Here is a 69,989-nt window from a genome sequence, read left to right on the forward strand (position 1 = left end):
AGAAGAAAGCACCCCGTGGGGAAGGCATTCCCCAGCCGCTCTAGCTCAGCCATGGGCTCTTTCTCACCCCCAGGTTTCCCCAGGGAGAATCTGCAGTTGTAGCTGCTGCAGGAGGAGCCCACAGAGAAGATGGACTTTCCACTTCTCTCCTCCTTCCTCCACAGCGTCTGAGTCCTCGTTGTGTTTTCAGGCTGCTGCTGAAGCCAGACTGGCAGACTGCTGGCAGATATTTCAGCCCTGCATTAAGCTGGCACTCCTCCATCAGGCGGGGAGGGGGAGAGGGAGGCGAGAGCACACAAGCACCAAGCTACAATGGGGAAGAGGATGAATGAGAGCGTTGCTAAGGATGCATCCCCACCACGGGGATTGTCACTGGCGGTGAGGATGGAACAAGAGGTTGACTGCGCATGGAACAGAGCAGGGCAGCTGAGGATGAGCACTGAATGCTTCCGTAACCAGGGTTGAAATGTCCTTGTGGAAAGAGGCTGGTGGGAAATGACAAGTGTCACGACAAACCTGAGGTAGCAAACCTGAGGTAGTGACTTGGGGTGCCAGTGAAGCAGACTGTGATCCAAATTGGATACCTGAGGAACCTGCTGGGGTGCAACTCTTGGGCTGCATGCATGCACAGAGGTCAAGAGGTTCACAGTGGAAGTTTTGGTGCCATTGCAGGGGAAGTACGGTGGGCTACATCTCTTGGAATTGTGGGGCACAGCCGCTTGGGGTAACCCTCCTAATCAATGACTCTGGATTGGCCAAAAAATGGAACAGGAAGTTTCCTGGGTCTTAACCTACTTTCTAAGGAATGCGATATTTTTTCATCTTTTTTAAGAGTTCAAATTATACAGCCACGAGAGTGGCTGTATACTATAGTCAGCGGGGATTTTTCACATTCCGCAATGTTAAATGGAAAATATCCCCCCATGCCATTCTGAGGCCTCCCATAAGCTCATTTCAAAACAAAACCTTACAAAACTTATACTCCTGAACTCAGAAACGCTTGCTTAACAACCCTGTCAATTTTCATGGTGATACACAAAACAGTCAGAGAGAATCGAGAGTTCAAAGTCTAAAAAGAGAGAGAAAAACTCAGAGCCCTTTTGGACTTTTTTCTGCAAGTTCTCATAATCTGTTGAAATTCATTAAAAATCAGCCATGTTCACAGAGTACCTGTCATCCTAATACTGACCTTGCCCCATACTCTGACCTTCATCTACTGCAGTTTAAAAGTTTAAAAAATGCCTGGTTGATTTTTAATTAATTTAAGAAATTTTGGCTGGAAGCCTATTATAACGCGGGGCATGCTCAGTAAGGACCAACTGTCAGTGTTCTAAAAGCCTCACAGCTGCTGGGCTTGCCTAATCAGGGGGCCACACCCACACCAGACTTGATTTCACGCGAGACAGTCATGGCTTCCCTCAAAGAATCCTGGGAAGTGTAGTTTGTGAAGGGTGCTGAGAGGAGACTCCTATTCCCCTGAGAGAATGGTTAACAGTCAGCCACTCTGATTGAAGGTCTGTGAGAGGAACAGGGCGTCTCCTAGCAACTCTCAGCACCCTTCACTAACTACACTTCTCAGGATTCTTTGAGAGAAGCCATGATTGGCTTTGAGCCATGGCTTTGAGAGAAGCCATGGTAAATTGTTTTGAAAAGATGTGTTTTTAAATTTGTATATTTGTTTTTAATGTTTTTAGTTATTGTAAACCGCCCAGAGAGCTTCGGCTATGGGGCGGTATATAAATACACTAAATAAATAGATAAATAAATAATGATTGTCCAAAGTGTAATAGAGGTGTGGTGTGGATGTGGCCAGGGACAGCTTTGTTTTAAATTGGGTGGGAGGTAGGGTTGCCAGGTTCAGGGCCTGAGACTGATCCTGTATCTTTAGAAGAGAAAGTCAGCCAAGTGCCGGTGTTCTTGCAACATTGTAATGGGAAAAACCACAAGGTAGAATTGTCCCTTCCCCCTGCCCAACTGTGAAAGATACAGAAGACGTCTTGGTTGGCAGGTCCAGCCTGGTCAGTTTTACCTATCCTAATCATGATTGCATAGGAGTATATCCGATTCAATAATCATACAAATGATCAGACCTGCCTTTTCCCTCCTTCCCCTCTCCTCTCCCTGCCTCCTCCCCTCCCCTCTTCCTTCTTCCGCCTTCCCTGCCCACTCCAGCCCTCCGTCCCTCCCCCCTCCCGGTCAGTTTTACCTATCCTAAGCATGATTGCACAGGAGTAAATCCCACTGAACTCAATAAACATGCAAATGACCGCCTCTGTCCTTCTTCTCCCCTCCCCCTCCTGCCTGCTCCCATCCCAGTCCTCCCCTCTGCATTTCCTCCCCTCCCTCCTCCCCCTCCTCCCCCATCCCCTGTGGTCAATTTCACCTATCCTAAGCATGATTGCCTGGTGTGTGTGTGTAAATCCCACTTAACTCAATAAGCATGCAAATGATCAATCCACTCTCAGCAAACTTGCGCAGGATCCCATTTCTTACCTCCCGGATTAAAAAGCAGGGAAATTCACTAATAGGCAAAAAAACCTTGCGGTTTAAGAATGTACCTATAGCCCACAGATATTTCTACCAAACTTTAAAAAGCAGGGAAATTGGGCAGCTATAGTGAATGCACCAGGGGAGCAGGAGACCTGAACTCCTCTCTGAGATATTGTACTGCCCTACAAATTTGTCAAAATGCAAACACAATTTGGGTTGGTCTTTCACAGTCCAATCCACTTGCTGTGTAGCTTGGAAGAATTTGGTAACATGTGCCTCTGAGCTGTAAAGTTACACAAATCTTCTGTTGTCATTACTTTAGTTTTCTTGACGTTCAGCTGTAGTCCTGCTTTTGTGCTTTCCTCTTTAACTTTCATCAGCATTCCTTTCAAATCATTACTGGTTTCTGCTAAGAGTATGGTATCGTCTGCATATCTTAAATGATATTTCTCCTTCCAATTTTCACACCTCCTTCATCTTGGTCCAATCCCGCTTTCCATATGATATGTTCTGCGTACAGATTAAATAAATAGGGTGATAAAATACACCCCTGTCTCACACCCTTTCCGATGGGGAACCAATCGGTTTCTCCATATTCTTTCCTTACAGTAGCCTCTTGTCCAGAGTATAGGTTGCACATCAGGACAATCAGATGCTGTGGCACCCCCATTTCTTTTAAGCATTCCATAGTTTTTCATGATCTGCACAGTCAAAGGCTTTGCTGTAGTCTATAAAGCACAGGGTGATTTTCTTCTGAAATTCTTTGCTCCGTTCCATTATCCAACGTATGTTTGCAGTATGATCTCTGGTACCTCTTCCCTTTCTAAATCCAGCTTGGACGTCTGGCATTTCTCGCTCCATATATGGTAAGAGCCTTTGTTGTAGAATCTTGAGCATTACTTTACTTGCATGGGATATTAAGGCAATAGTTTGGTAATTACTGCATTCTCTGGGATCCCCTTTCTTTGGAAGTGGGGTATATATTGAATGCTTCCATTCTGTGGGCCATTGTTTAGTTTTCCGTATTTCTTGACAAATTTTGGCAAAATTTGGACAGATTCAGTCTCAGTAGCTTGTAGCAACTCTATTGGTATGCCGTCTATTCCTGGTGATTTGTTTCTTCCAAGAATTTTAAGAGCAGCTTTCACCTCACATTCTAAAATTTCTGGTTCTTCATCATATGGTTCCTCCGTGAATGAATCTGTCATCCTTGCATCTCTTTTATAGAGTTCTTCAGTGTATTGCTTCCATCTTCCTTTTATTTCATCTCGGTCAGTCAGTGTGTTCCCCTGTTGATTATTCAACATCCCTACTCGTGGTTTAAATTTCCCTTTCATTTCTCTAATCTTTTGGAATAGGGCTCTTGTTCTTCCCATTTTGTTGTCCTTTTCTATTTCTGTACAATAACTATTGTAATAATTTTCTTTGTCCCTACATACTAGTTGTTGTATTGTTGCATTTAGGGTTCTGACTGTGTTTCTATCTCCTTTTGCTTTTGCTTTCCTTCTCTCTTTAACCATTTTAAGAGTTTCTTCAGTCATTCATTGAGGTCTTTCTCTCTTTTTAACAAGAGGTATTGTCTTTTTGCATTCTTCCCTGATAATGTCCCTGACTTCATAGTTCTTCTGGTTCTCTGTCAACAGCCTCAAACCTGTTCCTTATTTGATCTTTATATTCTTCTGGGATGTTATTTAAATTGTATTTTGGCATTATGAGTGCTTTGTTCTTCTTCTTTAGCTTAACTCTGATTTTCAATATGATCAGTTCATGATCTGTACCACAGTCTGCTCCTGGTCTTGTTTTTGCAGAAAGTATGGAACATCTCCATCTTTTGTTTCCAATTATATAATCAGTTTGATTCCTATATTGACCATCTGATGATGTCCGCGTGTACAGTTGTCTTTTTGGTTGCTCAAAAAATGTGTTCGCAAGAAACAAATCATTGGCTTCACAGAATTCAATAAGTCTTTCTCCTGCTTCATTTCTATCTCCTAAGCCCCATTTCCACACAATTCCTAATCCTTCTCTGTTCTCTACTTTTACATTCCAGTCCCCCATGATTATCAGAACATCTTGTTTTGGTGTGTGATCAATTTCTTCCTGTACGTCTGTGTAAAATCTCTCCAATTCCTCTTCTTCTGCTTTTGCCGTTGGAGCATAGACTTGGATGATGGTTATGTTAATAGGTTTCCCGTTTAATCTCATTGATATAACTTGCTCAGACCTTGCATTATAGCTCCTAATTGATTTTGCTACATCACTTATTATTAAAGCAACCACATTTCTTCTTAATTTCTCATTTCCTGCATAAAATATTTTGTAGTTGCCTGATTGAAAATGTCCCATTCCCGTCTATTTTAGTTCACTCACACCAAATATTGTAATGTTGATACATTCCATTTCTTGCTTGACAATTTCTAACTTTCCCTGGTTCATGATTCTCACATTCCATGTTCCTATTGTGTGCATCGTACAACTCCAGACTCTCCTTTCACATCTGTGCACATCAGCTTCTGGGTTTCCTTTCGGCTTTCACCCAGCTGCGTCATTAGTCACAGCGCTACTCGTATTTGTCCTGTGTTCTTTCCCAGTAGCTCGTTGAGTGCCTTCTGACCTGGGGGTCTCACCTTCCAGCACTATCTCATGTTGCATTTTGGATACTCTGTTCATAGGGTTTTCGTGGTAAGAGATATTCAGAGGTGGTTTACCATTGCCTTCCTCTGAGTTTGGGTGCATCTTAGTCTGGTGTCTCAGCTTTGACCATTCAGCCTTGGGTGCCCCTGCTAGGAGTCTAGCCTCTTGGTCTAGACTCCTGATGGCATTGCTCTCAGCTTCTTTATCACTCTCATACCCCCTCACCACATTAAGGTGTGCATCCTAGAGAGGGGGTATTAGCTATCCCTCCCAATTTTGTATCATCTGCAGATTTGATAAGCATTCCCTGCACCTCCTCATCCAAGTCATTAATAAAAATGTTGAAGAGCTCTGGGCCCAGGACCGAGCCCTGCGCTACCCTGCTCGTTACCTCCCCGTAGTTTGAGAAGGAACCATCGATAAGCATTCTTTGAGTACAATTCTGTAGCCAACTGTGGATCCACCTGATAGTTGTTCCATCCAGCCCACATTTAGCTAGATTGCTAATCAGAATATCATGGGGCACTTTGTCAAAAGTTTTGCTGAAGTCCAGATATATTATGTCCACAACATTCCCACAGTGTACCAGGGAGGTCCCCCAATCAAATACTGAGATAAGATTAGCCTGGCAGGATTTGTTCTTGACAAATCCATGTTGGCTTCTAGTAATCCCTACATTGTTTCAAGGTGCTTACAGACTGACGGCTTTATAATCTGCTCCAGAATTTTCCCAGGGATCGATGTCAGGCTGACTGGTCTGTAGTTCCCAGGTTCCTCCTTTTTGCCCTTGTTGAAGAGAGGGACAACATTAGCCCTCCTCCAGTCATCCAGCACTTCACCCATCCTTCACAATTCCGCAAAAACAATGGACAGTGGTTCCGAGAGTCCTTCAGCCAGTTCCCTCAGTACTCTAGGATGCAGTTTGTTGGGCCCTGCAGATTTGAACTCAGTCACAGTGATTACGTATTCCTTGACCATTTGTCTCAGGCTGCAATCCTGCCCCTTCTACTTCATGTTTCCCGGGAGGGTCATAGACCCTTTTTTGGGAGAAAACTGAGCCAAAGTAGGAATTGAGCACTTCTGCCTTTTCTTTGTCATCTGTTATCGTTTTGCCATCCTCACTGAGTAGCTGAAGCACCATTTCTTTTCTCTGCCTTTTACTATGGGTGTACCTAAAGAAAGCTTTTTTGTTGCTTTTGGCATCTCTCGCTAACCTCAGCTCATTCTCAGCTTTAGCCTTCCTGACGCCACCCCTGCAATTCCATGCTACCTGCCTGTACTCTTCCTTTGTAGCCTGGCCTTCCTTCCACTTCCTGTATGTGTCCTTTTTTGGTCATCTCCAAACTTTTTGTGAAACCTCATTGGCTTCTTCCACTGTCTTCCCCCTTTTTTCCTTGTTGGAATTGTTTGCCATTGTTAACTTTAGAATTTCCTTTTTTAGAAACTCCCACCCACCTTGGAATCATTTTCTCATTAGGGTCACTTGCCATGGGACCTTACTTGTCATTGTTCGGAATTTATTAAAATTGGTTTTCTTGACTTCCAGGATACACACATGGCTACTCTCAGCTTTTGCTTCCTTTAAGATCAAGAACAACATGGTCACTGTATATATATTTTTTATTTTGTTCGATTTATATATTGCCCACAGCCCAAGGGCTCTCAGGGCAGTGCACAACATGGATAAAATACAATAAAATCACAAAAACAGTAAAGTATGCAGTATTAAACAAGTAAACAACCTAAGATAGATTAAAAACACAAATAGGTTAAAATGCCTGGGAGAATAAAAAGGTTTTAACCTGGCACCTAAAAGATAAAAGTGTAGGCGCCAGGCGCACCTCATCAGGAAGACTGTTCCATAATTCGGGGGCAACCACTGAAAAGGCCCTAGATCTTGTTACTACCCTCCAAGCTTCCCTGTGAGTCGGAGCTCGGAGGAGGGCCTTAGATGTTGAACGTAGTGAGCGGGTAGGTTCATATCGGGAGAGGCGTTCTGCCAGGTATTGTGGTCCCGCACCGTGTAAGGCTTTATAAGTCAAAACTAGCACTTTGAATTTGGCCCGGAAACAAATAGGTAGCCAGTGCAAACGAGCCAGAACAGGTGTTATATGTGCAGACCGCCTAGTCCTCGTCAGCAGTCTAGCAGCTGCGTTTTGCACTAGCTGTAGTTTCCGAACTGTCTTCAGAGGCAGCCCCATGTAGCGCACATTGCAGTAATCCAATCTAGAGGTTACCAGAGCATGCACAACTGAAGCGAGGTCGTCGCTTTCCAGATAGGGACGTAGCTGGGCTACCAACCAAAGGTGGTAGAATGCATTCCATGCCACCGAGGCCACCTGCGCCTCGAGAGACAGGAATGGATCGAAAAGAACCCCCAAGCTACAAACCTGTTCCTTCAGAGGGAGTGTAACCCCATCTAGAAGAGGTTGAACATCCACCATCTGGTCAGAGAAGGCGCTCACCAACAGCGTCTCGGTCTTGTCAGGATTGAGCCTCAGTTTATTAGCTCTCATCCAGTCCATTATCGCGGCCAGGCAGCGGTTCAGCACATTAACAGCCTCACCTGAAGAAGATGAAAAGGAGAAATAGAGTTGCGTGTCATCAGCATACTGGTGACAACGCACTCCAAAGCTCCTGATGACCGCACCCAGCGGCTTCATGTAGATGTTAAAAAGCATAGGGGACAGGACCGATCCCTGCGGGACTCCACAATGGAGAGTCCAGGGTGTCGAACAATGTTCCCCAAGCCCTACCTTCTGGAGACGACCCGCCAAGCAGGAGCGGAACCACTGCCAAGCAGTACCTCCAACTCCCAACTCCATGAGTCTCCCCAGAAGGATACCATGGTCGATGGTATCAAAAGCAGCTGAGAGATCAAGGAGAATCAACAGAGTAACACTCCCTCTGTCCCTCTCCCAACACAGGTCATCATACAGGGCGACCAAGGCTGTTTCAGTGCCAAAACCGGGCCTAAAACCGGATTGAAACGGATCTAGATAATCAGTTTCATCCAAGAGCACCTGGAGCTGGCTAGCGACCACCCGTTCTAAGACCAGAGCTTGGAAAAGTTACTTTTTTTAACTACAGCTCCCATCAGCCTAATCCAGTGGCCATGTTGCCTAGGGCTGATGGGAGTTGTAGTTCAAAAAAGTAACTTTTCCAAGCTCTGTCTAAGACCTTGCCCAGGAATGGAACATTCGCTACCGGTCTATAGTTGTTCAAATTATCTGGGTCCAGGAAAGGTTTCTTCAGGAGTGGTCTCACTACTGCCTCTTTTAAGCAACTAGGGACCACTCCGTCTCTCAAGGAGGCATTTATCACTTCCCTGGCCCAGCCGGCTGTTCCAGCCCTGCCAGCTTTCACTAGCCAAGAGGGGCAAGGATCCAGCACAGAGGTGGTTGCACGCACCAGTCCAAGCACCTTGTCAACGTCCTCAAGCTGTACCAACTGAAACTCATCCAATAAATAAGGACAAGACTTTCTCCCATAACTGCCACTTCATCCACTAAGGGCTCATCTACTGTATGTTTAGTGCTACTCACATCTCCTTTAAATTCTCATGGTTCACATGATGTTACTAGCAAACAGAAGCTATTGCACAGTTTCCTCCCCCCTGTAAATCCTTACTAACCCAATCTGCTGATAATCAAGTATGTTTTCCTGGGGGGGGGGCACTCAGGGACACAGGTCCCTTACTTTTTTTTTGCATCCAACCCCTTTCCGGCCCCCTACTGGCCCCCTATAGTCTGTCTCTACTATAGCCAATCAAGGCACTGCAATTCCCAAACGCGGAGCCGGATAGTCACTACAGCTAATCAGCAGTCTGTATGAATCTCTTTGCATGTTAATTGGCTGCCACCATCTATTGTTGTGGGGAGAAGAAAAACACCAGGAGGGAGAGAGTCAACAGGAGTTAAGAGAGGGGAGTTTGCTGAGAAGAGCAGGGACAGCCAAGCCTGATTTAAGATGGGCTTTGCATCAGAATCTTACTAAAACAAAGGACTTTCCAACTGTCCTTTGCAGACCCATAGCAACCAATGCAAAGGCAAAGCAGCTTCTTCTCACAGAGAAGGGGGACAAAGGAAGGAAGGCTGAAAGAAGGGAGTCTGCTTATAAAATACAAGGTGCATTGCTTGGAAAGCATTTTATCTCCCTCAGTGGGCTTTTTGCAGATTGTCTACAAATGCCTGCAAAATACCAGCTTCTTTGTCCCCACCCCGCATGGGGAGGGGAGAAACAACCACTTTGCTAGCTCTGTGTTTGGCGCTTTGGGAAGTGGCGTGCACAGGGCTAGCAAAATCCCATGTGCAGCCATTTCCAAGCACCTGATTGGCAGCAGGATGTTGTGGCTTGGGATCCCCCTTGCAAAGGGTTTTGATAAGTGGGTTGGATAATGATGTCATGTGATTGATAGGGGGCTGCCCCCAGTCACCTGTCAATTTGGCCGATTGTGTGGCCGATTGTGTGGCCGATCCTGATGGCTCATGAAGGGACCCTGGACTTCTAAATTTGCCACAACGCTACCGCCGATAATACGAAAAGGGAACGAAAAACCATCTCCACTGTACTGCTGTCCTCCTTGCAGATGTTTTGCTCTGATACTTTTAAGTGGGTGTGTCAGTTGTTCCCCTCTCCATGCCCACTATCTCCTCCTCCCTTCTTTCATTTCATTTCTTGTGGGCTGACAAGCAACTTCTCACTGCTGTCCTTCATTCTGCTGGCCTTTTTTATGTTGCTGCAAACAGTGCTGTTATTTTTCTTCCCCCCCCCCCAACTTACTCTGGGGACTAGTATACAGACATCGAAGACCATGTGATTTGTGGCCTGGCTTCCTTCCTTCATTTTTATGTAGTGAAAATTACCTAAGTGATTATCGGGCTAAAAGTCAGGATCATAAATCACTGTGCCTTAGTCTATGTGTACATTTACCCCATATCCTTACTGCTTTATTTTGCTTTCATGAGCTATTATGGGCTAAGCACCCTTCTGATGCATGTGTAATCCCCACAAAGAGCACAGAAGTAGCTTGCACTCCCTGGAGGCCTAGAATGCAGCTGGGGGCAGGGGTAGGGGGAGAGATGCTGTGCAGTGAGGACAATGCCTGCCCTCCGCCAAGCAGCTTAGCCTTCCTTGCTAAGGATCCTATGGGGGGCACAATGTGCTTCTCTCTCTAGAGAGACATATTGCACTACCTGCAACATCCAGACCTTCCCTATTGCTAGGTTGTCCTACTTTACACAGGACAGTCCTCTGTCTCAAAGGCTGTCTGGTTCAAGACCACTTTAAAGCTCATGAATCTTAGGATGGGAGACCTGCAGGGGCCTTGGAGTTGCCCCTCCGCAATGACCACCTGGGCAACAGGCAGGCACACAGGAGGGCACCTGCTCGCAGTCTTCCCTTCTAGGGCAATGGCATGCTTTGCATTTCTATTTAAACCGTATCATATACAAATGTGTGTCCTCTTTTGTCCTCTTTTATGGTGATGTCTTTTTTTGTCATCAAATGCTAACAACAAGAACACCGACCTTGGCAGGCATCTTTAACCACAATGGATATTTTTCAACTCTGCATCTCTCCAAACTGCCATCCCTTCAAACATCATCCCCCCGCCCTTTTTATCCACACCCCAATCCCCACCCCACCCCGATCTTGGCAGGCTCATGTTGCTGTCAGATAATTTATGGTGCATGAGCGGCCTGCGAGAGCCCTTCACAAACATCTCTCGTTCCAGGCACAGCTTTGTTCCGGGCAACAAAGGGCAATGTGTGTGAAGAAGATGGTCTGAGCCTTTCTTAGCAGCTTGGAGCAGGGCCAAGAGGCACACAAGTCCCCCAGGGTGCAAGGCCTGCACAGGAGAAAACTGCCCATGGCGTCCACTTGGGTGGCAAGACTCAGCAGCATACCTCAGGCCTCCGGCAGGATGGGGTCATGGAGCCAACTGATGACCAGTTTATCCAGACAGATGACCATTTCTACCGCATGTAACCTTTCACCAGTGAGCCCTGCAAGCAATTGCAAAGGTATGATCTGCATGTAACAGATCAGTGAAGAGGTGCTTTAATGAGTGTGTGGAGAAGGGGAGACCTGCTCCTATCTTCTTCTCCAGCAGACAAGAAGAGGGTGCTCATCCTGCAAGCAGAAGACACGCACAGGGGTTGACTCCCTGCCTCTCTCCCCCCCCCCGATGCTCAGGGCAGCCTATATCAACTTCTCCTAGTTTATCCTCACAACAGCTCTGTGCAGTGGTAGGTTAGGTTGAATGTTTGCAGCATGCCTGAGAACACCCAATATTTGAGCTTCATAGGAAACAGTGGAAGGAGACTTTGCACTGGACCCAGGGCAGCTACTGAAAACGGTCGCCCCAGGTCAAGTTCTTTAGAGTTCTGGCACAGTTGGGGCACAGTCCTCTGGTGATGTCTTCAGCCCATGGTGCCCTCACTCCAAGACAGCACAACTAAGCATGGCCAGGAGGGCAGGCGGAAGGAAGTGGGCACATATAGCCTAGCAAAGAGATGGCTCAGAACAAAGGGCCCTCCCCCCCCATGCACTCACTCTTCTCTGAGACGTTCTTATTTCCCATCAAGAGAATAATAACATTTCCACATTCTTGATTTGAATGTCCCAAGAACTTTCTGACACAACTGATAAAAAGCAAGGAGAGTCCTGAATGAGTTGCACCTTGACCCTTGCGGCTTCAGGAGAAGTTGACTTTTTGAAGAACGAGAGGCTCTTTGCTCCTAAGAGGTCCTTGTGCTTATGGACGAGTTTCCTCAGAGGCTCTTGACTGACACATGTGTGTGTCTAAATACCACTTATCTGTAGAATTGCTCTGAAAGGACTTGGTGAAAACAGGTGCCCAAATGAAATGCAAGAGGTGGCTACCATCCAATGGCAGTGCTTTGGCGCCCGGCACCTTATATAAGGGGCCTCTCTCTCTTTCTCTTTCACCTGCCTGGGAGTAGCCAAGACCACTGCAGGGAGAGCTGAGAGTTGGCCAGGAGACTCATCACAAGATGGAGAGTAGCGGCAGCAGCAAGGAGGCGCTGATGATGGAGGCACCCCCGGTGAGTCTCTTTCTGCCTGGGACAGAGTTGCTGCTCCTGCATGTGCCGTTTGGCACCCACTCTGGGCAAAGAGGGCTGAGCTGGAGAAGTGAAGATAGCCAGGAAAGGCCCACAGCATTTTGGGGCCAGAGGTGGAACATCCTAAGGGCACCCTACCTCCCCTTCCCTAGTTTGGGGCAAGGTGGTCCACTGGGATATTCCCTCCCCGCTCTTCACTTCAGAGGGCTTGTATTGGAAAATGCCCCACTGGATGGTGCCCTATAGGTCAGGCTGAGCTTTCCCCCACTCTGCTGCTGTTATTGGTGCCCCAAATCTGCCACTTGAGATGCCACTTGCACCTTGGCTGGTGAATGATTCACTAGGAGCTACGCTATCCTCTAATTATATATACATCTCAGTTCCTGTTTCTGCCCTCAGTACTCTTACTGAGGTGGTAAGCCTGTGCCTGGGAAGGGTGTACCACTTAGATTGCATGTGGATATCACATTATTATTATTATTATTATTATTATTATTATTAAATTTTACTTATACCCTGCCTTTCAGTCAAAGGCCCACAAGGCGGCTTACAAAGAAAAAGGAAGGCATGTCCCTCTCTAACAACAAACACCATCCTGCAAATGCAAAGCCCAGACTTTCCCCCAACGGGCTGGGGCTTTTTGTATGCACAGGAACTTTCCTTGTATGGAGGAGCATTCCATCATCTGACTCTAGAGTGGTGCATGCCAGGTGCTAGTTTACTGCTTCAGTGAGAACTAGGCCTCTGTCCAGTCATCCTGTCTGAGGCAAAATGCCCCACAGTGTTATTCTGAGTGTATTTTCCGGTTCTGCAGGTTTACACGGCATCCCCCAGGCTCCTTGGACAACCTTGCAAGAAGCTCTTGATTGTGGTGGTGGTGGTGGTGGTGGCAGTCTTGTTTTTTCTGAGCTTCCTACTGGTGGGGCTGCATATGACAGAGAAGCACACTGAGATGGTAAGTACACCATGATGAGGGCAAGTCTGCTGTGGGTCACTTCAAAAGGTGCCATGGCTATTAATTCGTACATCCAGTATGTGCTCCCTAGTGTGCACCACTCCCCTGGAAAGTGGCACCAGTGTGAGTTAGAAATGCTTGCAATCCTTTAAGGACACTGATTCTGACCTTCTCAGATAGACTGCTTCTGCTCAAAAAGGTTGCGCAAAGAAAAGAAAAGAAAACAGCAACCCTGATGTCTGATTTCATGTCTCTGGGGTTTTCCTTCCTCACCAGCCGCATTCTGTGGGCTCCTGCTGGGAGGAAGGGCGGGATACAAATGAATTAAATAAATAAATAATGTGCTTTACAGTGTTAAGCTGCGAGGGCTGTGCCTGACCTACTGCCCTTACTAAGTCTCTGGGAAAGGTAGCATTTCACAGGTTGTCTACCATCTGGAAAACGTGCTTATTATTCTACACTGACAAGAAAACGCCACATCATTTAACGTTTTCATAATTGTCAATATTTTCCATGATTTTATATGACCATTTTGTGCCCCTGTGCAAGCCAGGTCCCCCAATTCCCCATTTTAATTGCAGTATTGTCCTCACATCTCATTGAACAGCAACAGAACATTTTTTGTTTCTCTAGGGAGGTAAGGACAGCACCTGCATGTGCCCAACCTGTTCAGGTCCTTGACTCCAGAGGGAGAATCACACTGTCTCTCCACCCCCACATCTAGTCTGCCTTTGGACTGCACTGGGTCTCTCTCTTCCATTGGAGGGAGGCCGGAATGCAGTGGGGGGAGACTTGCCTAAGTGTTTCCCTGACACCTGCTGTGTTGGGCTGAAGCACGTGAAAGCAGGAACTGCATGCCAGGACAGAACTGGGTAAGTCCATACCTAGCACAGTTTAGACCACAGCTGGTCTTCAACAGGTGGATCAGGACCCACAGCTCACAACAGCAGCACTACCACCATACCAATGCATGGTAAAACATTAAGAAGTGGGTCCCCAAGGGCATGTCTGGCCTAAAGGCAGGTCTGCAAAGGCCAAAGACAACTGGCTTAGACAGCTATGCATCGAGTCTGATTAACACCACAGTTTCCCCAAGCAGAAGCCAATTCCCAGGGCCAGACTCCTGTTACGGCAGCAAGGGTGGCTACCCTTTGGCCCTTCAGACGTTGGACTGCAACTCGGATCATTCCTGGTGGCCACTTCTCCTTGCTGCTGGCTGGTGGGGCTTGGTCCCACAACATCTGGAGGGCCAAAGGGTCTTAAAGGATTAGGAATAGGGGCCACTGTTCTACGGTGGTTCCATTCCAATCTCTCAGGTAGATGCCAACGGGTGGCATTGGGGGATGAGGTTTCAGACCCTTGGTCTCTTAATTGTGGAGTACCACAGGGCTCTATCCTCTCCCCCATGCTATTTAACATCTATATGAAGCCGCTGGGAGCCATCATCAGGAGTTTTGGGCTGCAGTGTCACCAATATGCGGATGACACTCAGCTCTATCTCTCATTTAAATCTTCACCAGAGTTGGCTGTGAAAACCATGTCCAAGTGCCTGGAGTCCGTAAGTGGATGGATGGGCGAGAACAGGCTGAAGCTAAACCCCGATAAGACTGAGGTATTACTTGTGGGTGATAAGGGAAGGTTGGGAGACATCGATGTGGTGCTTAACGGGGTGAAATTACCCCTGAAAAACCAGGTCCGCAGCCTAGGGGTCATTCTTGACTCCCAGCTGTCCATGGAGGCTCAGATTTCGGCAGTGAGCCGGGCAGCTTGGTATCAATTACATCTGATACAACGGCTGCGGCCCTACCTTCCTGTACATCTGCTCCCACAAGTGGTACATGCCCTGGTCTCCTCTCGCTTGGACTATTGTAATGCGCTCTATGTGGGGTTACCCTTGAAAACGGTCCGGAAGCTACAACTGGTACAGAATGCGGCGGCACACTTGATTAAGCATAGCCGCCGCCGGGATCACATCACTCCGGTGTTGTTAGATCTACACTGGTTACCAGTGGCTTACCGAGCCCAATTCAAGGTTTTGGTGTTGACCTTTAAAACCTATACAGTTCTGGTCCAGTTTATCTGAAGGACCACCTCCAGTATCACCAAATAGGCCGCCTTACAAGATCAGCCACGCAGGATTTTCTCCCGGTCCCACCAGTCAAAACAGCTAGGCTGGTGCGGACCAGAGAGAGAGCGCTTTCGGTGGTGGCCCCCACCCTCTGGAATTCTCTCCCCTACGATCTCCGACATGCTCCTCCCTGTTGAGTTTTTGCCGTGCCTTAAAGACCTGGCTATTCAGGCAGGCCTATAAGAATATTGGGGTGGAGTAGCTTTTTATATGTATTAATTGCTGTTTTTGTGATGTTAGATAGATTGATGAATATATTGTTTTTATATTGTATTTTAAAATGTTATGTAAGTCGCCTAGAGTGTTCGTTCAGTCAGACAGATAGGCGACTAACAAATACAATTTATTTATTATTATTTATATTATTTATATATTACAGCATCAGTTTTTCCCCCAAAATTGATGGTGGCTTTTTCGTACTAATATATTCTCACAGCAAACTCTGGTACTGCGTTCTGATGGTTACACAGCCCAAACAGGAATACCAAGAAAAAAGAGGGAGGATCAACCTGCTTCTGTGATTTTCAGAAGTAGGATTTGTTTGTAAGGAAACGGCCCCTACAGAGGCCAGTGAAACCGGCCACATGAGGACTGGAGATGTTCCATAGCCACAGAATGCAGAATGCCTGTGAGGGAAGGGACAGAAAACCGGGGCAGGAGAGGACAATGAAATAAAGGGTCCTGGGAGAGGGCATGGCTGGCTGGCTGGTTTGAACCCCGAGCGGGTGTACACCACACAGCAACATTTTGTTGCAGGTCCCACCCATTTATTGACTAGGAAGAAACAGGCAGGGAGCAGATTGGCCATCTCTTTACCTTATGCTCCCATGCGTTTCCTTCCCTTTGCTCACCACGGTTTTCTTTTAAACATCTAGGTCCTGCAAATGACCATACAAGGCCTAGATGGGGAAGGCTCCCCACAGCACCTTTCCATGAGCAGGAAGGAGCGGCTGGCAACCTTCCATGTCAACATGGCCAACTCTTCTGCCATCATGGTGTATGACTACAGTAATGTAAGCAGTTTGCTGCAAGTGATTCTCAGCTTCAAAAGGACAAGGGATCCATTTTCAAAGGGAAGTCAGGCTGGGAGCACCAGTTCCTTGTGTTTTGAGGAGGAGCCAGAGTAAAGATTGTCTGGAGCTTGTGGCAGTCATGAAGCCACTGACCGCCACCCCTCTCTCTCTCTCTCTCTCTCTCTCTCTCTCTCTCACACACACACACACACACACACACATAGACACGCTGGTGTTGTCATTTTTAAGAAACAGAATCAACGTTGGCATGGATAGACATGCCATGGTCCTGAAAACAAATGCAAAGCAAGTGCCACTCCCCGACTTGGGCATGGGCAGGAGGGTGTGGGATATCCTTCCTGGTGATGGGGCAAGGACTGCAGTCCCTCACAACTTCCAGAGGAGCATCAGCAGGCCGTGTTAGTCATATAACTATAGAATCATAGAATAGTAGAGTTGGAAGGGGCCTACAAGGCCATTGCATCCAACTCCCTGCTCGGTGCAGGAATCCAACTTAACACTCCCAACAGGTGGCTGTCCAGCTGTCTGTTAAATGCCTCCCATGTCGGAGAGCCCCCCCCCCCAGGTAACTGGTTCTATTGTCATACTGCTCTAACAGTTAGGAAGTTTTTCCTGATGTTCAGTCGAAATCTGGCGTCCTACAACTTGAGCAAATTTCTTGAGCCTGGTTTCTTTCAGGTTTGAAAATGTGTTACGTCTGAGACTTCCGGGAAGGGTGACTTCGCTTGTGCCTGCTTTTGAGACGGGCTCCCGCCTCAAAAGAAGCTTATTCAGATATAAATCAGTCAGAACATTTTTTTTTTGACTGATGAAATTTCTCCCGGGCAGGGAGAAACGAAGAGATCAACCTCAAAAGCCTGTTTTTGTTGGGAGGACTGGATTTCATTAATTTATGAGAAAAGGTCCAGCCAGCAATGCCGGACGGACTTAAGAACATAAGAACATAAGAAGAGCCTGCTGGATCAGGCCAGTGGCCCATCTAGTCCAGCATCCTGTTCTCACAGTGGCCAACCAGGTGCCTTGGGGAAGCCCGCAAGCAGGACCCGAGTGCAAGAACACTCTCCCCTCCTGAGGCTTCCGGCAACTGGTTTTCAGAAGCATGCTGCCTCTGACTAGGGTGGCAGAGCACAGCCATCATGGCTAGTAGCCATTGATAGCCCTGTCCTACATGAATTTGTCTAATCTTCTTTTAAAGCCGTCCAAGCTGGTGGCCATTACTGCATCTTGTGGGAGCAAATTCCATAGTTTAACTATGCGCTGAGTAAAGAAGTACTTCCTTTTGTCTGTCCTGAATCTTCCAACATTCAGCTTCTTTGAATGTCCACGAGTTCTAGTATTATGAGAGAGGGAGAAGAACTTTTCTCTATCCACTTTCTCAATGCCATGCATAATTTTATACACTTCTATCATGTCTCCTCTGACCCGCCTTTTCTCTAAACTAAAAAGCCCCAAATGCTGCAACCTTTCCTCATAAGGGAGTCGCTCCATCCCCTTGATCATTCTGGTTGCCCTCTTCTGAACCTTTTCCAACTCTAATATCCTTTTTGAGATGAGGCGACCAGAACTGTACACAGTATTCCAAATGCGGCCGCACCATAGATTTATACAACAGCATTATGATATCGGCTGTTTTATTTTCAATACCTTTCCTAATTATCACTAGCATGGAATTTGCCTTTTTCACAGCTGCTGCACACTGGTTCGACATTTTTATCGTGCTGTCCACTACAACCCCGAGGTCTCTCTCCTGGTCGGTCACCGCCAGTTCAGACCCCATGAGCGTATATGTGAAATGAAGATTTTTTGCTCCAATATGCATAATTTTACACTTGTTTATATTGAATTGCATTTGCCATTTTTCTGCCCATTCACTCAGTTTGGAGAGGTCTTTTTGGAGCTCTTCGCAATCCCTTTTTGTTTTAACAACCCTGAACAATTTAGTGTCATCAGCAAACTTGGCCACTTCACTGCTCACTCCTAATTCTAGGTCATTAATGAACAAGTTGAAAAGTACAGGTCCCAATACCGATCCTTGAGGGACTCCACTTTCTACAGCCCTCCATTGGGAGAACTGTCCGTTTATTCCTACTCTCTGCTTTCTGCTTCTTAACCAATTTCTTATCCACAAGAGGACCTCTCCTCTTATTCCATGACTGCTAAGCTTCCTCAGAAGCCTTTGGTGAGGTACCTTGTCAAATGCTTTTTGAAAGTCTAAGTACACTATGTCCACTGGATCACCTCTATCTATATGCTTGTTGACACTCTCAAAGAATTCTAATGGGTTACTGAGACAGGACTTTCCCTTGCAGAAGCCATGCTGGCTCTGCTTCAGCAAGGCTTGTTCTTCTATGTGCTTAGTTAATCTAGCTTTAATAATACTTTCTACCAGTTTTCCAGGGACAGAAGTTAAGCTAACTGGCCTGTAATTTCCAGGATCCCCTCTGGATCCCTTTTTGAAGATTGGCGTTACATTTGCCACTTTCCAGTCCTCAGGCACGGAGGAGGACCCAAGGAACAAGTTACATATTTTAGTTAGCAGATCAGCAATTTCACATTTGAGTTCTTTGAGAACTCTTGGGTGGATGCCATCCAGGCCCGGTGATTTGTCAGTTTTTATATTGTCCATTAAGCTTAGAACTTCCTCTCTCGTTACCACTATTTGTCTCAGTTCCTCAGAATCCCTTCCTGCAAATGTTAGTTCAGGTTCAGGGATCTGCCCTATATCTTCCACTGTGAAGACAGATGCAAAGAATTCATTTAGCTTCTCTGCAATCTCCTTATCGTTCTTTAGTACACCTTTGACTCCCTTATCATCCAAGGGTCCAATTGTCTCCCTAGATGGTCTCCTGCTTTGAATGTATTTATAGAATTTTTTGTTGTTGGTTTTTATGTTCTTAGCAATGTGCTCCTCAAATTCTTTTTTAGCATCCCTTATTGTCTTCTTGCATTTCTTTTGCCAGAGTTTATGTTCTTTTTTATTTTCTTCATTCGGACAAGACTTCCATTTTTTGAAGGAAGACTTTTTGCCTCTAAGAGCTTCCTTGACTTTCCTCGTTAACCATGCTGGCATCTTCTTGGCCCTGGTGGTACCTTTTCTGATCTGCGGTATGCACTCCAGTTGAGCTTCTAATATAGTGTTTTTAAACAACTTCCAAGCATTTTCGAGTGATGTGACCCTCTGGACTTTGTTTTTCAGCTTTCTTTTTACCAATCCCCTCATTTTTGTGAAGTTTCCTCTTTTGAAGTCAAATGTGACCGTGTTGGATTTTCTTGGCAATTGGCCAGTTACATGTATGTTTAATTTAATAGCACTGTGGTCACTGCTCCCAATCGGTTCAACAACACTTACATCTCGCACCAGGTCCCGGTCCCCACTGAGGATTAAGTCCAGGGTTGCCGTCCCTCTGGTCGGTTGCATGACCAACTGGTCTAGGGCATAGTCATTTAGAATATCTAGAAACTTTGCTTCTTTGTCATGACTGGAACACATATGCAGCCAGTCTATGTCCGGGTAGTTGAAGTCACCCATTACTACCACATTTCCTAGTTTGGATGCTTCCTCAATTTCATATCTCATCTCCAGGTCTCCCTGAGCATGTTGATCAGGGGGACGATAGATCGTTCCCAGTATTAAGTCCCTCCTGGGGCATGGTATCACCACCCAACGATTCTGTGGAGGAGTCTGCCTCTTTTGGGGTTTCGAGCTTGCTGGATTCAGTGCCTTCTTTCACGTATTGAGCGACTCCGCCACCAATACGTCCTTCCCTGTCCTTCCGATATAGTTTATATCCAGGGATAACCGTATCCCACTGGTTTTCTCCATTCCACCAGGTCTCCATTATGCTCACTATATCAATGCTCTCCTCTAAGACCAAGCACTCCAGTTCTCCCATCTTGGTTCGGAGGCTCCTAGCATTAGCGTACAGGCACTTGTAAGCAGTGTCTCTCTTCAAGTGTCTTTGGCACTTGTGGTTAGGCCTGTGGTAATTTTGCTCTTCTGAATTTATATCCTGTGCCCCTGCTCTCACAATGCCTACTTCTAGGCCTACCCCTTTTAAAATTTCATCATTTCTTTGGTTTTTATCCTAGGGGGGAGGTTTATTCCGAACCGGACCTTTCTCAGCTCCTGTCGGGTTTCCCCCCTCAGTCAGTTTAAAAGCTGCTCTGCCACCTTTTTAATTTTAAGTGCCAGCAGTCTGGTTCCATTCTGGTTCAAGTGGAGCCCGTCCCTTTTGTACAGGCCCGGCTTGTCCCAAAATGTTCCCCAGTGCCTAACAAATCCAAACCCTTCCACCCGACACCATCGTCTCATCCACGCATTGAGACTGTGAAGCTGGTCCTGTCTGGCTGGTCCTGCGCGTGGAACCGGTAGCATTTCAGAGAAAGCCACCTTGGAGGTCCTGGCTTTCAGCATCCTACCTAGCAACCTAAATTTTGCTTCCAGGACCTCACGGCTGCATTTCCCCATGTTGTTGGTGCCAACGTGCACCACGACCACTGACTCCTTCCCAGCACTGTCTACCAAACTATCTAAACGACGGGCGATATCCGCAACCTTCGCACCAGGCAGGCAAAACACCTTGCGGTCTACACGCCCATCACACACCCCACTGTCTATGTTCCTAATGATCGAATCACCCACTACAAGGATCCCTCCACCCCCTGGAGATATATCCTCGGCACGAGAGGATAGCTGCTCATCCCCCAAGGAATGGGTCCCTTCTAAGGGATCGTTTCCCTCTTCCTCAGCTGGATGCTCTCCTTCCCCGAGACCATCGTTGTCCATGATAGCAGGAGAGCTATCATCGTTGGAGTGGGACACAGCTATAACGAACAAGCTCTATCTGATTTATGCAATACGTTTATCTTTTCTTCAAAGAGAAAACGGACTAACAGGCAAGCACCCTTCTTTCTATTATTTTTTTTACTTGGTTTAAATTGTTGCAGCAAAAAGAGATTTGTCAAATGAATCAGCTTTAAAGAACTTCTGGGTGAGCTATAACTCTTCTCTGTTATTCACGAAATTAACAGCTTATCTCTGTTTCTATTGCAAAAAGCTGTCCTGGAAGTGCATTCTAAAGATATAAACAGAAGAGGGATTTCTATTCCGAGGAACATTATATTGTCTGGGACTATTCTCTTTTTGATCTATTTTATTTTGACGAATCTGCTTCTTCACGACGCCACTAACTGTTTTGATGCTGGGAACTAAATTTGTTTTGTATTCTTGAACATAGAGAGATAAGGCAGGCTGCTCTGTTTATACTGTGATGTCATCAAGCCTGGAATATTAACCCAATTGTTGCTGAAATAAGAAGTGGTTCTTCTTTATTTTTGTTTTGTTTTGTTTTGTTTTCGTGGTTTTAAAAATGGCAATCAAGAAAGTGGCTGAGAATCTGGAAGTAATTATGTTTCAGAAAATAATGGATGAGATTGAGATAACGAAACAAACCCTGCGACAGGGCAGTAAGGAGCTGAAAATTGAACTGAGCAAAATGACGCAGGAGCTTAAAGAAATAGGGGATCCTGTGAGAGAGGAGAATGAGATCAGAGATGAGAAAAGAAAAAATAAAGGGAAGATACAAGCCCTGGAGATTGGAACAAATGTGGAATTGGAAAAAGATCTGGAGTTTATGGATATTAGAAATAAAATCTACTGTTTGGAATTTAACGTTATCTCTGAAGAAATTAATGAAGATATTAGAGATAAAGTTATCAATGGCTTGGATAATCTTCTGGACTGGAATGACGTGATGGAGCTTGATATAGAGAAAATCTATGGAATTAACTGCAGCCATGTGACAATGGAAAAACTCTCAAGAGATGAGCCAGTGCATTTTGTAAAAAAGAAGAACAGAGATATGACTTTACAACAATATTTCAGCAACTTATTCAGAATTGATGGCAAGAAAATATTTGGGATAGAGGAAATTTCCATCAGACTCTTATTATATGACTATGGCTATGACAGCAAGATTATTATGGAATACTGATAATGGAAGATTGGACACTGAAATTACTGGACTTAACAGGACTATTGAAGATGGAAGATGGAATTAATATGGATAATGGAATAATGGCTATTGAAATTATTGGACCTAACAGATTTTGATGAGATGGATTAATCGATATGTTTATTTGGACTATGGTTATGACAATAAGATTATTATTATTATTGAGATGGATTAATCGACATGTTTATTTGGAGAAAAATTGATAGATATATTTCTTAAAGAATTGAAACCTCTCTTTGACTTTTTGTGGAAAGAATAAAGTAATGTTTATGAGATTTGATGATTAATTAAGATAACTACTGGAGGAAAGTGATTTTATAATATAATTTAAGAGACAGGATTGTTATATATTGTAGACCTATAACTGATTTGATCTGCGACAAATGGGAAGTCAACATTTTATTTTTTTGTTTAATCATTTTTGTTTTGTTTTGTTTTTTGGCTTTGAATGTTTTATGATTTTGTTTTGTATGTTTTATGAAAAATTGAATAAAAATTATTGTAAAAAAAAAGAAGAAAAGAAAATGTGTTACGTCTCTGTCGTTCATGTGTGGGTGGGAAGCCCCAGCAGAAAAGCCTCCACCTGGCCCAAGAGAATGAAACACCTTCCTCAACCTAAAACATCATATAAAACCCATATATTCTTCTTATTGATTTGGGGGAGGGGAGTAATATGTGTTGTCAAAAGGGCATGTTCTGATCCAAAAACCAAAACCCTTGAAATTCCACTCAGTCCTAGTCTTTGCTTTCCTGGTCTTCATGCACAGAGGAGGAAGCCACAGGGAGGGATGTGGGGTGACCTACTGACAGTAGGGTCTGCAGGTTTGGATTTTTTTAGGTTTTCTCTTAATTAGGTGAGGGAGATGAGGTGGCGCCTAGAGAGAAGGGGGCATTGCCCTGGTGCACGTTGCTTGTTGAGATTTAAATATGCCTTTGAACAGCTCCTGATTGGCTGCAGATCCTGGCCGGGAGAATCCCGCTGCTACGTCAGCAGAATGAAGAAAGAAAACATACAAAGCCTGGATGCTGCCATCAAGGCATTCCAGCATGCTCAGGTGAGGACTGATCTCACTCAGCATTCATGGTTTCTGCAGTGCACCACTTCACTCTGCCGCTTCAGAATGCAGCATGACGGAATGTTCTCCCACCCTGCAAAGCAACAAACCCTTCCCGATGCACAGACACGTAACTGAATCCTGTGCGTGACACCTACACCCAGAGCCGCCCCTAGGCACCGGGAAGCAGGGCAGTTGGCCCGGGCCCCGCGCTGTGGGGGAGGCCACGCTTGGCAATCTGCATAGAAAAGCCTGTCCTCCTCACGGCCACAGTAGCGAGCTGAGGAGAGCGTAGAAATGAGCCAGAAGGAAGAGGGGCGGCGGCGGCGGCCTCCTGACGGCCACGGTAGCGAGCTGGGAAGGAGAAAACCTTGCAGCGAGAAACTCTAAGCGAGTCTACAACAAGGCTGAAAAGAGGGAGCCGCAGCCTAAAAATACAAGCCACCGCCGCCAACGAAGGCTGCAAAAAAGGGAGCCGCAGCCGCAAGCTCCCAGCAGCCGAAATACAAAGCCTCCGCCGCTATATAAGGATATATATAGGAAAGGATATATAGAGAAAGAAAGAATGGGGGGGGGGGAACTATGCTTTTGCCCCGGGCCCCGCACATGCTAAGGGAGGGCCTCCCTATAGCCCAGCCTGCAATCCGAAGTGGTGTAGTCCAGGAACATCTTCAACATGTCATTTGCTGTTGGTTTGGGCTAGCTGTTGTCTGTTGATAGCGACTAGATGGAGAGCTGTTTAATGTTTTTTAAGCCCTGAGGGGAATTCATCCTTACCCATCTGCTGATTGTAAAAACCTTCCAGCTCTGAAGTCGGCGCAGAGTCAGAACCTTCAGCAGAGGGCTTTGGAGGGGTGCAAAAAAGGGGAGGTCAATGTTTGCAGAAAAATGTATATTTCTCTGAAATAACCTCTTTCCTCTCCACCCACCCACCCCCACACAGCTTCCAACCTCTAGATTCTGAAAGAGATCAGACAGGCTAAACCCTCCAAACCAGCCCAAATGAAAGCTTCCTATAACGTTCCTAAAAGATCATCGGTCCCTAACCTTGTGCAGGGGTGACAGTGTCCAGGGCTGTTGGGACAACTTAGAGGAGCAAGCAGATCTGCCTGCCCTCCCTTCCTCCCAATGCATAATTTTTTTCACCTCTTGCAGCTCAGGCCTCTCATGCCACCCCTCAAAGAGAGTGAGGAGGAAATGGAAGGGCTCTCTGTGCCACTGGCTGACCGTCCTGTCCTGGGCACCACAATTAACATCCTCTGCAGCAGCGTCCCCATCTACTGGGCTTAAAGGAGACAAGCAGGTCTGACAGATGTGAAGACCAGGAACCAAACTGAACTTGCCTACCAGCCATGACAACTCGACTTCCTGCAGCAGTATGCTCCCAGAGAGAGAGAGAGAGAGAGAGAGAGATTCCTGGAATTACTCCTTGGGGACCCTAACTCTTACTCTGAGATAGCGCAATAGTTATTATTTTCTTTCTCTTTTTTGATCAATAGTTCTTCATACAACAACACTCTTTTGCCAGAGTCCTCCTGGCATCAGGATACAAACTTAATCCTCAACCACTTGCCAAGTCCTTCCTAGCACACAGAGCCACATTTGACAGACAAATGGATTTAACCATTGTTAGACCAAAACATTTATGGGGATAGACAGAGCACCTTTCATGGGGAAAAGCTCAAAAGCAGAGGACCTGCTCCGCATCCAGAAGGTTCCAGGTTTAATCCCTGATACCTCCAGGTAAGGCAGGGAAAGTCTCCTCCTGTCTGAAAACTTGGACAGCTGCTGTCAGTCAGTAGAGAAAATTCTAAGGTAGATAGATCAGACTCAGTGTTCAGGCAGCAGCTTACTGTGTCAAGACTGGAGATGGGAGATTGATTGAATGCTCCGCTATGCACTGCACAGACAAAAGTAGCGCAGTAGGACTCTCCATGTCCACCTTGTATGTGCAGGATGTTATTTCAGTACATACAGAGAGTTTTATATTGGGCATTATTCAAACTACTTGCATTTCAACAGCTGCAGAGATAGCAGAACACTGCGGATCGTGTACCTTGGGTCTAAGCAACTGGGGGTTCAAGGCACAGGAAAAAACACATTTTATTTACGAAAACCTTTTAATCTATTTGTATAAGAAGAATTCTTCAAAGTCATTAGCTGCTGATATCAGTGACGTACACCTTTTCACTGTATGTTTTGTCTGTCATTTGTTGCCATCTGCTGGTTATATTTCTTTTATAATGCTACTTGCCAAATCTGTAATAAATAAAGTGCAGAAAGGCAAAAATTGAGTTTCTGGGGGTGGCGATGTCTTTGTAATGCCACAGAAGGTTGCTGTGAGTTAACTGTGCACCAGAGGGAAGCCCTCGTGACACAGACAACATGAGCTCACATCCTACTCAGACACCAACACTGATGGGACTTATCTAGCAATTTCTGCAGCTGATCTGTGGACATCTCTCTGAGACCAATAGAAGCTGATGCCTTTTCTGCATTGTATTTTGTGAAAGAATCCATTCAATGAAATGTGACTCTGGCACCTCCTTTCCCAGCCACCCAGGGTTGCAGAGGGTTGTAGACCCCTTACTTTTTTGGGAACAAAAAAGTTGCTCTCGCGCCTTGGGGAATCCTGTGACTTGTAGGCCACACCCCACAGTGATCCATGGCCAATATGTGGTGTATAAAGAGAAAACAAGAGTGATTTTACCCAGAGTACAGCTAAATTTCTCAAAGGATATTTTTCTGATACAATTTCTGAGATTATTCTTTTTCTCACCTCTCTCCTAGAAAAGAAAAGCATTTGCAGAATAGTCTCCAAATATTCCTCAACATTTAAATGTTCTATTTTTGCATTGTGCAGAATACAAAATGGTGGCTAGGCCGCCAACACAATTGCTGCTGTCACTTGCAGTGAAACGATAACAACAAACAACCTTCAGGAAAAAAGAAAATAGCTGTGCAACTGCCACTGCTAAATGGTGAGCTCCACCTTTAAGAAACGGGGGGTAATTTCTCCAACCTTTGGAGAAATGTTTCCTCAGTTTCTCTGACCACAAATATGGTGGACAATTTCAAGAGTCCATTTGTGTACAGCTTCAGCAGAGAAAGTTTAACATCCTTTGGCCCCACTTGGGCCAATGAGGTGTAAGCTCTGCCCCCACCCACCTCACCAATGACTCTGTTTCACTCTCAACGGTGGAGGGCAAGGAGGAGGGAAGTGGTGGATGGTGGGAAAGCAGGACGGTTATTGCAGAGCTGCCCTGTCCTGTCCTGAGTGCAGCTCACCTTGGTCACCTCACCTTGCCTGGTCACGTGTAGAGGTTGAGGAATGGAAACTTGCCCAGGTCTTAAGGGAAGGGACGTTTGGCAAGGTCTGGAGGCGGTGGAGGGGTTAATGAGGGGGTGGGGTGGATAGGCTTGGTGTTCTTTCGCATCTCTGACATTGGGGGAGGAGAAGCAGAGGGAGGATCATAAAAGGTTTTGGCCAGCTCTAAAGGGAGGAGGTTTGGACGAGGGGGTTAGGTGTCATGGTGTAGGCGGGTAAATAAAGCAAAGCAAGGAGGGGCAGCAGCCCCTAGTATATAACAAATTGTGTCTCACTGATGGCATCAGGACAGCAAAATTCTGTCAATCCACAGGGATGTTCACTGTGTACTTATAACAAAAGGAAAATCCAGGTCACATGATTAATTTATGACTCTGAATAATGATCTGTGTGTCAACTCGCCCCCCCCCCCAAGTAACCTTATACAAAGTGCTGATTCTCAGGAACATGAGATGGAATGTAGAAATAGCTCACCGATCCAGAAAGGTGGGGCTACCAATCCTAATATGTTACCTCATTGATATGTTAGCCATTCACCACAGAGCTCAGGGTAAATTACATAGGGCTATCCCATTTTATCCGCACAACCACCCTGTGAGGTAGGTTAGGCTGAGACAGAGTTATTTGCCCAAAGTCATCCAGTGGACTGCATTGGGATTTCAACCCAGGTTTCTACAGTCCAAAATCCAACACAGTACCCACTACACTGCACTTCCTTTAGTAATCACTAGTAGTGGAAGTGTTTGTACATAAAGACATTTGCTGGAGAACAGATGCTGGAAATATGGTGTAGACATATTCTCTGATCAGAATTATTTAAAACATGAAAAATTGCATATTTGCATTAATGAAAAAATGAATACTTTTAAAAATATGAACAGAGTTTAGTGTTCAGGGATAAGATGAAAAGAAGCCTTGAGGGACAACAAAAGACTTCCTGTCCACTCCCCTTGCCTTAGACTGTTGCCCTTTTCCCTGTTGTTGTTTTATCCTTTCCTGCATATATTTCCTTACTTGTCTCTACTCCCAGGAGAGACTGATAGAAACCTACTTTATTTAAAAAACAGAAGTCTGAGATTCCCAGAACATTTCATTCCTTGTGTGCATACAAGGTGAATTTGCAATGTATCTACTGGCCTGGTGCTTATGGATTATTAGTATCTCTGACAATCAAGGTGTAATCACTGATTCTTGGCGGTGCATGGAATTTGAATAGAATGACTGATGCTCTGTGAGGTCGCTGCTCTGCCTTACATTGACTGCATTTGGGGGATGTTGTTGTTGTTGTTATGTGCCTTCCTGTCAATTACGACTTATGGCGACCCTATGAATCAGCGACCTCCAAGAGCATCTGTCATGAACCACCCTGTTCAGATCTTGTAAATTCAGGTCTGGGGCTTCCTTTATGGAATCAGTCCATCTCTTGTTTGGCCTTCCTCTCTTTCTACTCCCTGGGGGATACTCTGACCTTAAACCATAGAATATGATTAATCAGTTTTATTAGATTCGATTACATTTATTTATTTTGGTCGTAGACCAACATATATAAAATGCAGCAAACCAGAACAATATAAAATATAATACATATTCACTAACAGGCAAAAAGCCCTTGTGGTTTAAGAATGTACCTATAGCCCACAGATATTTCTATCAAACTTTAAAAAGCAGGGAAATTGGGCAGCTATAGTGAATACACCAGGGGAGCAGGAGACCTGACCTCTTCTCTGAGATATTGGACTGCCCTACAAATTTGTCAAAATGCAAACACCATTTGGGTTGGTCTTTCACAGTCCAATCCGCTTCCTGTGTAGCTTGGAAGAATTTGGTAACGTGCCTCTGAGCATATGGTGAGTGGTGGCAACACCTGCCATCTCCAAAGATGGAGAATTACATTTTTGTATGTTTGTTGGTGTTCTTCTTACTTTGCTTCTTTCCTGTGTTACTACTATTTCTACAGAGAATCTAATCTAAAAAACTTTATTTCCCTCATTATTCATCCTAGAAACCTGTGTCAAATTTATTTTTATTAATTTCAAAGCCTTTTTATAGGTCAATGTCATGTGATGGTGAAGATAGCCTTTTGTGTTTCAAATTGGAGGTTATGTTCTATTTCTATTTTGGGCACATTGAATCTGAAACTGCAGTTTATAAATTGGGGTAATAATAGTAAGCCTCTAGTCCTCTGGAATACATGCTGAGAGATCAATGCAAGCTAACAGGGCCACTAGGACTGGGGCCCACCACTCTGTATTAGCCTTAAGCAGTTCAGGTGGGATATTAACATTACCCAGTCCTTTGCCAGTTTTAAGTTTGGAGATACAATTGATCATCTCTGAGGCCACTCATGGAAACTATATCAGTTAACAGTATCTGTTGATGGCCGTGTCCCATCACATAAACGCCATGAAAATGTGATTCCCAGAAATTAACAGGGATATGATAATCCAGGCTGTTGTATTCTGTCAGCCCCTAGGAACCACCCTCCAGAAGGTAGCTGAAACTTTTCCCCATTAAGCTTTTACTAAGCACTCCCATCTCTCTCTCTCAGCCTGTTGCTTTGATTGCTCCAGATTTTGTCAGCCTTCTGTTTTCTACCTTACTGGTCTGCACTCAGGCCCAGTGCCAGTGCCTGGCACACCTGGGCAGCGGCCAGGGCCTCAGTGCTCTAGCAGGGTCCACTATTGATGCCTGTCCTGGGCACTGCCTTTAAAAAAAATGGCCTGGCACCCTGAGCAGTTCCAGGTGGCTGGTTCCAGCTGCTATTTTAATTTCCCACAATTCCTCTGATGTAGCATCATTCCAGGTAGGGCATTGTGGGAACTTTTAACGGCGACTAGAACCAGCTGCCTGATGCTGCTCAGAGTGCCACTGCTGCCTGTTGGGGCTAGCCGAGTCTGCCCAGGTCCACCAATGAAGGAGGGGGCTTGACAGAGGGCACTTTGCCCAAAACCACCTCTAAAAGACATGGCGCCTGCCATGTCTGCAGCTGTATAGCAGGGCCACACCCTAGGCTAGAGTCAAAGGGAAGAATTGCAAGAAATGTGATTAGTCGTACTCTACAGTTCCTGATCCCTGGTGCAGAGGCATTTGAATCCTTGCACTTTGGAATCTTGATAGCCTTGATCAGGAGGCCTTCCTCCTAATATTTGTCTGTTATGTCCAAAGAAACTGTGACCTGCAAGTTCACCAGGGCTGTGATAAGAAAAACCAATCAGGTCCCCATTGTGCCAGGCTGTGCCCCCAACCCGCCCCATTGTGCGTGGCTCCACCTATAACCCCATTTTCCATCCCATCTTTGCTTTGGCCACATGCTGCTGCCCCCCTGCTCTGGCCTGTGGCTTCACCTGGTTGGGGTGTGCATTGGCAGTCCTGTTGAGGAAGTGCTATGGATTTGGGTCCCTCCTGACAGCAACATTCCGTGCAAAAGGGACACACAAACTGTGCATCTCTCAATAGTCTTGACAGTTGTGACTGTACCATTGTGGAAGGGGAGAGCAGAGGCTAGCCAAGTGTACATGAATGGCTCCTAAATGAAAAGGACCAGTAGCAGAAGTGCAGGGTCCCTTCATGATAGTCACACCATGACCCTTGACAGCCATACCCCCAGGATTCACTCTCTCTTCTGCCATTACAGAATAACAGGACAAGAATAAAACTGCTGTGTGTGTAGGCTCCCCATCCTCCCAGATGTCTCTCTCTGGGTGATAAATGTTGCCAGGAACCTTTTGATATTAACCATTCTAAAATGAAGCCAAGTGTGGGACTAGGATTTGCAAGTCCAATGTACTTTGCCATGAAGCTTACTTCTCACTTATCCTAGGAGCCATTCAGCATGAAAGGGGAGGTGTGTATTAGCTATTGAGAAGAGTCTTCTCAGTGATTGACTCCTTTCATTCTGATTGGCTCTGATCAGCATGAAAGGACAAGGAAGCATGTTGTACCCAGGTGAGAAGACTCTTATCTGTGGTTAACATGCTCACTTTTCATGCTGATTGGCTTGTACATAGGAACCCTGCTGGGACCCTGTTCCCAAAAAAGTAAGGGGTCTATGACCCTCTGCAACCCTGGATGACTACACCCCAGAATAAGACACATGCATTAGGGGGAAGACTGTACACCGGCTTAGAGAGTATGGCTGGACAGGGCTAATGCAACTGGCCCTATTGGCTTGGGACTCCCTTTTGAGGCAGAAGCTGAGGCAGTGAGCAAGGTGCCCAATCAATATGTTGCTATCCATTTCCTACTTTCATGACTATTAAGAAGTTACAGGGGCAGCACTACGAGGTTAGTTTTGTTTGGAGAAGAGACCACTGGAGAGTTATGGTGCTCTCTTGGCAATATTTGATTTGTCTACATATATACATATATATACGTACATACAAACAGGACACGTGGAGGGCAGGAGGCACTCTTGCAGCAAGTAGCACAGCTGCTTCCCTGCATCAGACAGCAACTTGTGTTGCCCCCTCGCCCCAAGATGGTCCCGGCCCAGGCTCAGCAAGCTCCAGCTAGAATTGCTCAGCTCCCTCTCCGCCTTTCAGTTCAAAACTGCAAACTGATGCCAAACTATGGGAAAGTAGGCTGCAAGTTGTCACCTTCCCAAACAATGAGGAGTGGCACATTCAAAAGTCTAGGGACATCAATGATCATTAAGATTCTTCTGTTACAGTTCCTGACCATTTGCTCAGAGTGATCAAGAAGGCCAAACTCACACCACCATGATCTACAGGAACATTTGCAAAAGAAAATGGAGAGAAATGGGACATGTAATAAAAGTCCTATTCCAAATTAAATATGCTCAAAACAGAGACATGAGGTGCAAGGAGGAAGGTGGTTTGATACATTGGGTTAGATGCATCCACATTCAATGGATGTGGATTCCATGTAAACAGAACTGAACAAAAAATGGAAGGCTTGGCTGAGGCACAGCACAGTAAAGGTGGATAGCATCTACTTCGTCAGAAAAGAAAAGAAAAAGGGGGGGAACCCCAAGATGCCAGCAAAAGTTGCTTATGAAAGTAGTCCAAAGTATTTTATTAAAAGAAAATGAGCCCATGGTACATGGACAATTCCTTATTACAAAGAATCTCCATTAAGAATATTTGAAACAACCAGCTATAAGATAATTTCGAAGTTACATCTTATCTCCGCCCCTGACGAAGGCCAAACCTGAAGTGGCCAAAACGCGTTGGGCTCATTTTCTTTTAATAAAACACTTTGGACTACTTTCATAAGCAATTTTTCTTGGCATCTTGGGGTTCCCCCCCCTTTTTTTTCTTTTTTGGCTGAGGCACAGCCCAACGTGGCTTGCAATACAAGAACCTTTTTCATCCCAAGGGTCTGCATTCCCTCTTGGGCAGCCTTCTAGGGGCCATGTGAGAGTGGTGGGCAGGGCCAGAGGCAAAACTGGCCTGAGCAACAGATGTGAATCTCTGACCTTTGTACAGCAGGTGACCAGCCATGCCAAAGCCAGAGGCACCCCACCCATCTCTCCACCCAGACAAGCGTGACCTTATCACATTTCAGCCAGGGAAAAGCACTCCTTCAAGTGAAGGCAGAGAGCAGGGCTGGTGAAAGATCTCAGAGGCCAGTTAGAGAGTCCTAGACCACCTGAGGTCTCCCTCCCCACTCTATAGGCAATATGGAGGCAGTCTGGTCAATGCAGCACAAACCAAGCCTTTTTCAAAACAGTATAATGCAGCATGTCCCTGTGTCTTTGCCACAGTAAAGAGCAAACATTTGACTATGTTGCAATGGTGACCCAACAGTCAGCTGCTGTTCCTGGAGTGTGGGCTCTTTGCTGCACCTTGCTTCATCCTCTTGGCACAGCAGACAAATATATTGGCCAACACACCACCAGCTTCCATTATGGTACTGGGGAAATCTAACCCAAAAGAAGATAGGAGAGAAAGAAGTGAAGTGGTGCACATATGGCTTTACTTTCATAAGGACACTCAGTAAAGGATCTCCTTGAGGGCTGTTTGAAGCCTTCGAAAAGTCAGCCAAAGCAAACAGAAATTTTCAGGCCAGAAAGTTGTGTCATTAAGGGGCTAACAAATGCACATTATCTGTAGAAACAATGCACTCATCCCATAAAGCTCTCAGGATTTAGAAAGCAAATACTCTACCTCTCTGCCAGATGGGAAGGTGGGGGAGGGCGATCTTCAAGCCCCTGGAATTTGTACCCAGTACACCAAGGCTCGTTTTGAACTGCTTAGAGGGGGTGGTTCAAGGGCACAGCTGCAAGGCCAAGGTCAGCAGTGGGAACAGAAACGGCACAGAAGTCAGGATGTGGGATGAGGACCTGAGGTTGAACTGCTGCAGTTTAAAGACAAGAAGTCACCAAACTTTTGTGATGGCAGCTTAAAGGAGAAGACAAATGCCAGGGCAGTGCAAAGGGAATTGTGTGGAAGCAGTCACGGCTGTTGTCTACTTACGACAAAGGTCTCCAGGGCCACCTTTCGGATCTGCATCCCTTATGCCAATTGCTCATCGTGACCCTCCAGATTCATGCTAACATGTTGTCAATATGGCTTTTTAATTGTTTTGTAAATGTTTTAGGTAGTTTTGTTTTAAATTGTTTTATTTTATTTATTTTAAATAGTATTCTTTTAATGTTTTGGTATTTGCCACCCTGGACTCCTTTGGGAGGAAGTGTGGGAAGCATATTGAATAAATAAATAATAAATAATACTAATCTAGGAGCAGCAGATGGCCATTGAGAAGGATGGCTGATGCTCCTGCCTCCTTCTCTTTCTTTTGGAGTAGTTTCTCCCCATCACTTCTCAAAGGGAAATCAGTTGGTCAATCAAAGAATTTGAACGCTGCCTTTCCACAAAAATGTGCCTTCACAGCGAGTCCCACAAATAAAAACAGAACAATAAATAACCCAATAATGTACAGGGGAAAGAAAGGAAATGGAGGAAGCAGCATCTACAGTTTATTTACAGTAATAGAGTATAACTGAAAGTAAATCCTTACATTTTGTTGGGTAAAAATTAACTTTCAAAAATAAATGTAATATTTTCAACATTTACAGAACAGTTTTTATATTTCTACTCCTTGCTTTCCTCTTTTTCCTCTTTCCTCTTTTTCTTCATCTTAACTTTAATCACTATCTTATTTTTTTATTAATGGTAACTATATTTATTTTACTTTTTGTCTTAGTCTGTATCTGCAGAATCTGTAGTCGAAGTACTGTTGTGATATTGGATAAACTATTATTTGTTACAAAACTTAGAAAGTAGCATCAGCACTATTATATTAAAACAGTTATTAACAATCCAGTTCATAGTAAGAAATGATGATTCAATGAATTCCATAAGCATGATGTCAGATCAACATTTCAGTGATTAGCAATAATTTTAGCAGCAATTATAAAAAATGCAAAATGATCAAGTAGTAAAAGATTTCAGCCAAATAATAAGCGATATCACACCACAAAGACAATATACATCTCTGCACAATGAACTCTTTTTAGCAGATCCTCCAAGGGACTAATACAAATAATGTGACGGGCAGTTCTTTTTCACCAGGACAGAATTCAACACTTCACTCATATGGAAGCAAATCTGAGGGGCAAATTATATATTTTTGTTAGAAGATCAGCAATTTCACATTTGAGTTCTTTGAGAACTCTCGGTGTATGCCGCCTGGACCCAGCAAGTGGCCAGTTTTTAATTTGTCTTTTAAGTAAATCTAGAACTTCACCTCTCATTACCACTATTTGCCTCAGATCCTCAAGCTCCCTTCCTGAAAAAGTTAGTTCAGGCACAGGGATCTGCCCTTATATCCACCACTGTGAAGGCAGATGCAAATAATCCATTTGGCTTCTGTGCTCTACTTTAGCACAGCTTGACTCCATTGTCATTCAGGGTTCAACGGTCTCTCTACCTGGCCTCCTGCTACTAATGTACTTAATAATTTTTTGTTATTGGTCTTTATGTTTTTAATAATATGCTCCTCAAATTTTTTTTTAGCATCCCTTATTGCCTGCTTGCATTCTTTTGCCAAAGTTCGTGCTCCTTTTTGTTTTTCTCATTTGTACAAGACTTTCATTTTTTAAGGAAGCTTTCTTTCCTCTAATGCCATCTTTGGCTCTGTTTGTTAACCATGCTGGCATTCTCTTGGCCCAGGTGGTACCTTTCCTGATTTAAACTTAAGTTTAGCTTCTAATATTGTATTTTAACCACCTTCCAAGAGAGTGATTTGACACTCTTGACTTTGCCTTTCAATTTAAATTATTAAACGTTTAATATAATAGCACAATGGTAAGTGCTCCCTGTAGGTTCAACAACACTTACATCTCGCACTACGTTCTGGGCACCACTTAAGATTAAGTCCAGGGTTACCACTCCTGTGGTCAGTTCCATGACCAACTGCTCTAGGGAACAGTCATTTAGGATATCTAGACATTTTACCGATCCTTTGGAATTCCCTCCCCTTCAATATTAGACAGGTGCCATCTCAGTTGTGTTTTCAGCACCCACTGAAAACCTTCCTCTTTCAACAAGCCTTTTAAGTAGAGACCTTATCCCAGTCTGCACCTGTGCTGGAATTGCTTTTTAATATGTTTTTAAACCTTTCTTTAAAATATGCATTTAAAGCTTCTTTAAAAAATATTTTTAAAGATGTTTTGTTTTAATATATTTTAAAGTCTGTTTTTATGATGTTTTAAAGTGTTTTAGTGCTTTTGTTTGCTGCCCTGGGTTCTGCTAGAAGCCTCCGAACCAAGATGGGAGAACTGGAGTGCTTGGTCTTAATAGTGAGTATAATGGAGACCTGGTGGAATGGAGAAAACCAGTGGGATACGGTTATCCCTGGATATAAACTATATTGGAAGGACAGGGAAGGACGTATTGGTGGCGGTGTTGCTCTATATGTGAAAGAAGGCATTGAATCCAGCAAGCTCGAAACCCCCAAAGAGGCAGACTCCTCCACAGAATCGTTGTGGGTGGTGATACCATGCCCCAGGAGGAATTTAATACTGGGAACGATCTATCGTCCCCCTGATCAAAATGCTCAGGGAGACCTGGAGATGAGATATGAAATTGAGGAAGCATCCAAACTAGGAAATGTGGTAGTAATGGGTGACTTCAACTACCCGGACATAGACTGGCCGCATATGTGTTCCAGTCACGACAAAGAAGCAAAATTTCTAGATATCCTAAATGACTATGCCCTAGACCAGTTGGTCATGCAACCGACCAGAGGGACGGCAACCCTGGACTTAATCGTCAGTGGGGACCAGGACCTGGTGCGAGATGTAAGTGTTGTCGAACCGACTGGGAGCAGTGAGCATAGTGCTATTAAATTAAACATACATGTAAATGGCCAATTGCCAAGAAAATCCAACACGGTCACATTTGACTTCAAAAGAGGAAACTTCACAAAAATGAGGGGATTGGTAAAAAGAAAGCTGAAAAACAAAGTCCAGAGGGTCACATCACTCGAAAATGCTTGGAGTTTTTAAAAAAACACTATATTAGAAGCTCAACTGGAGTGCATACCGCAGATCAGAAAAGGTACCGCCAGGGCCAAGAAGATGCCAGCATGGTCAACGAGCAAAGTCAAGGAAGCTCTTAGAGGCAAAAAGTCTTCCTTCAGAAAATGGAAGTCTTGTCTGAATGAGGAAAATAAAAAGGAACACAAACTCTGGCAAAAGAAATGGAAGAAGACAATAAGGGATGCTAAAAAAGAATTTGAGGAGCACATTGCTAAGAACATAAAAACCAACAACAAAAAATTCTATAAATACATTCAAAGCAGGAGACCATCTAGGGAGGCAATTGGACCCTTGGATGATAAGGGCGTCAAAGGTGTACTAAAGAACGATAAGGAGATTGCAGAGAAGCTAAATGAATTCTTTGCATCTGTCTTCACAGTGGAAGATATAGGGCAGATCCCTATATATTTGAGGAACTGAGACAATAGTGGTAACGGGAGAGGAAGTTCTAGGCTTAATGGACAATATAAAAACTGACAAATCACCAGGCCCGGATGGCATCCACCCGAGAGTTCTCAAAGAACTCAAATGTGAAATTGCTGATCTGCTAACTAAAATATGTAACTTGTCCCTCAGGTCCTCCTCCGTGCCTGAGGACTGGAAAGTGGCAAATGTAACGCCAATCTTCAAAAAGGGATCCAGGGGAGATTCCAGAAATTACAGGCCAGTTAGCTTAACTTCTGTCCCTGGAAAACTGGTAGAAAGTATTATTAAAGCTAGATTAACTAAGCACATAGAAGAACAAGCCTTTCTGAAGGAGAGCCAGCATGGCTTCTGCAAGGGGAAGTCCTGTCTCAGTAACCCATTAGAATTCTTTGATAGTGTCAACAAGCATACAGATAGAGGTGATCCAGTGGACATAGTATACTTAGACTTTCAAAAAGCTTTTGACAAGGTACCTCACCAAAGACTTCTGAGGAAGCTTAGCAGTCATGGAATAAGAGGAGAGGTCCTCTTGTGGATAAGGAATTGGTTAAGAAGCAGAAAGCAGAGAGCAGGAATAAATGGACAGTTCTCCCAATGGAGGGCTGTAGAAAGTGGAGTCCCTCAAGGATCGGTATTGGGACCTGTACTTTTCAACTTGATCATTAATGACCGAGAGTTAGGAGTGAGCAGTGAAGTGGCCAAGTTTGCTGACGACACTAAATTGTTCAGGGTTGTTAAAACAAAAAGGGATTGCGAAGAGCTCCTAAAAGACCTCTCCAAACTGAGTGAATGGGCGGGAAAATGGCAAATGCAATTCAATATAAACAACTGTAAAATTATGCATATTGGAGCAAAAAATCTGAATTTCACATATACGCTCATGGGGTCTGAACTGGCGGTGACCGACCAGGAGAGAGACCTCGGGGTTGTAGTGGACAGCACGATGAAAATGTCGACCCAGTGTGCGGCAGCTGTGAAAAAGGCAAATTCAGTGCTAGAGATAATTAGGAAAGGTATTGTAAATAAAACAGCCGATATCATAATGCCATTGTATAAATCTATGGTGCGGCCGCATTTGGAATACTGTGTACAGTTCCGGTCGCCTCATCTCAAAAAGAATATTATAGAGTTGGAAAAGGTTCAGAAGAGGGCAACCAGAATGATCAAAGGGATAGAGAGACTCCCTTACGAGGAAAGGTTGCAGCATTTGGGGCTTTTTAGTTTAGAGAAAAGGCGGGTCAGAGGAGACATGATAGAAGTGTATAAAATTATACATGGCATTGAGAAAGTGGATAGAGAAAGGTTTTTCTCCCTCTCTCATAATACTAGAATTCGTGAATGTTGGAAGATTCAGGACAGACAAAAGGAAGTACTTCTTTACTCAGCACATAGTTAAACTATGGAATTTGCTGCCACAAGATGCAGTAACGGCCACCAGCTTGGATGGCTTTAAAAGAAGATTAGACAAATTCATGGAGGACAGGGCTATCAATGGCTACTAGCCATGATGGCTGTGCTCTGCCACCCTAGTCAGAGGCAGCATGCTTCTGAAAACCAGTTGCCGGAAGCCTCAGGAGGGGAGAGTGTTCTTGCACTCGGGTCCTGCTTGCAGGCTTCCCCCAGGCACCTGGTTGGCCACTGTGAGAACAGGATGCTGGACTAGATGGGCCACTGGCCTGATCCAGCAGGCTCTTCTTATGTTCTTATGTTCTCCTGGGACAAAGGGCAGGATATAAATCTAATAAATAAATAAATAAAATCAGTTTAAAAGCTGCTCTGCTACCTTTCTGATTTTACGCCCTAGCAGTCTGGTTCCATCCTGGTTCAAATGGACCCCGTCTCTTTTGCACAGGCCCAGCTTGTCCCAACATGTTCTCCGAGTGCCTAACAAATCCAGATCCCTCCTCCCAACACTATTGTTTCATCCATGCGTTGAGAATACACAGCTGCACCTGTCTAGCTGGCCCTGTGTGGCACTTGTAGCATTTCAGAGAAAGCTGCCTTGGAGGTCTTGGCTTTCAGCATCCAACCTAGCAACCTGCATTTCCACATGTCTTTGTGCACCACGACCACTGACTCCTCCCGAACACTATCTAGACAATGGGCGACATCTGCAACCTTCACCCCAGGTAGGCAAATCCCCCTGCGGTCTGCATGCCCACTATCAATGTTCCTAATGACTGAACCATTCAATGATTGAATTATTGCTGATAACTCGGGTCTTGTGAAACACACACGAGTCCACATGGGAGAGAAGCCGTATCAATCCCAGGCATTTTAAACTGTATCTTATGTGTATTTTATAGTGTATTTTAACAATATTGCATTATTGTTGTATTTTGGTGTAGTTTGGTTCCTTGCTTGTTTGTTTGTTTTTTTATTCTGTTATATCTATTGTATTTATATATTGTGCTTGTTTTATTTCTGATGTACACCGCCCAGAGAGCCTTTTTGGCTTAGGGCGGTATATAAATAAAATAAATAAATAAATAAATAAATAAACTACCCACTGCCAGATCCCTCCACCCACGCACTTCTGGAGAAGAATCCTCAGCACAAGAGGATAACTGCTCATCCCTCAAGGAATTTTAAGATCTGTTTTTATGATGTTTTAAAGTGTTTTTGCCGCCCTGGGCTCCTCCTGGGAGGAAGGGCGGGATACAAATTAAATAAATAAATAAATAGGGAGTGGGTCCCTTGTCTTCTAGTTCCCATCTTCCCTGACCACTGAACATGCTGGCTGGGGCTGACAGGAGTTGGAGTCCAACAACATCTGGAGTTCTCCATGGTGGCTATTCCTGACATAGGGAGCTCCCCAAAGGTTTGTGGGAGGTGGCTGATTTTGAAATAATTACTTTCAAGATTTCAACCCCTTCAAGAAAGAGCTGGTCAAGGAGATGAGAAGAGGGTGCCTATGCATGAGTAGATGCGTTCATCAAAAGAATGAGGAAACCCATCATAAGGGCCTTACGGTAGTCCTCAGGAGACCAATGTTTGCAGTTCTCGAGACAACAAGGACCCTATTGCTGGGAACAAGTGTCCTCAGAGGCTGCTTGATGACAAGGTCCTTCTAGGGCACTCCCTTGGGTGTGAAGGATGTAGGGGGTGGAGAACCAGGTTCTCACACGCAAAAACCAAAGTGAAGGTCTGGCTCTCAGCCACCTTTCTTTCAGACAGCAGCCTGGAGAAACCGCACCCCACCTGTATCACTGCCTCTCCGAGCTCTCCATATAAACACACACATATAAATGGCCCTCTCCATTCAAGCAGGTTTTGCAGAGAAGCAGGTTTTGCAGAGACAGCTGGGCTATGGAGATTGACGAGAAGATGGAAATTGTCACAAAAGAAGCTCTGCTCCAGGGACCACCAGTGGTGAGGCCCTCCCCACATTTAGATTCTCTCCTTTTTTTCTTTTTTTTTGCCTGAATCTACCATATTCCAAAATCTTCATTGCAGCTACTACAGATTTTAGGGTGGTTTTTTAATAAGTAGCACTGCAATCTGAGCAACTAGGTTTCAGAAAAAGAAAGGCAACTTCTGTTCAGGTCAATCTCAGAAACTTGCATGTCAGTTAATACCGAATTCCCTTCTTGTATTATTATTATTATTATTATTATTATTATTATTATTATTATTATTATTATTATTATTAATCTACTCTTTACCCTGAAGTGCCAGGGTGGGTTACAACAATTTAAAATACCATAAGAGTAAGTCCCAATGAACTCAATGGGACTTACTTCTGGGTAGACATGTGTAGATTTGCGCTGTGTTAGGAAAAACTGGAAATACTTAGAGGGCAGCACTGATATATTTGGCATGATGGAAACTATATATCTGGATTATCTCTGGATGTAAAGTCTATGGGAAAGACAGGGAAGGACGTACTGAGGGTGCTGTTGCTTTGAACATCAAAGAAGTCATTGAGTCCAGCAAGGTAGAAATCCCAAAAGGAACAGACTGCTCCACAGAATCGAGGGTAATGATACCCCAAGAGAAATTAGTATTGGGGACTGCTATTGTCCCCCTGATCAAAGTGCTGAGGGAGATCTCAAAATGAAGAATGAAATCAAGGAAGCTTACAAAAGAGGAAATGTTGTAGTAATGGGTGACTTCAACTATCCTGTCATAGACTGGGTACATATGTGTTCAAATCATAGCAAAGAGGTAAAATTCCTAGGTTCCCTAAATGACTGTGCCCTAGAACAGTTGGTCATGGAACTGACCAGAGGGTAACCCTGGACTTAATCTTAAGTGGTGCCCAGAACCTGGTGCAAGATGTAAGTGTTGTTGAACCTACAGGGAGCACTTACCATTATGCTATTAAATTAAATTAAACATACATGTAAATTGCCAGTTGCCAAGAAAATCCAAAACAGTCATGTTTGACTTCACCAGTGGACACTTCCCCAAAATGAGGAGACTGGCAAAAAGGAAATTGAAGGGCAAAGTCAAGAGGATGAAATCACTCCAAAATGCTTGTTGTTGTTGTTGTTATGTGCCTTCATGTCAATTACGACTTATGGCGACCCTATGAATCAGCAACCTCCGATAGCATCTGTCATGAACCACCCTGTTCAGATCTTGGAAGTTCAGGGCTGTGGCTTCCTTTATGGAATCAATCCATCTCTTGTTTGGCCTTCCTCTTTTTCTACTCCCTGCTGTTTTTCCCAGCATTATTGTCTTCTCTAGTGAATCATGTCTTCTCATTATGTGTCCAAAGTATGATAACCTCAGTTTCATCATTTTAGCTTCTAGTGACAGTTCTAGTTTAATTTGTTCTAACACCCAATTACTTGTCTTTTTCGCAGTCCACGGTATGCACAAAGCTCTCCTCCAACGCCACATTTCAAAAGAGTTGATTTTTCTCTTATCCGCTTTTTGCGATATGTTTCTTCCAGAGCTTGGAAAAGTTACTTTTTTGAACTACAACTCCCATCAGCCCCAGATAGCATGGCCACTGGATTGGGCTGATGGGAGTTGTAGTTCAAAAAAGTAACTTTTCCAAGCTCTGTTTCTTCCAAGTATTTTAAGAGCAGCTTTGACCTCACATTCTAAAATTTCTAGTTCTTTATCATATGGTTCCTCTGTGAATGAATCTGTCATCCTTGCATCTCTTTTATAGAGTTCTGCAGTGTTGGTTTAAATTTCCCTTTAATTTCTCTAATCTTTTGGAATAGGGCTCTTGTTCTTCCCTTTTTGTTGTCCTCTTCTATTTCTATACAATAACTATTGTAATAGTTCTCTTTGTCCCTACATACTAGTTGCTATATTGTTGCATTTAGGGTTCTGACCATGTTTCTATATCCTTTTGCTTTTGCTTTCCTTCTCTCTTTAATTATTTTAAGAGTTTCTTCAGTCATCCACTGAGGTCTTTCTTTTTAACTAGAGGTATTGTCTTTTTGCATTCTTCCCTCACAGTGTCTCTGACTTAATTATTCTGGTTCTCTGTCAACTAAGTTTAAAGCCTCAAATCTGTTCTTTATTTGATCTTTATATTCTTCTGGGATGTTATTTAAATTGTATTTTGGCATTATGATTACTTTGTTGGTCTTTAAGTTTACTCTGATTTTCTTTTCTTTTTTTTCCAATAATTTTTATTCAGATTTTCATAAAACATACAAGACAAAATCATAAAACATTCAAAGACAAAAAACAAAATCAAAAATAGTTAAACAAAAAGAAAAAAAGAAAAGAAGAAAAAAAAAAAACAAAAATAAAAAATAAAGAGTAAAATATTGACTTCCCATTTGTCAAAGATCAAATCAGTTATAAGTCTATAATATATAGCAATCCTGTCTCTTAAGTCATATTATAAAATCACTTTCCTCCAGTAGTTATCTTACTTAATCATCAAATCTCATAAACATTACTTTATTCTTTCCACAAAAAGTCAAAGAGAGGTTTCAATTCTTTAAGAAATATATCTATCAATTTTTTTTTCCAGATAAGCATATCGATTAATCCATCTCATTACTAATTATGATAATCTTATTGTCATAACCATAGTCAAAATAAACATTTCAATTAATCCATCACATCAGAATCTGTTAGGTTCAGTAATTTCAGTAGCCATTGTTCTATTATCTCTATTAGTTCCATTTTCCATCTTCCATCTTCAGTAGTCTTGTTAAGTCCAGTAATTTCAATATCCAATCTTCCATTATCAGTATTCCATAATAATCTTGCTGTCAAAGCCATAGTCATATAATAAGAGTCTGATGGGAATTACCTCTATCCCAAATATTTTCTTGCCATCCATTCTGAATAAGTTGCTGAAATACTGCTGTAAAATCATATCTCTGTTCTTTTTTTCAAAATACACTGGGTCATCTCTTAAAAGTTTTTCCATTGTCACATGGCTGCAGTTAATTCCATAGATTTTCTCTATATTGGGCTCCATCACATCATTCCAGTCCAGAAGATAATCCATGCCATTGATAACTTTATCTCTAGAATCTTCATTAATTTCTTCAGAGATAACATTGAGTTCCAAACAATAGATTTTATTTCTAAAGTCCATAGACTCCAAATCTTGTTCCTGTTCCACGTTTGTTCCAATCTCCGGGATCTCCTCTCTCACAGGGACCCCTATTCCAGTCTCCAGGGTCTCCTCTCTCACAGGGACCCCTATTCCAATCTCCGGGGTCTCCTCTCTCACAGGGACCCCTTCCAGGGTCACCTCTCTCACAGGGACCCTTATATCTTTAATCTCCTGCTTCATTTTACTCAATTCAATTTTCGTTATCTCAATCTCATTCATTATTCTCTGAAACATAGTTATTTCCAGATTCTCAGCCACTTTCTTAATTGCCATTTTAAAAGAAAAATATAGGAAAACCACTTCTTATTTCAGCAACAATTGGGTTAATACTCCAAACTTGGTGACATCACAGTATAAACAGAGCAGACAGCCTTATCTCTCCAATAGTTAAGTAAACAAAATGCAGTTCCCAGGATCGAAGCAATTAATGGCAATCGTCAAGAAACAGATTCGTCAAAATAAAATAGACCAAAAAGAGAGTAGTCTCAAAACAGTATAATATTTTTCAAAATAAAAATCTGGAATAGAAATCCCTCTTCTGTGTGTATCTTTAGAATGCAAATCCAGGACAGCTTTTTGCAACAAAAACAGAGATAAGCTATTAATTAGTGCGTAGCAGAGAGAAGTTACGGCTCCCCAGTGAGATGTCAAAAACCGATCAATCTGGCAAATCTCTTTTAAACAGCAACAATTTAAGTCAAGTAAAAGAAAAATATAGAAAGAAGGGTGCTTGCCTGTTAGTGCGTTCTCTCTTAGAAGATAAGATGAACGTTCGCTTTAACAGATAGAGCTTGCTGTTGAAAATCCGTCCCACCTTCGTCGGCTGGACCTCGTCCCATAAATTAATGAGATCTGGTCGTCCCAACAAAAATAGGCTTTGAGGTTAATCTCTTCGTTTCTCCCTACCCGGGAGAAGTTTAATCAGTCAAAAAAAAAAGAAAAAACTGACTGATATATCTGAATAAGCTTCTTTTGAGGCAGGAGCCCGTCTCAAAAGCAGGCACAGGCTAAGTCACCCTTCCCGGAAGTTCCTAGTTTACTCTGATTTTCGATATGACCAGTTCATGATCTCTACCACAGTCTGCTCCTGGTCTTGTTTTTGCAGAAAGTATGGAACTTTTCCATCTTCTGCTACCAATTATATAATTTATTCCTACATTGATCATTTGGTTATGTCCACGTGTACAGTTGTCTTTTCAGTTGCTCAAAAAATGTGTTCACCAGAAACAAATTACTGGCTTCACAGAATTCAGTAAGTCTTTCTCCTGCTTCATTTCTGTCTCCTAAGCCCAATTTCCCCACAATTTCTAGTTCTTCTCTGTTCCCTACTTTTACATTCCAGTCCCCCATGATTATCAGAACATCTTATTTTAGTGTGTGATCAATTTCTTCCTGCACTTCTGCAGAAAAGCTCTCCAATTCCTCTTCTTCTGCGTTTGGAGCATAGACTTGCATGATGGTTATGTTAATAGGTTTCCCATTTAATCTCATTGATATCACTCACTCAGACCTTGCATTGTAGCTCCTAATTGAATTTGCTACATCACTTCTCACTATTAAAGCAACCCCGTTTCTTCTTAATTTCTCATTTCCTGCATAAAGTATTTTGCAGTTGCCTGATTGAAATTGTCCCATTCCCATCCATTTTAATTCACTCACTCCAAGTATTGTAATGTTAATACGTTCCATTTCTTGCTTGACAATTTCTAACTTTTCCTGGTTCATGATTCTCACATTCCATGTTCCTATTGTGTGCATTGTACAACTCCTTTCACATCTGTGCACATCAGCCTCTGGGCTTCCTTTGGGCTTTGACCTGGCTGCGTCATTAGTCACAACGCTACTCATAATTGTCCTTTGTTCTTCCCCAGTAGCTTGTTGAGTGCCTTCTGACCTGGGGGTCTCATCTTCCAGCACTATCTTGTGTTGCATTTTGGATACTCTGTTCATAGGGTTTTCATGGTAAGAGATATTCAGAGATGGTTTACCATTGCCTTCCTCTGAGTTTGGATGCATCTTAGTCTGGTGTTTCAGCTTTGACCATTTTGCCTTGAGTGCCCCTGCTAGGAGTCTAGCCTCTTGGTCTAGACTCCTGACGGCATTACTCTCAGCTTCTTTAACACTCTCACACCCCCTCACCACGTTAAGGTGTGCATCCTAAAGGGGGCTAAAATGCTTGAGAGTTGGTTAAAAACACAATATAAGAAGCTAAACTTGAGTGTATACAGCAAATCAGGAAAGGTACCACCAGGGCCAAGAGGATGCCAGCGTGGTTAACAAGCAGAGTCAAAGATGCTATTAGAGGCAAGAAAGCTTCCTTTAAGAAATGTTTTGTCTGAATGGAGGAAAAGGAACACATCCTTTCACAATAGAAAAGCGAGCAGATTATTTATTTATTTATTAAATGTATTAAGTTATTATTATTACATTCATTAGTTTATTATTAAATTTATTATTGTTTATTAATAATTCATTATTAAATTTATTAGTTACTAATTTAGCATTTATTATTGTGTTTATTATTTATTATTGCATTTATTATTTACTTATTATTAAATTTATTATTAGTTATTTATTATTACATTGATTAGTTTTTTAAATGTATTAGTTTATGTATTATGTATTACATTTATTTATTATTAATAATATTTATGAATATTCATTTATTTATTAATGATTAGATTTATTGTTAAATTTATTCATTAGTGAACTCAAAACAATTTACAATAAGGGATGCTAAAAAAGAATTTGAGGACCACATTGCTAAAGCATAAAAATCAACAACAACAAAATTAAATACTTTAGTTGCAGGAAACCATCTAGGAAGGCAGTTGGACCTTTGGATGACAAGGGAGTTAAAGGTGTGCTAAAGCAGGATAAGGAGATTGCAGAGAAGCTAAATGAATTATTTGCATCTGTCTTCACAGTGGAGGATACAGGGCAGATCCCTGTGCCTGAACTAATTTTCCAGCCAGGAACTGAGAAACTGAGGTAGACAGTGGTGATAAGAGACCAAATTCTATGTCTAATAGACAAATTAAAAACTGACAAATTGCCACGTCCGGATGACATCCATCCAAGAGTTGTGAAAGAACTCAAATGTGAAATTGCTGATCTTCTCACAAAAATATGTAACTTGTCCTTAAGATCTGTCTTCATACCTGAGTACTGGAATGTGGCCAATGTAACATCAATCTTTAAAAAGGGATCCAGGAAATTAGAGAAATTATAGACCAGTCTGTTCCGGGAAAACTGGTGAAAAGCATTGCTAAAGATAAAATAACCAAGCATATAGCAGAATAAGCTTTGCTAAAGTAGAACCAGCACAACTTCTGCAAGAGTAAGTCCTATCTCACTAAGCCATTAGAGTTCCCTGAGAGTGTCAATATGCATACAGAATAGAAAGAAGAGGTGACACAGCTGACATAGTGTACTTGGACTTTCAAAAAGCTTTCAACAAGGTACCTCACCAAAGACTCCTGAGTAAGCTTAGCAGTCATGGAATAAGAGGAGAGGTCCTCTTGTGGATCAGAAATTGGTTAAGTAGCAGAAAGCAGAGAGCAGGAATAAATGGACAGTACTCCCAGTGTAGAGATGTAGAAAGTGGAGTCCTCTGAGGATCGGTTTTGGATCCGTGCTTTTTAACTTGTCATAAATGAGTTTGTGGGGAGCAGTGGCCAAGCTGTTGATGATACCAAATTGTTCAGGGCTCCTGTGGAAGGAAGAGTGGGATATAAACAAGCAAACAGACAAACAAACAAACAAATAAATAAATAAAAAGGGATTGTGAAGAGCTCCCAAAGGACCTCTCCAAACTGAGTGAATGGACGGTAAAACGGCAAATGCAATTCAATGTAAACAAACGTAAAGTGATTTATGTTTCAACAAAACATCTAAGGTTCACATATACGCTCCTGGGGTCTGAACTGGTGGTGGCTGACCAGAAATGAGACCTTGGGGTCGTAGTGGGCAGCTGAATGAAGATGTCGACCCAGTGTGCGGCAGCTGTGAAAAAGGCAGATTCCATGCTAGGGATCATTAGGAAAGGTATTGAAACTAAAACTGCCAATGTGGTTATACAAATCTATGGTGCAACCCCGTTTGGAATACCATGTATAGTTCTGGTCTCCTCACTTCAAAAAGGATACTGTAGAGTTGGAAAAGGTTCAGAAAAGGACAATCAAAATAATCAAGGGGATGGAGCAACTCCCTTACGAGGAAAGGTTGCAGCATTTGGGGCTTTTTAGTTCAGAGAAAAGGTGAAAGAGGTGACATGATAGAAGTGTATAAAGTTATGTATAACGTGGAGAAAGTGGATAGAGAAAAGTTCTTCTCCCTCTCCCATAACACTAGAACACACATTTTTTTTAAAAAATGTTTTTAACGCTGTTTTGTTTTAATGTATTTTAGGATCTGTTTTTATGATGTTTTAAAGTGTTTTAGTGCTTTGTTTGCCGCCCTGGGCTCCTGCTGGGAGGAAGGGCGGGATACAAATTAATTAATTAAATAAATAAATAAAGCTGACTTTTGGAAGATTCAGAAGAGAGAAAAGAAAGGACTTCGTCACGCAGCACGTAGATAAACTATGGAATTCTCTCCCACAAGAGGCAGCGATGGCCATCAGCTTGGATGCCTTTAAAGGAAGATTAGCGATATTCATGGTGAAGAAGATGGCTGTGCTGTCCCTTCGCAGTCACAGGCTGTGTGTTTCTGAATTCTAGTTGCTGGGAACCACAGGAGGGAGAGTTCTCTTATGCGCAGGTGCTGCTTGTGGGCTTCCTTCCTGCAGGCATCTGATTGGCCACTGCAAAAACAGCATGCCAGGCTAGATGGGCCATTGGCAGTGCTTGTTGCTATATCTTTTATCTGCTTCACCCATTTCAACTATATTTTATTTTAAATAGAAATGGAAGTAATACTTATGGGTACAAATTTTCCTTCTTGCTCCCCACCTTTGGAACAGGGTGAGCAGGGTGCAACACGGGGCTGCAAAAGACGGTTCACAACAGTCCCACAACTAGGTTGTGTGACCTCACCAAAGGTGAGCCCCAGAAGTAGCGCCAGGAAAATTGTTTCACAAAAGAGAGAAAAGAAAAGAAAGAAAGGCATGGATGGGTGGAACCAGGAAAGGTCCTCGCAGTGGGACCCCTCCTCCTCCTCTCTGCCCATTTGCTTGCCTCTCCCTCTGGTCCCAATCCACAGCACCACCTCCCAAAGGAAGAGGAAAAACCACCCATGCAGAGGTTCCCGCTCTTTTTCCTTGTTCTTGGCCAAGGCAGCTGCGGCAGGGCTAAGAGGCTTCAGGAATCAACAGTGGGGGCCCTACTGGGGAACAGGCATTAACAGGTGCCCGATGATGCTGACCCCTTTTGCCAACTCTGGTTGCTGGGACTGGAAAGGATAAGACCACCAGGCTGCACAGTCAATGAGTAAAATAACAGTAGCATTTATGTATTATCTGTGAAGCACCTTAATAAAAAAGCACAAAACCTCATTGCTCTGCAGAACTGACTTCTTCCCTGCTGTGCTGAGTGAGTCTACTCTCCTCTTGCTTCCGTGCATCAGGAATGACCCTTCTCTGTGTCTCCCTCTGCAGGACTACCGTGCCCTGGATCCAGAGATTGGTGGCTTCCCCTGTTGTGATTGTTGTGGTTGCTGCTCATTGCCCGATTGTCACTGCTGCCCCTGCCCCTGCCCCTGCCCCTGCCCCTGCCCTGGCTGCAGCTGCTGCTGCCCCCCCAGCTGTGACTGCTGCTGCCCCCCCAGCTGTGACTGCTGCTGCCCCCCCAGCTGTGACTGCTGCTGCCAGCTCTGCTGCTTCCTCCCGAGACTTCTCTGCCGGCTGCCTAAACTGCCCAGCTGCCCAGTGCACATCAAGAGACTCCTCATTGTTGTTGTGATCATCGTCCTCATTGTGGTGGTCATCGTGGGGGCTCTTCTGATGGGGCTGTACATCACCCAGGCGCACACGGAGACAGTGAGTGGGGCATTAATCAGGGATGCTGAGGGAATAGGGCAGGGGTGGCAAAACTGTGGCCCTCTAGGTGATGTGGGACTCCGTCTCTCATCAGCCCAGTAGTCAGGAATGATGGGAGTTGCAGCCCAGCAGCATCTGAAGGTTAGTCACTCCTAGATTAAGGAACAGTACATGAAACAAGTATGAGAGCCAGTGTGGTGTAGTGGTTAAGGTGTTGGACTATGACCTGGGAGACCAGGGTTCGAATCCCCACATAACCTTGACCCAGTCACTGCCTCTCAGCCTCATGAAAACCCTATTCATAGGGTCGCCATAAGTCAGAATCGACTTGAAGGCAGTACGTTTACATTTTACATGAAACAAGCCTCATCCACAGTTTTCGGGTGGGGGGCTCTCCCCAACAGACAGCAAGCATTCTATGTCTGCTGAGCATGTTTAGTCCTTGTTGGGGTTCCCCAAGCTTGCATGAGGGCTAGGCACTTGGTGACTGAATTTGCAAAGTATCCTGGCTGCTGCTCCTGTTGCTCCAGCATGCTGAGAGAAAGGAAAGCCCCTCACTGCAGTCCACCTTGTTCCCCGCTCACTTGTAGGTTTTGCAAATGACCATCAAAGGCCTGGAAGGAGGGGAGTCACAGCTGAATCTGCCCATGGATATAGAAGAAGTGGCCACTTTCTGCATCAACGACCGAATCAACGACCCAGCCACAGTCATTTATGACTTTAGCAAGGTGAGGAGTAACAGCCAAGGGCAACTCGCAACGCAGCCATTGCCATTGTCACATTTACCCTGCTCCTACATAGCCAACTTCTGCTGCATCAGACCATGCATACTGAGCTACTGAATGCTGAGATGGTCAGGGATCTAGTTGGTGCTTGCAAAGGGCTGATGGCCCAGACTGCCACGTTCCTCCACCTTGCTGCCCAAGTGAATACATATGAAGAGGTGAGGCCTCCTGCATCTTCCCAGGAGTACTGGCTTCAACTGCTGGTGACTTCCCCAGGTCTTGGGGGTGGGAGAGAGAGAGAGAGAGAGAGGTCTCTCCCAGACCCACTAGCTGCCTGAGGCAGCTACCTTCTGTCTCCTGACACAGCATCACTACAGAGCCTTACTGCATTGTGCTATATGGAACTGAATAACAATCAGAATTGGAAGTTGACTTCCCACAGGCTCTTATACAGTTACTACCTCCCTGAGCTGAAATAGCATGTCTGCCATCAAATACAGTTAAATATTAATTACCATTGTACTTCATCAAATGCTTTCAGGTTCTAGATAGCATTACTGTCAAATAGCTGTCAAATGCAATCAGATAGGAACAGTGAAAACAAATGCAATAGGATGTCAAAACACAGAGGATCAGTCAATGAATATTCGGCAATTATTTGCATTTTCAGAGAATACCCAATGACTGAAAATTATGGCAGGGCTGACAGCTAAGTAATGAGGCCAGAGGCTCAGTAGAGCTTCCAGCAGGGAGTAACTCAGCCTGCTGCATGCAGTCATCTGTTGCTCTCACACGGAAGAGGCAAAAGAGTCTGTAGTTATGTAAGGCTGAATGGCTCCTCCCGCAACACTCCTTCCAGACCTCACTGCACTGCATGAGTTCCCTCTGCTAATATTAGAAGGATGCTCAATTAGCGGCACAAGAGGCCTGGCTCCCTGATTCCATTGCTACAGGTCCAAGAGTCAGAACCCCTGCTGTTTTACAAATTCACATTGGAGAATTGTAAGGAGAGTTTTAGGTAACCAATTTTAGCTTTAGCATACAGGAAGTTTGCAGTCTAAATTGACCTAGTAATGGTAGATTCCATACAAATTCTAGAAAACAAAACCAACTTCCATTTAGCATATACATTTCCATATCACCTGTAGGCAAACCTGATTATTGGCATATTGACTGGGTGTGTACTGCACAATAAAACGTATTTTAATGGGTATATTGGGATACATGAAAGGACATGCTCTGTCTGTGCAGATGCTGATTGGCTACAAACCTTGGCACAGACACGCCTGCTACATCAGCAAGATGGACAAGGGGAACATCCAAGGCATGGATACTATCCTCAAGGAGTTCCAGGTGAGGCCAGGAGTGTTGCTGACTGCAGAAGTAGTCAGGAGATATTGGTCCTCTTGGGGAAAAGTTGATGGGCTGAGGATGGCAGCTGTGATGCAGGTGGCTGATGAGCAGACAGCTGGAGGGGGTCATACATATATTCACCTCTTACTCAAAGGGACTCTTCTTACGAAGAACAGCAAAGTGGCCCCATCTCTCTCGTTTTCTGTCCTAGACCAAGTTGTCCACTGCATCCCCCACTCCAAGGGAGGAGGAGGAGGTGGAGGAGGCATCCCTTCCATCTCTGGTCGATCGCTCCAGCTTGGGCACCACCCTTAACATCCTCTGCAGTCATGTTCCAATCTTTCAGGCTTAGAGAGGTGAGTGATGCAGAAGGACATGGAGAATAAAACCAAGGAGGCAGAGGTGCACCTGCATGCATGGACGTCTCCCATGTACACATACATTCGTAGTACTGTGTCGAAAATTTATCCTATGCTTTTCTTTTTAAAACATTCTCCACCAATTAATGATGGAGAATGAAAATTTTTCAAAGGGGAGATAAAATGTCAGTGAAATTCTCATTGGTGGGATGCAAATTTTTCCTCAAGCTTACCTTGTTTTTGTGCCAGCCAAGGGGTGTTAATGAGTGTCTTTTATTTCATTCTACAAATTGTATCTCACTAGTGATCTGCCCTTTGCACCCTCTCTAAGTGCCCACAGTTCAGTTAAAGCCCAGGGGAAGACACTGTGAGGCAACTTCTCCACCTCCTGTGGAGCTTTTTCAGATCAGGAAGCACAGGCAGCCAGGGAGGCTGCAGGGAGAAATGTTTACTGGAGAAAACACACCCACCAGGTTCATGGCCTGAGACTGAGCCTGTATCTTTAGGAGAAGAGGAAGTCAGCCAAGTGGAGGAGTTCTTGCAACCCTGTAATGGGAAAAAGCACAAGGTGGAATTCTCCCTTCCCCCTGCACAACTTGTAAAGACACAGAAGACCTCTTGGAGGCTGGGCCTGGCGAGTGTTGCAAGAACACCTGCACTTGACTGACTTTCTCTTCTCCTAAAGATACAGGATCAGTCTCAGGCCCTGAACCTGGCAACCCTACACACCACCCTTGGCCACCTTACAATGATAAGCTAAGCTCATAACTTCACATCAGCAAAAATTATAAGGAAATTGTAAGGAAACTCTCAAGAGCATAACAACAGCAGCAGCAGCAACAACAACTAGCCTGAAACCTCTGGTGGGCACCATGTTGGGGGAACGCTGTCCTGGATCAAAAGGAGAAGACAAGAGAGAGATTTCTGCCCTGCTGAGAAGCAGAGGCTAAACGCAATCTGCAAGGCTGCCTGTTGGCCTTTGCTGCAATGGGCCAGATCTGCCAACTCTGAATGCGTCAGTGCAGCTACAGCAACAGGCCTGAATATTCATTGTGAAGGCCAGAATTTATTTCTCTATTTACAGATGCATTCCTAGGCCACCTTTCAGGACATAGCACTCATAGGCAGATTAAAATGGTGAAATCATAGAATAGTGTATTGTTTTAAGAGAGCAGCTCATAAGGCAGGGGGTCTAAACCATTCCACAAAGATTTATGGAAAACACATTGACAGCTCAGGGGCTCAAAGGCAGTAGTGCCATCAGAGGAATGCAGACCAGAACTGACAGGTGTTTAAGGCCTGCTTGAAAGCCTGCACTGTATGAGCCATGCTTAAATGATCAGTTGGAAGCGAGTCCCATAACTGTGGGGCCACCACAGAAAACGCTCTTTTGCCTGCCAGCCTAATCAAGTCTTTGTGGTGAGCAAATGAGCAGGACTCCTGAAGAAGATCTTAGCACATGGATCACGTGGGTGAAGGCAGTCCTTATGATAAATTCTACCTGGGGTAATTAGCACTTCTGCTTTTAGCACCCCCACCCCGTCTATCAGGTTCCACCCTGAAGCACCACTGATCACAGCTAGGTTATTCCATTGGGCAGCAAGATGTGTCATCACCTGCCCTCACCAGGCCCCACTGGATCCTGCCCACACACACTATGAGGCTCCACCCTCTGAGCTGTCAGGCACCACCCCTGAATCTCAGGGTCTGAGCCCTAGAAAACCTGGTACCATGTGCCTCAACACACCATGGGCAGGCTAAGATTACCTACCCCAGGCACTTCATTTCACGACCATCACTGGGCCACACAAATTTCCCTGCAGCACCTTCAAACGAAGGACCAGATTCATGCCCCAGAGGCCACATTTCATGTCTCCCTCTTTGCTTTGCAGGCTCATGCCAGAAGACTGAGCTCCATGTCTCTGGATGCTCCCAAATGGGCCAAGAATGCTGCTTCCACTGGGCCCTTCTTGCACCGCACTCCTCGGGTGGCTTTGCCGGCTTTGCTTTGTTGTAATGTGCCATGATGCAGTGTATGATGAAAATAACCACAAGGGGATTCCTGTGATTGTCAGCCCTTATTTGTCCCTCCTTCCAAAATTTCTGTAGAGGCTTGCTTGGTTAGTCAACAAACAACCTCAAGGCAGCTCCTTTCTGTAACTAGACTCTCCCTGTTAACACACCTGAATCCTGTGTTTCCACAGTCGTAGATATGGTGATGAAGCAGAACTGAACCTGCGAGCCTCCAGAAGGCAAGGGCCTCACTTTCTTTCGTGAATGGTCCTTTTGCAGAGAGAAAACGGCTGCCACACTGGGGACTCTTCCACAGTTGCAGCAGCAGCAGCAACTCTAAGAGGAGTACTGGGAAATTCTGAGTCATTTTTTAAATTGCCAGTGATACCACAGCTGAAGATAAAAAGAGGGCAATTTTGCTCACTTGTTCGGGGTCTTCTGCCTAGTCTGATGAGAAATCTCTTAACCCCTGCAAAGCCAGGAGACACAACTTTTGAAGAGTTAGAAAATCTGTTGAAGAATAATTTTAACCCAACCCCCAGTGAGATAGTGGAATGACTGAAATGAATTCACAATCTAGGCAGTCCGCAGAGACAGCAGGGATGTTTTGTGGCAGCACTGAGGAAGCCTTTTAGTAACTGCAGTTCTTAAGGGGCAGCTTAGTGTGTGCAATTAATAATGAGAAAATGTAGAGAAGACTCCTGTCTGAACCACAATTACCCTTTGACTCAGTGTTAAAGCTGGCCCTGGCTGTGGAATCTGCAAACAAAAGTGTACAGGATCTGCAGTCACCTTTCCTGGAAACTGGTGAGGGAAAGACTACCGCTGATGCAAGGAAGTGTCTATAGGCTTTTAAAAGAGCCTGCAAAGGACAGCTATAAGCATGAGGAAGGCTGCTTCCATTGTGGAGTAGCACACATCCAAGTCCCGCAGATTTCAAAAAGAAAAATTCCACAACTGTGGCCTTATAGGTCACATTAGATGAACATATAGAGCAGATAACTGGTTAATGCAGATGCCTTGAGTTGACTGCCGTTGCCAGACCCCTACAATAGTACAAAATGAGGACCGAATACTATTGATGGATTGCACTGCTGCTGCCCCAGTGACAGCCATACAAATTAGGTCATGGACTGACACAGATCCTGTGTTGGCCAATGTAAGAGAATTTGTTTTCAGGGGGTCCCCCTATCCCTTGGAAGATAAGGAATCAGCACATTGCCAGCATTGTTGGGAACTGGGTGTACTGAAGGATGTATGCTGTGGGGACCCTGTGTGGCCCTCCACAGCACAAAACGACTTGAGACTACTTTAAATTGTCTATACTAGGCCCATCCTGGAATTACCAAAATGAAAGGATTAGCTATAAGTTACCTGTGGTGGCTGGGAATGACTTGGAGATTGACGCAAGGTATAGTCTGTGCAGTTGTCAATTGCCTAGTGTGGTTTCCCTGCATTCATGGGAATGGCCAGATCAACCTTGGAGGAGAGTCTGTGTAGATTATGCTTGTCTGTACCTAGGTAAAATGCTTCCAATACTTGTGGATGCACATTCCAAACAGGCAGGTATTTATCCCATGTCTACATCCACTAATGAAGCTACAATTAAAAAATGTAAGGATGAGTTTTCGTATACAGTACATGGATTGCCTGCGCTGTTGGTAATGGAGAATGGAAGCTCATTTACTAGTCAACCGTTTAAGACGTCTGTGGACCACTACACCCCTGGTTGAGAGTCATAGTCTCTGTGCTTTTAGAAAATTGTAAGGACCCAGAAAAAGTTGTCTACAGCACAGCAGGTCTCTCCACTGATGCTGAATAATCCAGCCACATCTCTTTCAGAATCAGTAATGGACAATGGTGAGAGCTTTGAGGAGGCTATTTGTCCAGTTTTGCCTACCAATATGAGCTGCACTTCCTCAGTACTTCCATACAAGCCCGTTGAAGGAGTTACAGCACCCAGGCATTCCCTGTGCGAGAGATATCCGCCTGCATATCTGAAAGATTATGCTGTATAAAGCCATCTTGTTCTTTTTTGTATTAGTATTATTATCACTGTGGCTATTGTTCTGTTTTATTTTAGAAGATTAATGAATGCTTAACTGGGAGACGGGGAGACATATCATGACATGTCACGATATGCATGTGTGGAAACACCCCACAAGCGGGTTCTGTAATTGTTGACCCTTATTTGTTCCTCTGGTCTTTCCATAGAGCTTGTTTGGTTAGTTAGTAAATGAACACAAGAAGCCCCTTCCTGCTAAGCAATAAAGACTGTTCCTATTCACACTGCCTGAATCCTGTGTTTCCACAATGCTACAATTACACAACTAACTCAGTAAGAGATTTGACCAATGGCGGCTCTGAACATTAATGAGAGGGGCCAAGGCAGGAAAGGAGCAAAGTGGTGCTTTCTGTGTTCATGGCCAGGGTGGGGAATAAATTTCATTCAGTTTGGATTTTAATGTGAACCAACCTAATTCACATTTCCTGAAACAAAACACAAAGCAAAATGTGATTGTCCTTTGAAATCCTCACTTTTCCAAATGTTGTTCTTCAATCAAAACGTGTTCAATAATGTGTGTGAAAGGAGAAAGGCTGCATAACGATGCATATATTTGTGAAAATAGCATACAAAAATGCATTATACTATATAAAATTGCTTGCAACAATGTGTATAGCAGGCAGAACTGCACACAAAAATGTGTATATTAGGAGAAATGGACAGTGAAATGCAGATAAATATTTTCAATTAAAAATATGTATCACAAACTGATGCAGAAATGGGGAGAACCAAATTTAAGATTAATTCCCTAATAGGCAAAAAAACCCTTGCAATTTAAGAACATACTGATAGGCAACAGCTATTCTACCAAACTTTAAAAAGCAGGGAAATTGGGCAGCTATAGTGAATGCACCAGGGGAGCAGGAGACCTGACCTCCTCTCTGAGATACTGGACTGCCCTACAAATTTGTAAAAATGCAAACACAATCTGGGTTGGTCTTTCACAGTACAAACTACTTCCTGTGTAGCTTGGAAGAATTTGGTAACATGCAAAATTGCCCATTGCTCAAGTTATGGGAGGAAAGGGGAGGTGGGCCCTTAAGCCCATCCTCCCCTGCTGCCACCAGATGGCACTGAGCCAGCATGGCCCAGAATACCCCTAAACTGCCAGCGACCTTTGCCTGCCTTTAAGGTGGCCATACCCTCCTTTCAGAGGACAATCTTCTATGTGAGGAGCTGTCCAGTTCCACTCTGGTTTAAAGATGCAGAAGCCGAAGCTTCTTAGGAAAGTGGGGTTGAGGGGCCTTGAAGCTGACCATCCACAGTTAGCAGCACCTGGACAGCAGACTGTGCAGGGCACATCTAGTCAGTCTTCCCTACAACAGTGAAATGTGTTCAAATTAGAGATATTATTTCCAAATTTACACCTATACATATCAATTAGAATATGGCATTTTGATATAAATTGGTGCCTTCTTTTTTGGCAGTGCAAGTTTCAGCCCTACTTGCTGTGTCAATTGGCTGGCATTTAGCACTGGCTTAATGGAAATGGAAAGAGCTGCTTTTTTGTCCAAATTTACATGAATGCCTTGGGAACCTGCCATGCTATGCCTGCAGAGGGCCCCCTGGCAAAACCAGATTCTTCTAACACAGCTTTCATAAGATTGCCATTTACAGGTGTTTGTGACTTGGCTATTTTGTTCAGATTTAGTTATTTTAAATAAAAGCATTTTAATGCTTTGTCCTGAATGAAGTTGCTTTATTACAGTGCAAAGTGCGCAAAGATTAGGGCTGAATTGTACCATTAGCATATGTGAATAAAAGTTAGGTAGCTTTTTAACTGGGTTGATGATTCTGTTGAAAATGGCAAGGGAAGCAGAGAAAGGGTGTATTCCTACATATTTGTTGCAGGCATCAGAGCAAAAGTTGCCTTTTAATTATTCCTTTGTAATCCATCCATTTATTTCCTTAAAAATAGCAAAACAAAATGAATTACAGGGATGCAGAAATTTGTGAATATCTGTTATTTTCTCATTGTGCCAAAGGCTGTCAGCTGTACTTATTTTTAAATAAAAACATATTACTGCAGAAAACTCAGGGGAGAAATAAGCTCCCAATCAAACTGTATGTGCACATATCAGTGGGTTACAACATATGTTGTTCCTACTCTTAAAAAGTACCATCCAGCTACTGGATGTGGAGCCTGTCGAGATCATCAGCAATGGCCTGGGGCAGAAAAGGGGCGCTGGCTTCAGAGTGAGCAGCACAGATTCCAGTGAGCAGTTTTTCAAAGCCCAGCAAGACGGCAAGTTAAACCTGCTGGAATTCCTACTTCTGCCCATCTCTTCCAAAGGCACCCTAACATTGAAAGGTTCTATACGTGATAAGCAGGCTGCTCTCCACAGGTGTCATACTCTGCCCGCAAGACAGAAACTTGTATATTTGGCACAGCCAAATTTGAGATCACATGTTGGACTTTTATGTATGACTCCCCTGAATGCAAGAGGAATGGATTGGGGGCTGGATACAGGATCGCCTCCTCTTTCTCAGGACAAGCAAATATGTGGGGGGCGGGAGTACATTTGTGGAAAACAAACGCCAGCACTCCTAAGCTGACTGCACTAGCCTTGTTTTCACTACAAGGCATCCTTTTTCACAGCAAAGCAAAGCAAAGTCAAGCATACACTGTCTGGGCTCTGTTCTCCATGCCTGTAATGATGGCCTCGGACTCTGCTTTAGCCCTGGATCAGGATGTAGGCGACCCCACACACCACAGGGGAGAAGGTCAGGAAGGTCGCCACATGACGGTCCTTGGATGCTTGGCTTGTCCACCAGGGGATCCAGCCAGTTGGGGCTCTGGAATCCTGGCTGGGCTATCTGTTTCTCAACGGAAGGAGAACCATGCCCTCCTCGGGAATAGCGAGACCTCCCAAGAGAGCTCAGGCCATATCCCACGGCTGCCCCATTGCCGCTGCCCCGCCATCTTCACCCCATGGCTGCCACTGGAGCTACCCGATTGCCTTTGCCCACTGCTGCTGCTCTTTGGTGGAGAGTGGAAGCCTCCACGCCACGCGGCTCCACTTCTGCTGCCAGCGTCACCTCCTCCCCTCCTCCACTGCGGCTAAAGGCAGCCTGGCTGAGAAGAGCAACCAGCAGCACTGACACCCAGCACCAGGCTGCTCAGCTTTTCCTTGTGATGTTGCACCTGAACCAGAAAGAGAGGCACTGAGCAGCACGAAGGCACCAATAACCTCAGCCTTCCAAAGCAGCCCATCATCACCGCTCAGCCTTCGTCAGCCTCGCAGCCCCCAGACCCCCATCAGAGCCGCCTCCTCATGGCGGTGCTGGCTGCAGCCCAAATCATCTGGGGGCACCAGGCTGGCCAAGGCTGTTGCTAAGGCAAAATTAAGGGGCAGCGTATGCACTCCCCCAAATCCAAATGTCAAAAACTACATTTGGGGAAGGGGCTGTCACCCGTGCCTGAAACCCTGGAGAACTGCTGCTGGCAATGTACACAGTCCTGTCTTCATGGTCTAACTACCCACCCCTTGCTTCCAAAATATTGTAACCACCCACTTTGGAGAAGGCTGGCCTGGGGAGAAAGGCAGGCAGCAGGTTGCCACCTTTCCAGCTGGCCTCTGCCTGCTCCTCCCTGTGTGGCTGAGACTTCAGGTCCTGCTTGCCCCTCCTCTGCCAGCAGGTCAATGGCACCAGTGGGGCCAAAAAAGCCAAATCCCACCCCATGGCCCTACCAGGAAATGGGAGCTCAACCCTGTCCTACCTGCAGCACAGCCCACGGCAGCAACACTCTCTGTAGTGATCCATTTTAAATTCACTTGTGTAAAAATTTTCTTGGACATTTTTTTCTTAATAATGTCATTTGTTATTTAGTTTAATTTTTGTAAATTGTATTGCTTTTATTGATGTATTTTATACTTGTGTTTATTTTTCTTTGTAAGCTGCCTTGAGGGCCTTTGGCCAAAAGGCGGGGTATTATAATACTAATACTAATACTACTACTAATAATAATAATAGACGGGCAAGGCAGGCTGACAGAAAGGTTGCTGCCCATTTTTCAGTTGGCATCTGGAACTGTGCTCAGCTAAGCATGCCCTCAGTTCAGGTTTGACCCTGGATTGAATGGTTTTACAGGCTTTAGATGACCAGGAGCATTGCTTCAGTTGTGAAACACGCAATTCACATTCCCTTCTCCTGCCTGGTCTGGCCACTGTTCCATTATTTACTGCCACATCTGCATTCCTGGCTTGGTCAAGAAAAACAAAGAACAATTTGCCCACTCTGAAGGAAAAAATAAATACTTTCTGAGCAGTTTCATATTTTAAACTCATTTAAAACCATAGTACTGTCATGACTGCAGAAATAAAATGGGGTTTGCTTCTGCTGGCCTGATGTGAAACACATTTATTTGAGAATAAGCATTGCTTTGTTGTGGAAAAGGATAATACATGCTTAAAGTAAATATAATGACATGAGCATCTATAACTATGCACACGAGCAGCTGTGGCCTCCTCCGACTGTATTTCTTTTTTTAAAAAAGGAGACCAAAAGGGTACTGTGGTAACAAAAAGTGTCCGCCTTAGTGGTGCTGATGCTGGACCTGCTTGCTGCCTCCCCCCTTGTCTGCAGCCAGGCCCTGGACGTTGGCCCCAAGGTGCTCGATGGGCAGGCTTGAGTTGAGGACCATGTCTTCTCGCCATGCTCTGAAACATTTTGCCACTGTGTCTTGACTTGAGGCTGCCCTTTTTCCTGGCTGGTTGGCACCCCAGCAGACAGATGGCTGTGCTGTCTGATGGGAGATGTAGTGCAAAACATCTGGAGGGCAACAGGTTAGGGAAGCCTGAGCCAGACCCAGGCCTAAGCTGAGTGGGTTGGGTGGGCTGTGAGGAGCTGAGGGGAGGCTTGGGTGGACCTAGCAGGCAAAAAGAACAGCCCTGGCATCAGGGCCAGCGCCAAAGGGTGGCCAGGCTGGGCCCTGGGTGAGGGCCCTGCAGCCCACAAGGGCCCCTGAAGGGCCCCTTGTTAGGGTGGGGCAGTAGCACTCGCTGTCCCCACCTGCCCCAACTCACCTGCATGCCACCCCGATGCCCGCTTGGTAGGTAGGTAGGTAGCTAGGTGGGGCGTGTATGTGAGTGTGTGCCAGGGCCAAGGGCAGGCTGGTGCCCAAGGGCCCCGGAATGCCTGGTGCCAGCCCTGCCTGGCCTAACCTGTTCTGGATTCTAATCTTGGCTGCTCCTGAAAGGGTTGCACACATTTTGGAATGTCACAGCTTAGAGGTGCAGCCTGGCAAAGTCTGGAATTTAATGGTTCTCAGGCCCAAAAGAAATTTATTACTGGCTTCCAGGCAGAATGCAGGTTTGCTAGTTGGCAACTCTTCAGCCTGCCCTGGAGGACTGTGCCAAACACAGCCGGCTTGAACCTTCTGGGAACATCAACAGAACAAAGAGGATGGAACACACACACACAAACACACACACACACACACACACACAGAGGTGATTAGTTTACACAAAAGCCTAAATCCCAGGAGAGAAAACAACTCCTCCCCCTCCCCAACACACATGGCAGCTGCTGCATAACATTCCTAACTGAGCATTTCTCCGTTGTCCCAAAGCAACAACAGATCTGGGGCAAAAAAAGTCTGGAAGGAAAAGCTGGACTGACTCATGTGAGTAGCAACTTGGAAGGAAAATCAGACTTACCCGCAGTTTCAGGTGCTGGACAAGCAGAGGCAATCAAAGCTGCGGCTCCTACCTTTTAGAAACACGTCGAACAGTGTCTCTACATATGTGACTGACACACTAGATCCTGCACATGGAGCATCTCCCAGGGTTGAATTATTAGGCATCATGGGGTACAGTTGATGGTTGGCCCCCAGCAAGGGGTGAAGGGACCTACCAACACAGAACCCTTCAGTTTCCAAATATTTCTGCTTGATTATGCCCTCTATCCCTCTGGACATCACCAGTGTGATTTCACTGTCTGGACTAGAAATCCATCAGGTTTGCCTGGAGACAACACTCCATTCATAGGATAAAGTGGAAGCCATTATGTGTTTGTTAGGCCACAAGGCTGTTTTGGCCAGCCTGCCCCACCTCCAGATGTTGCTGGACTATAATTCTCATCATCCCTGGCTACTGGCCATGTGGCAGATGCCACCCACAGCTTACAAGGTGCTTTGGAATGCTTTTATTTTGACCGCACAACAGCCCATCGATGCACTTGGTGACAAGAGTGCATGTACAGGGAGGGGGGAAGACTTGGGAGGGGACACAGGCAAGAAATCCAGAAATAATAATAGCCAGAAGGGACCTGGTGGTGTCATGGGGTGTTAGAGCTGAACCAGGGAGCGGTGGGTTCAACTCTCCACTCAGCCATAAAGTTTACCATGGACTAATAACTAGGCTACATCTTCACCAACCTGGATGGACAAAATTGGGGATGTGCCAAGTAGGCCCTGCTCCCTGGAGGTTGAGAAGATGGTAATAATGAGGGTGTGCAGCGGACACAATATTTGGTTCAAACTCCAGTCTGGCACTGTGGAAACCAGCTTGCCTTGGTATGAAGTGCTTCGGAGGCTGCCCAATTGGTTCAGGGTCTGAAGCACTGGGGAGGGGAAAATGAAGAAAAGAGGGGAATATTTTTTAAAAAACTTACTTTCCCCTCTTTTGCTAGAAAGGGATGGAATTTGCAGACATGGGTAAAACCTGACAAATTTCAGAAAGATGGCTGCAGTGCTTTCCCCACAAAAGCAGCATTTGGGGTGGCTAAAAAACAAATCTCTTATTTATTTATTTATTTATTACATTTATACCCCGCCTTTCTTTTCATGATAGAAACCCAAGGCGGCTTACATTTGGTTCCCAGGCGGTCTCCCATCCAGGCACTGACCAGACCTGACCCTGCTTAGCTTCAGCAGGGAGCTGGCTTCATGTGCCTTCAGACCATAGCCTGGGATCTCTTAATCTCCCCAGTATTTTGTGGGCAATTGATCTGAAAATAGCATACAGGAAAAAGGTGGCTGGCCCTCAGTAAGGTGTTGCAGACACGTAGGCACAGTGGTTTTGTGCTAGGCGCATTTACAGTTGAATTGTGGGGGAGGAGTAAAGGGGATTCACTTTCCTCTCCCAAAGTACTGGGATTGGAGAGTCTGGCTAAAGCCTTCCCTGTGTCACAAGCTTGACCTGCTCGGCCCAAGGGAGCGCTCCCTTTCACCGTGCTGGCATTTGGTGTACTGGGGATTATCTTTATACAGTAAGGAGAGAGACATGAATCCCATTTATCTGTCGTGTTTTTTCTTTTCTTCTTTGGGGCATGCGGGGTGCTGTAAGGTGCTTTGAGGGCAGTTCCCACTTCAGCTGTCTCCTTGGACAATCCAAGAAATCCTCTTCAGAGCCGATCATTCATAATAATAAGTGGGAGACAGGCAAACTGAGGTTTGTTCAGACGCAAGTGTTGCTGTTCGCCAAGATGACCCTGCTCATTGTGTCCTTTTTATCTGAGCAGAAGTTGTTCATTAATGGGGAAGCCATGTGTTCCCGTCAGCCGCTGTTGATGACCGAACCAGGGGGCTTAACCATTGTTAAAGAAGTGGGCCTTTGTTTTTAGCAAGAGAAAAGACAGAGGCCTCCCAGTTCCAATCTTTTATTGCAGGAATGTTGCTTTCAGCACATTGGGCTCCTGGTAGGAAGAGCTGCCGCCGCAGATGCTGCTGCTGCCGCCGCAGAATGTTGCTTTCCTCACCAAATGTCTTGGTTTCCTCCTCTCTGGAGCTCAGGGCAGGGGGCAGGCCTGGCATGGGTGGGTGGGTGTCTCTGTGTTGCATGCTGTCCTCATAATGGCAATGTGTGGAATGTCAGTCCATTTGGAACAGATCCAGAATCCAGAGTCAAAGTTCTCCAGAAGTGTCCATCAGGGTGGATGTCAAGCAAAATAAAACAAAGAAGGCAGGGAAGACAAAGGCACCCTTGATACTGAGGCCACAAACTCTTCACTTACTCAGTCTTAAAAGAGAGTGTAGGAGTGAGAGCCAGTGTGGCGCAGTGGTTAGAGTGTTGGACTATGACCTGGGAGACCAGGGTTCAAATCCCCACACAGCCATGAAGCTCACTGGGTGATCTTGGGCCAGTCACTGCCTCTCAGCCTCAGAGGAAGGCAATGGTAGACTGTGATGTCCCTGTATATAGATATTACTGTAAATATGGTAAGTGCGGGTTTATTAGAGTAAATGAGGTAAGTAGGCAGAGTGAGAGGGGAGTACATGGGCTGGAATGCTGGAGAATGTTGTATTGTGATTGGCTGAGCGTTTGGAGTGTCTGAAGGTATGAATGAGAGTGAGGGAGGGAGTTTTGTTAGTGTCGGTTGTTGTGTGTTGGAGTTGGTTGTGGGTTGGATTATATTTGGCTGGTATTGAGGCAGATTATATATGACTAGAAACATAAAGAGTAACAATATATGAAACCATACGCTTGTTAAATATACCATAAGTAATCTTGATATTTCCTGGTGTTTATAAATAAATATTTTCTTGGTTTACCAAAGGCCTGATCCTTGGCTGGGGCTTTCACAGACCAGAAGGGTGGGCAGGGTAATTACCAAGGTGCAGAGAAACAGTATCAAATGGTGGCAGCGGTGAAGAGATAGTGTAACATCAAGTATCCAGGGCAACCCAGGGCTGTATGCTTTATTGGCACAAAGATATAGGGGGGTTGTGGCCTGCAAGTGCACCCAGACACAAAGTAACAATAAGCCAGAAGGAGACTAAGGCAAAGTCCCAAGGCAATACAGTAGGGCCCCGCTTCCCGGTGCTCTGCTTCCCGGCGTTCCGCTAATGTGGCGGCTTTCCTCCCCTCTTTAAAAGCCGCTTTTGCGGCATTTTCACGGCATTTTCGCACGATGCGCCCCATTAAAGTCAATGGGGTTCCGCCTTATGGCGATTTCCGCTTTACGGCGGGGGTCCTGAACGGAACCCGCCGTATAAGCGGGGCCCTACTGTATTGTGAAATAGGGAGTGGCTGGTGGTGCTGCCTAGCAGTGGGATCTTGCAAGATCTGTGCTAGAGCCAGTGAGAGAACAAATAAAAAACAGGTTCCTGACTGGAGGGACCTGACAGGTGGTGGCAGCAGGTGGGATCCTGACATAGACCCTCTCTGAATACTGCTTACCATGAAAACCCTGTTCATAGGGTCACCATAAGTCCGGTCGACTTGAAGGCAGTCCATTTCATTTTTCAGGAGTACACTACAGACTTAGGAGAGCCTAATCCAACTAGGTGTTGAGCTGTGGATCTGAACCCTGACTCTCCCTGCTTTCAGAGCGACTTTCTAATCTCTACATCAAAGTCCATCTCACAAAGGCAGCTTTCCCCAACCTGGTGCCCTCCAAATGTTTTGGAGTACAACACCCATCAAGCCCAACATCTTACGACCATGATAACTGGGGCTGATGTAGCCCAAAACAACGTTAGGGAAAGTGGTTTTATGGCTAGTCATACTTGTTCATGTGGGAAGCAGACCCAAATGTCCTGCAATTTGGTTTTTCCCTCAGAAAAGTATCCGCTTCTTTCCTCCTGCTCTCCCCATTCCAGAAAAGGCCCCTCCTGGCCACATCCAACTGCTGTCAGTTGCTCTTTATTGGTAGGCAACGTGTTGATTCTGTCTCAGTGCGGTCAGAGGCGCAAGATAAAATGGCTAATGTTATCCTCTTGCACCCATGCCAGGTGGAAGCACGCAGAGGGACAACCCTGGAAGCAAGATTTTTGTGAAATCCGTATAGTGACAACAGCCATAGAAGTGGATTGACGTTTGGACTCCCTCTGCAGAAGCTCTTGTGTGGCCTTGGGAGAAGAGGCTTGTGACGAGGGAGGGAGCCTGAAGAGAAGAGATAGACAGTGAGGGTGGAGAGGATTGCAGCAGAGCAGGCACCCAGAGCAGGATTTCAACTGGGACAGGGAGTTAGTGCCTGCCTGCCTGCCTGCCTGCCACGGAGAGGCAGAGGACTGGGGGAGTTCTGAAGAGAGAGAAGAATGAACTTTTAAATCTTTTTTATTATTCCTGTCACCAATGTATTTTTGTTATATTAATAAAAGAGCCAAACTTTTTTTGGTGTGTGTGTGTCTGTTAATGCTTTATTAAAACCATCCTTGCAGAGCAGGGCTGGTATAGCTTAGGGGAAACCTGAGGCCCTTTCCTTCATGGGGGAGACTCAGGTTCCAGCGAAAAGACTTTTCTCTCAAGTCGGTCAAACCCACTGTCTGCATTTGTACTGAACTTATTGTTGTCTGATGGGAGTTTGTTTCCGGTGAGAAAATATCTTGCGATAGGGGAAAATATGAGAAAGCCTATTTATTCCTAAGGAGCTTTTGACTTGTTATTAGAGAGAGAGCTCCTCAAGTATTAATAATCCAAAAAGCACGTAAAAGAATATTTAGCATCTATCTGCCCCAAGTGCAGCTGGGGAGTTGAAGGAAAACAATTATGGTGCAATTAGACTCCAAGACTGGTTCAATGACCCCGGCCTAACCAGACGTGACCCTCAAATGTGTCACTGCCCATCACGTCAGGTAAGCGTCTTTAATGGGAAGAGCAAGGGAGGCTGTTTTTATTGGCTTTGCAGCATGAGAAGGGGAGGTTTTCTCTTGCCCTCTCTAGCCGTGATCTCCATGGAAATCCGCAGTTAGCCATAGGAAAAAAGTGGCAGGTGGGAACAAGCACCAACTTTCAGGGAAACAGATTGCCCAGCCAGCAGCTGAAGTTTTTAACCCCCCCCCCTCCAAGGAAGCTGCAAGGAAAGCTACAAAACTCATGACTGCAACCAGCAGTCAAGAAAGTCAGTTTCACTCACTTCCTCCTGTGGGCAACCACCAATGGATGACGGCCCTCAGGGCAAAAGGCTTTCTGCCTACTGTGAAAGGCTGTGGACAGGCTGCATCCGCTGTGAGCTCAGAACAGAGTGGTCAGAGCACACAAAGGCCCCCCAGCATGGAAAGAAAGCTTGGAGTCTCACTGTCACCTGACTGATCACGGAAGCAGGCTGGGCTCTTTTTACAGCTATCCTGCACAACTCGTGACCCACCAGGCCAGAACACAGGCTAGCGTGCACGGAGTGGCAGGACAGGGGCTTCGCCATCTCTCTCTGTCTCTCTCTCACACACAGAGCCAAGAGTCCTTGACAAGCAATACATACAGAAGGTTTTCCCGTCATTGCCCTTATCACAAAAGTCAGGTCTTCTGGGGAATGGGTTTGTTGCACAAGATGGTCAAATCAGCTCTAATTGCACAACCTGAATTTGCCGGTACATGATTGAATCCCACCCCTAAACAGCAACAGTCCAGAAGTGCCCTGAGTCCACTCCTAAAGATCATTATTATCAAGCAGCTTAAAGCCCTAAGGTGAGCTTAGCCAAATATTTCTTACATACCCCAAGGTAACAGTGCCTGTTCCGCAGGTCAAAGCAGTCGAGTGGGCGCATAAGGGGTAAGGCAATCCCCCAGGTATACTGGTCCTAAGCTGTTAAGGGCTTTACATACCAATAACAACACCTTGAACTTGGCTGGTAACAATTCAGCAGAGCTTCCCTCCTCTTTAAAATTAAAAACAAATTCTTTTTGCTTTGCTTATCATGCGGTTGGGCTCATTGCAAAGCGCAGGGCAGGAGAGACCCAAACCATCCATCATCAGCATTTTTTAAAGCAGCTTTTCCAACTGCCCAAATTCCCCTTTGGACACCCCACACTAAACAAACAAACAGCACAAGGCATGCTTTGCTCCTTGCTTGCACCCTGGTCTCAGTGTCAGTTTCTCCACAGAAGTCAGTGGTGATGATCTACTATACAGCAACCATTCAGTTCTGAATCTGCCTGAGTTCACTATCAGGACAATCCAATGGCTCTTGTCTCAAAGTAAATACCAGCTTAGTGACACATAGGTGCAAGGGCCATTGGATCATCCTGAAAGTTACCTATCCATTCTCGCCGCCTATTAAAGCTGCGCTGCCAGAATTGGTACCTCTCAAACACTGGGCTTCTCCCGTTTCCATCAAGATTGCCTGAGCTGGTGATGCAAAACTAGTCCATTTGACACTGCAGTCAAGTGGGCCAGCACCTCAGACTTCCAGTATTGACTGTTGACACCATAAGCTATCATTGTTTGTGTATTTGTGGGTTCAGGGGTGAGGGGCGCACATATAGGTAAAAAAAGACAAGACACGAGGATCACCACCACCACCCCTCCTTTCTTGACTAAAAACCTTACTGCGCAAACTGCAAAGTCAGACACAGAAATGTCTTAGCCGGCAAGGAACTCCAGAACTGTCTCCAGCAGGTAGTTACAGTTCTCCTCTGCCCTTGAGAATCCTCCTTCCAAAGACCTTTAGCAGAACTCACTCCTTTTCTTCTTTTTTTAATATAGTTTTTATTGATTTTACAAACTTTACAAATTCCATTAGAAATACACCTGTTAAAATGTGGAAAAATAGAAACAGAATGGATTTCAAATGGAAGAATAAGTCAAACCCATGTCCATAGAACATTGTTCCAGAACTCTTGAGGATCATCCAGGTGGACACATGAGTCAAAGATGGAACTTTTGGGGCAATATGGGCTCCGTTGTGTCTGGCAAAAACCAAACACTGCATTCCACATGTTGAACCTCATACCAACGTTGGTCAAGCATGGTGGTGGCAGGGTTATGGTTTGGGGATGCTGCTGCATCAGGACTTGGATGACATGCCAGCGTTGAAGGAACCATGAATTCTGCTTTGTATCAGAGAATTCTACAGGAGAATGTCAGGCCATCCATCTGTCCGCTGAAGCTGAAGCTGAAGTGCGGCTGAGTCGTGCAGCAAGACAATGATCCGAAACACATAAGCAAGTCTACATCAGAATGGTTGAGGAACAAGAAATGTAAAGTTTTGGAATGGCCTAGTCAAAGTCCAGACCGAAACCCCATTGAGATGTTGTGGCAGGACCTGAAAGGTGCATGCTCGAAAACCCGCAAATGTCACTGAGTTAAAGCAGTTCTGCGTGGAAGAATGAGCCAAAATTCCACCACAGCACTGTGAGAGACTGATCAAGAACTACAGGAAGTGTTTGGTTGCAGCCATTGCTGCTAAAGGCGACATAACCAGGTTTTGAGTCGAAGGGGGCAATCACGGTTTCACATGGGGCATTAAGTGTTTCTTAACTTTCTTTATAAATTATAAATGAAATAAAACGCAAACTTGATAGGCAACCCTTGTCAGGATCAATTTTTGGCAAATTTTGAAGAGTCTCTGACCAGAACGATGATTCAGAAGAAGAGGAAAGGGCAAAATAAAAGTCAAAGGCCAAAATCAAGACAATAAACTACCGAAGGACTCCAAAATACAACCACGGCTCTCAGGCGTTCCCAATGTGAGCATATTGCTTGGGTGGTTTATTTCCAGATTCATTTTGATTAATGTATGCAACAAATGGGTGCCATGTATTTAAGAAACAATCTGTTTGGGTATGTCTTGAGCCACTCGGGGTTCGGCCATTAATTTTTCCATAAAAACTAGGAACGAGGCCTTTCGACAGCAATAATCCATCGTAGCTCCAGCTAAATCTTTCCACTGAAATGGAGATATGAGAACAAAGAGTGATGGCGAAGGAAGCCAGCAGACGAAACCTCAGGTGCCTCCAGGCCCTGCAGGAACAATGCCCACTGTCAGGGCAGGGGGGTTGCCACGGTAACACTGAATGTGACATCATTTGCTGCTGGCATAACAGCTGCCAGCCAGAGGTGTCCAGCCTGGGTTCTAGAGGAGGAGTTAGAGGTGTGGAGGAGAGTAGGAGGCGTTGGGAGAGAGGAGAGAGGAGAGGCGGCGTTTGGTTTTCATTTGAATTTTGTTTCTTTTTATTTTGATCTTTCTTTTGTATTTCATTTTTTGTTTCTTTTCATTTTTGTTTCTTTCGATTTAATTCTTCTTGTTAGGGTTTAGGGTCAGGGTCAGAGTCAGGGTAGATTAGGGTTAGGAGGGGCGGTTGCGCTCCAAGAGCTTCAGTCATGCAGAAGATGTAAGGAGGGTTTCCCCTGCTTTTCTTGATATCCTGGGGGGAGTGCCTGGGGTCCCTCACGTGGCCTTCACCCCTGGAGGTTACAGGGTCGGTCGTCCTCCTGCTCTGTTGAGTCCAGACGTCCCTCCACCACCTCCTGAGCTGCAGAGACCAGGAGGTCTCTCCTCCAAAGGCTTCTCTGAGCACATCCGCCCAAGAGGAACGCAGCCGGGCCAGAAGAAAGAGCCCCCTCCCCCAACGCTTCTGCCTGCGGTCCTCATTCGGTCCTCTCCCTCCTCTCTTCTAGCTTGACGTGCCTTCAGGGT

At 44.9% G+C, this 69,989-nt stretch overlaps 2 protein-coding genes across 2 annotated transcripts; both read left to right on the plus strand.

Annotated features, from left to right (window-relative positions):
* Positions 1–312: 312 nt before the first annotated feature.
* LOC133368738 (pulmonary surfactant-associated protein C-like) lies at positions 313–25,644 on the plus strand. The gene is made up of 6 exons (XM_061593354.1): positions 313–378; positions 12,090–12,191; positions 13,024–13,164; positions 16,168–16,305; positions 23,282–23,395; positions 24,551–25,644. The coding sequence occupies exons 1-6, from the start codon at positions 313–315 to the stop codon at positions 24,683–24,685; spliced, it is 696 nt and encodes a 231-aa protein (XP_061449338.1). The 3' UTR covers positions 24,686–25,644.
* On the plus strand, positions 25,065–51,605 carry LOC133368739 (pulmonary surfactant-associated protein C-like). Its single transcript, XM_061593355.1, has 5 exons — positions 25,065–25,138; positions 48,965–49,175; positions 49,766–49,903; positions 51,152–51,283; positions 51,507–51,605. The coding sequence occupies exons 1-5, from the start codon at positions 25,065–25,067 to the stop codon at positions 51,603–51,605; spliced, it is 654 nt and encodes a 217-aa protein (XP_061449339.1).
* The last annotated feature ends 18,384 nt before the right edge of the window (positions 51,606–69,989 follow it).

This window comes from Rhineura floridana, chromosome 12 (genome assembly GCF_030035675.1).
Source record: "Rhineura floridana isolate rRhiFlo1 chromosome 12, rRhiFlo1.hap2, whole genome shotgun sequence".
In the NCBI taxonomy this organism is placed as follows: domain Eukaryota; kingdom Metazoa; phylum Chordata; class Lepidosauria; order Squamata; family Rhineuridae; genus Rhineura; species Rhineura floridana.

Coding starts and splice junctions, on each gene's coding strand:
- LOC133368738 (XM_061593354.1), top strand. CDS start 313: ATGGGGAAGAGGATGAATGAGAGCGTTGCTAAGGATGCATCCCCACCA. Junction 379..12,089: donor CACGGGGATTGTCACTGGCG/GTGAGGATGGAA, acceptor GCCTGGGAGTAG/CCAAGACCACTGCAGGGAGA. Junction 13,165..16,167: donor CAGAGAAGCACACTGAGATG/GTAAGTACACCA, acceptor TTAAACATCTAG/GTCCTGCAAATGACCATACA.
- LOC133368739 (XM_061593355.1), top strand. CDS start 25,065: ATGGGGAAAAGCTCAAAAGCAGAGGACCTGCTCCGCATCCAGAAGGTT. Junction 49,904..51,151: donor TCATTTATGACTTTAGCAAG/GTGAGGAGTAAC, acceptor CTGTCTGTGCAG/ATGCTGATTGGCTACAAACC. Junction 51,284..51,506: donor GAGTGTTGCTGACTGCAGAA/GTAGTCAGGAGA, acceptor AGGGAGGAGGAG/GAGGTGGAGGAGGCATCCCT.